This window comes from Gossypium hirsutum, chromosome A13, assembly GCF_007990345.1.
Source record: "Gossypium hirsutum isolate 1008001.06 chromosome A13, Gossypium_hirsutum_v2.1, whole genome shotgun sequence".
Lineage (NCBI taxonomy): Eukaryota > Viridiplantae > Streptophyta > Magnoliopsida > Malvales > Malvaceae > Gossypium > Gossypium hirsutum.
This window is the reverse complement of record NC_053436.1, coordinates 15,017,298-15,089,052: the sequence shown is the minus strand read 5'-3', so window position 1 is coordinate 15,089,052 and position 71,755 is coordinate 15,017,298. Positions and strand designations below refer to the sequence as shown.

At 32.1% G+C, this 71,755-nt stretch overlaps 6 protein-coding genes across 11 annotated transcripts; 4 read left to right on the top strand and 2 right to left on the bottom strand.

Moving 5' to 3' along the window:
• Window positions 1–3,761: 3,761 nt before the first annotated feature.
• LOC107893998 (uncharacterized) lies at window positions 3,762–7,975 on the top strand. Of its 2 annotated transcripts, none has more exons than XM_016819166.2 (2): window positions 3,762–4,001; window positions 5,307–7,975. In XM_016819166.2, exon 2 carries the CDS (start codon window positions 5,659–5,661, stop codon window positions 7,588–7,590), a length of 1,932 nt encoding a protein of 643 aa, XP_016674655.1. In that variant the 5' UTR covers window positions 3,762–4,001; window positions 5,307–5,658; the 3' UTR covers window positions 7,591–7,975. The 2 variants fall into 2 exon arrangements, with proteins under 2 accessions (XP_016674655.1, XP_016674654.1); XM_016819165.2 differs by having other exon boundaries at window positions 3,806–4,034.
• A 1,291-nt stretch (window positions 7,976–9,266) lies between these two features.
• On the top strand, window positions 9,267–13,731 carry LOC107894919 (mRNA decay activator protein ZFP36). Of its 2 annotated transcripts, none has more exons than XM_041084977.1 (4): window positions 9,267–9,472; window positions 10,174–10,608; window positions 13,020–13,079; window positions 13,189–13,731. In XM_041084977.1, the coding sequence occupies exons 2-4, from the start codon at window positions 10,216–10,218 to the stop codon at window positions 13,594–13,596; spliced, it is 861 nt and encodes a 286-aa protein (XP_040940911.1). In that variant the 5' UTR covers window positions 9,267–9,472; window positions 10,174–10,215; the 3' UTR covers window positions 13,597–13,731. The 2 variants fall into 2 exon arrangements, with proteins under 2 accessions (XP_040940911.1, XP_016675577.2); XM_016820088.2 differs by having other exon boundaries at window positions 9,268–9,472; window positions 10,203–10,608.
• A 31,923-nt stretch (window positions 13,732–45,654) lies between these two features.
• Window positions 45,655–47,358, top strand: LOC107894920 (NAC domain-containing protein 104). The gene is made up of 3 exons (XM_016820089.2): window positions 45,655–45,903; window positions 46,142–46,431; window positions 47,008–47,358. Exons 1-3 carry the CDS (start codon window positions 45,735–45,737, stop codon window positions 47,149–47,151), a joined length of 603 nt encoding a protein of 200 aa, XP_016675578.1. The 5' UTR covers window positions 45,655–45,734; the 3' UTR covers window positions 47,152–47,358.
• A 3,415-nt stretch (window positions 47,359–50,773) lies between these two features.
• Window positions 50,774–54,034, top strand: LOC107893999 (putative clathrin assembly protein At1g03050). Its single transcript, XM_041084975.1, has 2 exons — window positions 50,774–51,611; window positions 52,595–54,034. Exons 1-2 carry the CDS (start codon window positions 50,960–50,962, stop codon window positions 53,671–53,673), a joined length of 1,731 nt encoding a protein of 576 aa, XP_040940909.1. The 5' UTR covers window positions 50,774–50,959; the 3' UTR covers window positions 53,674–54,034.
• Window positions 54,035–54,995: 961 nt separating this feature from the next.
• Window positions 54,996–59,071, bottom strand: LOC107894630 (probable galacturonosyltransferase 3). 3 transcript variants are annotated; one of them, XM_041084972.1, is made up of 9 exons: window positions 58,823–59,071; window positions 58,114–58,166; window positions 57,972–58,014; window positions 57,750–57,797; window positions 57,535–57,672; window positions 57,127–57,270; window positions 56,713–57,050; window positions 55,688–56,630; window positions 54,996–55,366 (listed from the first exon to the last, which is right to left on the bottom strand). In XM_041084972.1, the coding sequence occupies exons 1-9, from the start codon at window positions 58,883–58,885 to the stop codon at window positions 55,091–55,093; spliced, it is 2,046 nt and encodes a 681-aa protein (XP_040940906.1). In that variant the 5' UTR covers window positions 58,886–59,071; the 3' UTR covers window positions 54,996–55,090. The 3 variants fall into 3 exon arrangements, with proteins under 3 accessions (XP_040940906.1, XP_040940908.1, XP_040940907.1); XM_041084974.1 differs by having other exon boundaries at window positions 57,535–57,646; window positions 58,823–58,877; XM_041084973.1 differs by lacking the exons at window positions 57,972–58,014; window positions 58,114–58,166.
• Window positions 59,072–62,004: 2,933 nt separating this feature from the next.
• On the bottom strand, window positions 62,005–65,822 carry LOC107894000 (probable serine/threonine-protein kinase PIX13). 2 transcript variants are annotated; one of them, XM_016819168.2, is made up of 7 exons: window positions 65,467–65,767; window positions 65,276–65,359; window positions 64,044–64,375; window positions 63,458–63,593; window positions 63,178–63,320; window positions 62,918–63,041; window positions 62,005–62,776 (listed from the first exon to the last, which is right to left on the bottom strand). In XM_016819168.2, the coding sequence occupies exons 2-7, from the start codon at window positions 65,343–65,345 to the stop codon at window positions 62,349–62,351; spliced, it is 1,233 nt and encodes a 410-aa protein (XP_016674657.2). In that variant the 5' UTR covers window positions 65,346–65,359; window positions 65,467–65,767; the 3' UTR covers window positions 62,005–62,348. The 2 variants fall into 2 exon arrangements, with proteins under 2 accessions (XP_016674657.2, XP_016674656.2); XM_016819167.2 differs by having other exon boundaries at window positions 65,276–65,822.
• Between the last annotated feature and the right edge of the window lie 5,933 nt (window positions 65,823–71,755).

The window sequence follows — 71,755 nt, the reverse complement described above, 5'->3', positions numbered from 1 at the left end:
AGTTACTCAACTAGATTCACTTATCATTTCTCATAAATTATGAGGATTAAATTTTAACAAATTAAAGTTGAGGATCTACACCCTAAATTTTCACCGGTGAAATTTATAATTAGACCATCCCAATCTCCACTTAATCACTTATTATAATCCCTACTTCCCCTCTGTCTTTTCTTAAACCTCTAAACTCCATCGAAAGGTCAATTACCGTAGTATAGAATAGTGGTATTGTTCTTTTCGTCGTTAGTTATAAATAAATGGTTTAATCTTGAATTTCGGCCATCCAGTTTATGGAAGTTGAAAAATTAATCCCTTTATTTTATTTTGACAAAATTTGCTAAGTATAGGAACACGATTGTTGATTTTTGCTAATTTATCTGGCAACCAAGATTACAATAAATTTATTTTTTTCGTTTAAAAGTACAACTATAAATACAACGACAATATATATATGTTCGATTAATTAAAATTAGAATAAATTAAATACAAAACATAATTGACTAAAAATTGGATCATATCCAAATCTATACCATAATTAATTTAGACATGGCTCACAAATTAAACCTATAATATTGTGGGAGAAAACCTACAGATGACATTTTTTCGCATGAGGAACTCGAATATAGACACTTAAAGTCTTAAAATCTCAACTTTTATCGAATTTGTGGAGACTTTATTGACAAATGTAACTTTGATTAATAAACTGATTGGATAAATGCCCTTGGATGTTGTTTAAACTGTACCAAACACGTTATGGTCATGCCCCATTAGTAGGTGATTAGACGCCACGCTTGATTCCTAGTTGATGAGGCGTTTCTATTTTGTGAAATTTCGTCTTCGACATTCAAACTCTTGACAAAATTAGGAAATAAAATCCAATTTGACCAAGAAACAATATCAACAGATTGAAGAATTCATCAATTTTAAATAAAATAGCACTTCGAATATTTATCTAGAAGGAATCTAATTTCCCTCAATTGTATGTATATAAGTGGAAAAAAAGACTTTGAGATCCATCTAATATTTTATTATTATTATTTCAATTATGAAATATTATATGAGTATCCAAATGTGCGTTCCAAAAGTTGATAATATTTAAACAAAATTATAAATTAAAAGATTCTTGTAGTTTTAAGAAAAAAGAAAAGGGGTTGGATGGTGGCCAACACATATGACATATCCAAAGTTGTCAACACGTGAGAGGGAAACGAAAGCACAAAATATCATACCTTAAAACTTTATAATAATTGTCAAGTGTTTGCTAATAATAAAATAACGTTTGTAGAATATTGTTAAGATTGAAACAAAAAGGATTCCAAATACTTATTTAGTTTTTTTTTTAAGAAAAAGGTAAACTATTTTTTTAATCGTGTTTATAAGTTATGTTAAGATCTAATTAGATTGATCGATCAAATAAAAATTAATTTTTGATTTAAAGTATTTTTATCTTTATTTTTAATTTTTTAATTCATTTGAAAATAATTTTTAGATAAATTCGGTTATAATTTATTGTTAAATTAAATAAATTAAAAACCAAATTTATTTATTTGATAAAAAACCTGCAAAATTATTTATGTGATGTTGAAAAAATCTGGAGCGTAAAGTGTACGCTCGCGCACTCGAGACGCGGCAAAGCTACGGATACGAAGTTGCCAATTTGTTACATAAAAATAATAATAAACAGCCGACAGACTGGTTTTGGATTCCAGGAATCCCCCAATAATTGTCGGCTGGGCCAATGGGAGGATGCCAAGTGTATAGTCTGTTATTATAGTTCAGTTGGATGCGGTGAATTGGCAGGCAGCGGAGGAATAAGCTAAATTAGCCAGCCGAGATCAGCCGGTTATTTGACTTGGCTTGAGTCTGAAATGTGGAGTTGGCAAGGACTGCAATTGCAAGTGTAGATTCAAATATTTACATATATTTAATTTAGATATTCTGGAATATTCAAATTTGGATATTTTAATTAAGTAAGAGTAAATGTGAATATTAATAATCAGATATTCATTATTTTAATTCATTTTATTTTTGTAGATAATTATTTAGATTTAAATTTAAATATTTGCATCCAATACTCATGATATGTTTGAAAATTTACTTATTAATTTAATTTTTAATGTAATTACTTATAATAATACATATTTGTCGTATTCAAATAATCGTTATAATTAGCAAGTTTCACCAAACACAACCTAATTCTTGCAACAATTTGATAATTTGAAGAATTACGTTGTCCATCAGCCATAATGGTATATTTTTTAAAACCATAATTACACATCGCGAGACAAATATGATGTATTTAAAAAGATGTCTAAATTAGATGTATTCATAAATTAGACCGACTCAATTTTAAAAAAGTCCAAGTCTAAACTTGACATTGACTTGCCAAAATAGAAAAATGAGCAAGATCATATAACATAAATTGAAAAATTTAAATCTAAACCTAACAAAAATTGAGTCAAACGGCATGAATACTTTTACTCCAAACCCACTTTAAAATTTAAAATATACACTTACTAAATATGGATTAGAATAATGGGCAAATAATTTAATTAATTTAAATTTAAATAATAAACTAATTGAAAATTTAAATCGAAATTTTTAAAAATCTCAAGTGGTATCCCTCCCATGTGGCAAGGGGTCCCATTCAAAATTGTCGTTTAATATGGAAAGTAAGCCGATATAACCGTCAGCTCAAGCGGGGCAGCTGCTCAACGAGAAGAAGAAACAGCGGAGCTGAAAACATTTTGGCGGCTGGCAAAAAGCTTCGAAAACGCCACACGCCACGATAATCTTTTCGCCTCGGCCACTCGTTTTTTCCAGCTTCGCCGTCAAGGCCGAGGAGGGAGACTATGGAATTTACATTTTTACCCTCCAAAATTCGACTTTCAAGACAACGTCGCTTTCAACGAAAAGTGGGCATTGTCCAAATCAGGAAGTGTTCGAGTCCTTCAAGGCTCTGCCAGTCGCTCCTTCACTAACCATCGAGGCTATTTTTGGGATTCCATTTTTTTCAACAAATTTTATTTATTTATTTATATTAATCTTATTCATAAAAGACAAAATATAATAATTAAAAATTAGGTCATCCTTTTTGGCAACGAGAAAAACTAGAGCCTGGCCCTGGCCCGAATCAATTAAAAAGTTGTCCCTTTAATTGCTTTTCAATCCCAAATTATGATTTGGACTTTAAATTGATTCTTAAATTTTAAAATATTTTAATTTAGTCTTCAATGTATTAATATTATCTAAATTGAGTTCTTCTGTGAACGTAACTGCTCAGATATGATGTTGAACATATTTAAAAAAACGTGAGTAAACTTTTAGACACATTTATGCCTCTTGCATAGATATTTTTAAATATGACGTGTTTAAAAAAATACAATTTTAATAAATTTTAAAAATTTATTTTTAATGCTGATATTAATAATTTTTAATAACTTAATTAGAATATTTTAAAATTTGAAAAGAATTTAAAATCTAAACCGAGAGATCAAATGCAATTAACCCATATATTTATATAATTGTATCATATTGTTTTTCTTTTAACTTTTATAAATTCTTCGTATTATTTTTAACAATTATTATTTAATACACTAACCTATACTAAAAACCTACCTTTTAAGTTGTTTTTTTAACTCCACTAACTGATTAAATAAATTTACTTATTTTTAATATTTTTGATAAAGCTTAATATTAATTACATTAATTTTATTTTTATTATATTATGCAAAATTACCAGATCCATGTTTCCTTCTCTCTCTCTCCCTCTCTTTATTTTTACAAAATTTTCAATTCATTTTATAATTTTCATTTTCTCCATTTCGTCCCTCTATTTTCTCATTATTCACGCTCTTGATAGACTTCTCTCCTTCCTTCCTACCAAACTTTTCGTTTTCTTTTTTTTTTTCTCTGTTTCGAAGATACTCTCCTGTTTTCTCAACATGTCTTCAGTAGCAGCTTCTCAGATCCTTCAGTTTGCTCCAAATTTTGATTCCTTCACGGTATATCTACAGATTCCTCTTCCTTTCCTTCAGGTTTAATCCTTTTGCTGCTATTTAATTCACTGTTTATTGTTTTATTCCATTGAATTTTTCTCTCAATTTTGATTGTCTAACTTGTTACCTCTTTTTACGCGGTAATTTTGCTTTCAGATTCCTTATTGTTTCAATTCTTTAAGGATATAATCATTCAAAGAAAGGAATATGGTTAATTTTCTTTGTTTTGGTCTTTATGCGTAGTTTTAATCTTGATAGGAAGTTAATTATGCAAGCTGAACTGAAAACTAATCTGGGTTTTCTTTTTTCTTGCAATTTATTCAGTTTACTTATCTATTTTTTAGTAGCTTGTTCTTTTGGCAGCTGCTGTTTTGTTCTTACTGCTTTTTTGCAGGATCCCGGAGTTTTTTTTCTTATTTTTTTCTTTGGTTTGAGTGATTCCATTTGTTTTTTGAAGTTCAGTTCTTATGTTATTTGTGTAGTTTCAGATCTACTGTTTAAGATGAAAGTTTGGCTGTTGTTCTTGTGATATAAATGGTTTTGAAAGACTTTTTCAATTAACTTTGTTCTTTGTCATCCTTGGTCTATATTTCTTGGTCTATGTCAGTGTCTTCTTTGTCCAGATACATCATACAAGTTCTTTGAAGGTATTATGGATATTAGATTAACTTTTATAGAGTATATGATGGTATTGTTTTCTAATTTCATGTAATATTGGGTTTTAATTGATAAAACATGTTGCTGGTCACCAAATTTTACCATCTAATGACGAAATCTATGATATTGATTCTCAATTCTCAACCATGGTGTTGATTTCTTATTTACCACTTAGGACACTTGTTAGTTGAGGTGATAGCCGCCTCGCTCCCATAAAGGTGAGGACACAAGTTTGGATCCCACTTGTTGAGAGGGTTTTACTTTAGACACTCCTGGCCTGGCAGGGATTAGTTTCAAGTCCAATGTAACTTGAGCATACCCAAAGTTCACACCAAAAAAAAGAGTTCCTATAATTTATAAGTCCTTACCTGTCCATGATTTCTGAGGGTCATTTTGACAGTATAGATAGGTACATAGATATTGAATTTGTTGTTAGTGCTGCTTAAAACAAACCGCTCGTTACTATGTTCTTTTTTGCTATGTACTAGACGTTGCGTTGTGTTGACATTGCCTTTTATAACTTACTCTGGTTTAAGCTTTGATGTTAAGACTGTCTAATTAACGCTATTGATTTGTTATTACTTGAGTGTGATATACTTAAATAGCTTTCAATTGGGACCTGATTGTGTTACTTCAATTGTTTTTGCTTGTCAGGGTTAATGAAGCTGATCTGTCTGTTGACCAGGAGCACAAGACGCTTCATATATCTGTTTTCATCCACTTTGAATGTTCTTATAAAAGGATTTTATCCTAGAAACGTTGTCAGATACATCAGCTGCTACTAAGCTTTTACATGATTGAAGTCTGAACGGTTACAGTAGATACTTGATAAAATGGACCGAGCAGATACATCGGGGTTTGTAAGCGGAGGAGGAATGCCTTTGGAATTTTTTCTGTTTCTTAATCTGTTTATGATATGTATACCAGTCAGTAGTATGTACTAAAGACTTGTTTTCTGTAAGTTGTGCCTACGTCCTTTACCTTAGTGTTATAGTTCACAGCCTCTATGGATTTGAATACAAATGTACGGTTCTCTCGTGTGTCTGAACTCTCGAAAAATGAAAATTTCGGGGATACCACTCTGCGCCTGAACTTTCTTGGTCATGGAGGAAGCAACAAGGCCGGATTCGGAAGTACTCAAAGCGATCTTCATATTGATCTTTCAAGTGCATCTGATGATGGCTGCAGGTTGGTTCTGGGGTTGGGTCCAACTCCTAGTGTATACTGCAATGATTATCACAATGTTGGCCTCAACAAGAACAAATCAACAGCAGCTTTATTCACACCGGGTTTATCACCTGAGGATAACTCTATCCTAAAACTTGGTCTCTCTGGGGGGACTAAGGGAAGTATGAATCTGTTGGAACGTTCTTTGTCAACCGACACTGATGTTAGTGTGCATTTTTCAAATCAGTTTTCTGCAGAAGGTAGTCAACTTTCAATACCTTTTGTTGATGAGGGTTCTACTTCGGCCAAGAAATCTGGTGGCTATATGCCATCACTCCTCTTGGCTCCAAGAATGGATAGTGGGAAAGCTTCGGTGCAGACACATGAACTTTTCCAATTTGGAGCTAAATCTCGTTCTCATCAATTTTATCAGAGTTGTGAGCCCTCTACTCAGACAGATTTCTCCGTAGACACAATCTCTGAGCAGACCACCACTATTACGTCTTCCGATAACCGAACTAGCAATTCGAAGAAATGCAAGTTTGCTGGTTGCTTTAAAGGAGCAAGAGGGGCAACTGGTCTTTGTATTGGACATGGAGGCGGACAACGATGCCAAAAAGCGGGGTGTAACAAAGGTGCTGAGAGCCGAACTGTCTTCTGTAAGGCTCATGGTGGAGGGAGGAGGTGCCAGCACTTGGGTTGCACTAAAAGTGCTGAGGGGAAGACGGATTTTTGCATCGCACATGGTGGAGGCAGACGATGTGGGTTTTCTGGAGGTTGCACAAAGGCTGCACGAGGTAAATCAGGGCTTTGCATTAGGCATGGCGGGGGAAAAAGGTGTAAGGTGGAAGGTTGCACACGCAGCGCCGAAGGACAGGCTGGTTTGTGCATATCTCATGGTGGTGGTCGTCGTTGCCAGTTCCCTGCATGTACTAAGGGTGCTCAGGGGAGTACCATGTTTTGCAAGGCTCATGGCGGTGGAAAACGATGTATATTTGCTGGGTGTACCAAAGGGGCTGAAGGGAGCACACCATTGTGCAAAGGACATGGTGGGGGAAAGCGTTGCCTCTACAACGGTGGTGGCATTTGTCCCAAGAGTGTGCATGGAGGCACCAACTTTTGTGTTGCTCATGGAGGTGGGAAAAGGTGTGTAGTGCCAGGATGCACAAAGAGTGCACGCGGTCGCACCGACTGCTGTGTCAGGCATGGTGGTGGAAAACGGTGCAAGTTCGAGAATTGTGGCAAGAGTGCCCAAGGAAGCACGGATTTATGCAAGGCCCATGGTGGGGGCAAAAGATGCTCCTGGGGAGAAGGCAAATGCGAGAAATTTGCAAGGGGCAGGAGTGGTCTATGTGCAGCTCACAGTAGCATGTTGCAAGAGAGGCAGGCAAGCAAGGGAGGGCTCATTGGAGTTTTCCATGGTCTTGTATCAGCAACATCAACCACGGGAAGCAGCTCCAACAACAATCACTCATCTTCTGGCAATAGTGTCATTTCTGATTGCATCGATTCACCAGACAAGCCAGTGAAAAGGCAACAACTCATACCTCCACAGGTATTGGTTCCACCATCTATGAAGTCATCAGCCTCATACTCAAGCTTCTTGAGTTCCGAGCAGCAAGATGAAGGAATAAACAGGCATGGCAATCACAATGCCGGGGGAGTTGGTAATACAAGCTTCGACTTCTTGATCCCAGAGGGGAGGGTCCACGGTGGAGCTCTCATGTCATTACTTGGTGGAAATCTGAAGAACCCCATTGATGGAATTTGAAGTCCAAATTTACTTTGGAATGAAGAAACCTATTGTGGAATTTAAGTTAATTATTCAACTGTGGAATTGTTTATAAGATCTGGTGGTTGTAGAGAGACTCGGTATATATAGTTGTGTGTTGATTAATAGTGGTATCATTGTCACAGTATTGGTTTACAGCATTGGCCAATGATGCATGGCTGCTGTAATCTTTTTTTTTTTAGTTTATAATTGTTGTAATTAGACCATGGTTATATTTTCTGTCATTCATCTATTGTTTGTGTTGTTGGTGGTGAGGTTATTCTCTTTGTCCCTGTAATTGTTTTTACTTGGCATGACGCCTATCCTATTGAAAGAAGATGAGTGCAATGAGGGTCTGCTAATAATACCATGTATTATTTGATAATCGAATAGGTTCTTTATTTTGGTTTAAATTCTGTGAAGATTCGTTGAATTGTTGGATTTATAATAAAAAAAATTTGTTATAATATGAATTTAAAATAAAGGTATCCAATTATAGTTTTTTTTTTCTTTTTTTTTGTCACTTAGTTATGAAAAGTTATAAAATGACCCTATTAACTATTTAATTTTGTCTTTTTTGATCACTAGTTGGCATAAAAAAGAAAACACCCATAAATTTAAGATACTTGACCAAAAATACAAGATTGAATAGTTAAATGATTATTTTGTAACTTTTCATAGTTGAGTGATTAAAAAAGAAAATTATTAATAGTTGGACGACTATTTAATAAATTTTTAGAATTAAATAAAAAAAAACCATAACTGGATCAATACTAAATAGTTTACCCTTAAAATAATTTGAAATGTTGTAATCTTAAATGAAATTTTCAAATGATTTTTAGTGAAGAGAAAATTATCTCATATAGACTAATCAAGTATTGGATTATGGGTATATATAATAAGAATTATCCTTTTATTGTGAGGACAATATTCACTCTCTAAGCGGAAAATATAGACCTAATGATTGAATTAAAATTTTAAATAAGAAAAAAATTAAGTTCCAACTTTTTTTAAGGGTTTAAATCTTAAATTTTAAAATAGATATAGCGTAATAATAAATTTAGCATAACATTTACTCATTTGATTATTTTGGCTTTAACATCTAAAATTTAGTTAAATTATTTTGTTTTAGAAGAAAAAGTTTATTGAATTGTTAAATTTTTAATAGTATCAATGTGGCAATCTACGTGCATTTTATTATTGAAATAGATAAATTTTTTAAAATTTGTTGAATTCTTTAATAATTTTTATTTTTTTTTTAATTTTTTAAAGTATACTTGCACAATTAGTAGGTATAAGAAGATTAATGTTAGATCCCCAAAGACAAATGATTTATTTACCCATTCAAAATAGTTTACGCGACTAATTGTTTTTAACAATATATATCATTTCTTCCAATGAAGCTCGAAAATGGATTGTGGATACTTCTGTACGAATATCAGATGTTGAATATCTTACGTGTAACCTTGTTGAAATAGTTCAACACATTGTCAATTGAATTATCATGTAAGTGGTATTAAAATTTTTACCGATCAATAAAAAGCAATTAGACTAAATTAAAATAAAAAATAAAAAAAAATTCAATCCAATATGGCAATATGAGATGTTTTGTACTTTTTGCTGAGTTGGAGAGTGGCACTTTTTTTCACTCTTTCCTTCTCCTAACACACAACAGTATGTAAAGGGAAAACATAGCATTCAATTCTCAGGTCACTCACTCTGCGAAACTCTCTTTGTTCTCTTAAATTTCCAAAAATGAATTTCAAAAAATGAGAGTAAAAAAAAAAAAAAACACTCCATATGATTAGCACTTTGCATTCAGCCATTCAAGTTTAATCCTATTTCACTCTTTGCCACGTTCTCTTGCAACATCTCCTTTTAGGTAATTTTCTTTTTACTTCGATTTTTCTTTCAATTTTCGTTTCTTATAATGCGGATTCTTTTGTTTGATATATACATTCTTCTGCTGATGTTTTAGTTTCGAAATCGAATCGGTCAGAGTTGCTTTCGGTTTTTTTTATTTTTGGAATATTTGACGTTTGATCATTAATTTCACTTTGATTTTCTGAATTATAGAATGTTCTTGATCGTTTGCTCATTTTCTTTTCTCTGTTTTGAGATCGTCGTCGAGTTTTTATCCTTTGCTGTTATTTTCCTTCATTTTTTACAATTTTTTGTGAAGAGTTTAGAATTTCAGCGAGGAGTATTATTCAATTCAACCGATGGATTCCACTTTGTAGCTTAAAAGAGAAAACAGATCATAAACTCTTTTGGCGGGAATTTGAAATTAAAAATCTGTTTCGAAAAAAAAAAGATAACCGAGAAATGAGCCTTAAGGCTTAAAATGTAGTATCTAACTATCGGTATCCGTGAGAAATGAAAATTAGAATGCAATTAGTTATTTATATAGGGATAATCTTTATCTCGGTCCGTTTAGTAGTACCAAGACCTTGGAATGTAAAATGTTTTTAAAAGGTTTTAAATTGAATAAACCAATTAGAAAATTAGTTAGGAGGATAGCAATTTCTGGTAACAGAGAATTCTAAATTTCCATAATAATCTACATTTTGTTTTTGCTGATAGTTGATGACGGATCAATACAAAAAACGCAGGGATTGAAACTCAATGGACTCATTCTACAAGGAAAGCAACAAACTCAACGTACTAAACAGCAATATTCCTAAGCTGATGCTTCCAGCAAGAAGCCGCACCAACTACTATTCGTCACCAGAGAACCTCATTAAGTACCTGCGTTCTAATTCTCTGTCCAGTAGCGGGAACAACAGCTCCTCGGGAAAAAGCAGCTTCAGATCATCGGTTTCGCCACAGTCGGAGAAGACACCGGTGAAGGTGGTGGAGGAGGATGTGCTCGTCATGGACGGAGTTCTCGTTGCTTCTGATACTAACATTGCAGGATCCGGCTCCTCTTCTTCTCCGGGAAGTGTTGGCTTCTACAAATCAGAGATTTGCAGGACTTGGGAGGAGTTTGGCCATTGCCGATATGGATCCAAGTGTCAGGTATATTTCTCTCTGCATTGTCTAATTTGCTTGGAATTTGGATTGATCAAATTGTGATTTTAGTCACTCTACTATGATCAAATTTGATATTTAGTCTTATTACACATTAGTAGCTTAAATGGTTAATACTTTTTTCAACTCAACCTGTTGATATAATTTTTTTTTTGTGTTGGAAGGGGTATTTTTTTAAAAAAAAAATCTCTTCATTTAACTAATGTAGGTTTTAGTGTTAACTACTTGGATTAAGTTATGTAAAAGTAAATTCATTTAAAAAATAGAGATTAAATTTTAAAATTGAATATATTATAGGGATAAAATTATAATTTTACGTGTTTGTAGCAAGGTATTTGTTTAATAGCCGAGTCTTCGTTTTGGAACATAAGGTTGTTAGCCTTGTGATGTTTATAGATTCTAAAAGTGTCTATTTTCTTTTAACTCGTTAATGTGGAACCTTTATGCAAATGAAGAGGTTAAATGTCCCAGACTTTCAGCATAATTTTTAGGATAGAAGGATAAGAATATGGATCATAAAACTTAAACCATTCAATGAATTTTGAATTAATTTATTTCGAAAGGATAATTATTTTATTTATAGTTAATAGAGTAAAAACACAGATAAATCTAGGTTGATGCTATTTATTTTTATAGTATAATAAAATAATAATAAAATAATTTAAAAAACATCTGGTATTATTTTAGATTTGCTTGTAGAGATTTTTTAACTCTAAGTAATGGATAATCCTATTTCGAATATGATAAATATTTGGTATACTCGCAGTATATTTTTTTTATTTCAGAAGTAACCTTAAAAATTGTTATGTGTTTTCTTTTTTAATATTTATTTTCTTAATATTTTACTATATCTCTATAAGACACGTATCAATCCTTTGGTCTTGCTTATGGAGTCTAAAAACTCCACTAAAAATGTACCAACTATTTTTCCTTTCAAATATAGTGATTTTTTTGACGAGTGAATTTTTTTTACTAGTTGATGTTAAGCGATTATGGTAATCGTTTGTCTTACCCTACCTTATTATATAATATTACTATTTTAACTTCATATATATATATATGCAACTATTAAAAGATAAAATTGTTATAAAATAATCTTATATTTATGTTTAAATATTTGTTTTCTTTTGTAAAAATATAAAAAATAATGAAGCAATATTAGGTGAGATCAAATTGAAGGGGATGAATGTACATTCATGAAAGAGAGTGATTTCACTATTAAACCTCTATAGTGGAACGGGAAAGAAGAACGTTGGATTTGGTCCATAGCTCTTAATATTCGTTGTCATTGTCTAAGTAAAAGTAATCGATAATTTAGTGTACTTGAAATGTAAGAATCTATCTGTGGCACTGCTTTCCGGGAGACTGAAGTTCTACAGTTTTTTGTTTCCATTTTTTGAATGGGGATAAATTTGGTCGATTTTCATTTGTTGACTTTGGTTACTGATCTCTGTCTGTAGTGTTCTTTTCGTGAAAAAATAGATTGAGAAAGCTATAAGTCAAAGTTAATGTGCATGTAGTTTGGAACTAGCACAGCTTTAAAGTCATTAGATGGCAACAGAATAAGAGGCGCCATCTTCTAGTACTAGCTGCAGCAAAGGAATCGACTTTAAAAACCTTCTATTTCAGTTACCATGTTCTTGCAGAGAAATTACAATCTAGTGAGCTGTACAATTCTCACTTATATTGTGAGTATTGACCTCTTCCAGTTGAAGATGTTATCAAAACTGACTTTTCATAAGCTGATCCAACGACCCCAAATTTCTGTAACAGATTTATCCCTTCTTAAAAAGTATTTCATTTTGGTCTAATTATGTTGTCTCTGTCCCTATACTTTTTGCACATTTTCTTTCTACTCTTTTGATTTTTTTTATTGAAGTCCGATGGATACCATTGTCAAAATATTTCAATTAAATTGGATAATGTGTGTGTGTTTCTTTAAAGTTATTCATGCAGCCAATTTAAAGGAAAAAAAAAATCAACTTCCTCTCTTTCATTTTGAATTAATGTTAAAAACCTTTACAGCCCAAAATTCAGACTTAAAAACTTTAGAATTTCATATTTAATATTATTTTTTATATGATGAAGGTCTCAGTAAATGTAATGTGTTTTTCTATTGCACTTAACAATGGTTGATTCTATATTCAACATTTTTATTTACTTATTTGATTTTCTACGAGCATAATATTTAGCCATGTGATATTTTTTAAAAAATGTCACATGATCCAATTTAATAGAAGTCTTTTGACAATATTATCAATGAACTTAACTAAATTCCTAGGATTAAAATAGAGGGACTGAAGTTTAAATATGGAAGATTAGAGGGATTGTGTGCATAGTTAAGCCTTAATTTTTCAATAATTTACGAAGGAAGCCTTCTATTTTATTTTATTTTGTAGTTTGCACATGGAAAAGAAGAGGTACGCCCCAGTTGTTTCTCATTCAGAAGCAAACCCGAGGTTAGCATCTATGAAATATCATCTTAAATATTCTTATACCAAATCATTGATAGTGCTCTAAACTAGTACGAGCTCATTGTGTACGTGTGTTTCTCACTGAGTTGTTCAGGCACAAATGTACAAGTCATATGCAAGCGCATACGGCTCGATATCCCGTCCTTTGAATCCGATCCGGGAAACTGCAGCAACTATAGCCCAAAACGAATCATCTACCAGGCCTGATTACACAAACCAGAGATCCAGCTCCACCATGAAACCAGGAAACACCCCCTTGACCACCAACATCGCAATGAAACCGAAAACCGAAAGGGACAACGCCTCCACAATCGGCCCTTATACAAGTGCCACTAATGGATCCTACTGGTCACCGCAAGATGATGGCATTAATGTTACCTTGCCATCATCCTCCCCTGGCAAAACCCTGTCCAGAGCGGACATCGATGCATACATTGACAGTGTTCTCTATGGTCCTACTACAAGGAGGAGATTGCCAGTGTTTTCTGCCTTTAGCCCATAGTAACGTTTCTGAACTTCGGATCAATAAGGTCGGCCAAACTCAAACATTTTCTTCTTGTTTGTACCAAGCATTAGAGCGATATACAAGTAAGACGCTTTTCATATATAATGGATACGGTAAAATTTACAAAACCAATTTAGTCCACATATAATTTCACATGACTTGAAAGGTTTATTTAGTTATTGGGTTAATTGTATTAAAAAACATTCAAATTGAATCCTTAAATTAAAGTATAATTCTAATCAGAATATCATTGAATCTTCAAATTAAAATAAAACTCTAATCAAAATATTCCATTATCAGTTTAGTTGTCAGCTTTAACGTTTAATATCAGTTTAAATCTAACGTGTTTAAAAGTATTTATTAATTTATATGTATTTATAAAAAGAATTACCTTAAATCTAAATTAACATTTAATATCAAAATTGATTGTTAAAATGATAGAAAAACTTGATTGAAATGATATGTTAATATGAGAACTTTAAGATGTTTTAAAGTTTTTGATTAATATAAAATAATGTGTTTAGAATTATTTACTAAAATAATATGAAATTAACTATATATTTCAATAAATTTAATACCAAGTTGTCAAGCAATTTGAGAATCTTAAACCCCAAATCGTCATTATGAGATGATATCATGTCTGTCACATTGGGATCTCAAATTGCTGCCATTTGAATATAAAAATATAAAAATTTAAATTACTATTAAAAATATAATTTTTTGGTAAAAAAATTTTAAATTCATATTATTTTGGTAAATAATAATCACTTACCTAATATTTTAATAAAAAAGTCTCTTTATTTATTTTAGTTGATAGTATATATTCAGTTCAGTGCTGGCTCGGAATTCAAAACTCATTAAATCTCTTAAAAAAATCCATGTTTGACTAATTATAATAGCAATGGTAAGCAATAATTTATCTATTCAAGCTCGAAGGTTTATTTGAAATATAAGAGGATTTGGATAAAAATCTGAAGATTGAAAATGGGATAGGAAAAAAAAATTGACCCGTTTAAAATTTAAATCAAGTTTCGACTAACATTTAAGGTCACTACCTGACCCTGTTTGTTTCATGCCTTTGTAGTATATTGTTTTATTTTATTTTTATATACCATGAAATTTATATAATATAAAATTAAATATATAATAATAGGTGGAAGTGCTTGACAAGCCCCTACCGAATTACATTAATCCATCTAGTATTAAGTGGATCAATTTAATCTTTGTACCATAAAAAAGAATCAAATAAGACCAAATTTTAATAGAGTTAAATATTGGATGTTTAATCGATTGAGTCTTAACTCGATTGACATGGACATTATTGCTAATATAGGAGGACGTGGGTTTGAGTGCGTTGAAATGCATTATCCACCACAGTTAATAGTTTAAAAGTTTTTATGATTTTGTGAATAAAATCTTTTGCTTGGAGTTGAACTATAAATGAAAAATATAATTTCCATATCATTTTTTAAACTGAAAATGTTAATTCTGTTACAATATGTTCTTATTAAATTCTTTTTAAGAGTTTAGAGATTAAATTGACCCATTTAATAGTAAAAAGATAAATTTGATCTGATCCTTATAATAGGACTTAGCAAATACTTTCACCTATAATAATATATAATAAATACGGGTTGACCAGAACAAAATTTTGAGCGGATAAAACAAATATAAAGTGTGCTAACATCATACATATGACCAATCTGAACCTATCCCGACTCATAAATACCTTTAATTCTAATTATCTTATAACTAACTTGATTTGGAGATTTCTTTTGAGTTATAAACAGGAGGTCTTACTCTTTGCAATTTAAATATTTAATATTAGAAAGGAATAAATTATATTAGAACTAATAAATTATATTAGAACCATCCTAAAAACAAATAAAATAAAGTCATGTAAAACCTTACACCCGACTCGATTGTCGGATTCGAATGTATGATATCATGTCACATTACCGAGACAACTCAGGCTATCTTATTACATAATCACAAAATTTAATTCATAATTATCATTCAATTTAATTAAATTACCAATCATATTCATACATATACATTCACAATGTTTAATTTTTAAATTCATCATTTATTTAGAATTAGGACTCGAATTCAAACTCAATTGTCAAATTTCAGTGTTATATCTCGAGGCAAACCTCTCCTGTATTCTTATTTTAGTTTTGATGTTTGAATGTCTTGAGATAAGGGGTTCAAGGCAAAAATAATTTAGCTTCAATGTGCCAATGTCTTGTGACAAATGCCACTCTATCTTGTGACATAAATCAAGTTGCCTCGAGACTTATAAGGTTGATCTCAAGACCACGACTAATGTAACATCTCTTATGATAAAATTTATTCTTAGAGGATTGAGACATGTTCTTTCTAAAATTAGCTGAGAATGAATGTTTCAAAGTGACTAAATCATAACCAAAACTTCTTCAAACATACCTAAACATTAAACAAACTCATTGACATATGCAAAATACAATTAAACGTCATCAAACCATAGCAATTCCAAGCATCAAAGCATAACCAATTAATTAGCATATTCAAGCCTACAAGAACAAGCATAATTAACTTTCAAAATTGAGAATGAAATTCAACTAAAAGACCTTATAAACCAAATTACCACATATATTGAAACATTAACTTAACACCAAGCCATAAACAACTTAGGTACATGTCATATAACTAAAATACATATGTACATACAAAAGAGGTAACAAGATGTTGCTCGAGTTGAGTTCTTGAGTTGGATGCTTGACCACTCCTAACCATATCAACTCTCGTATGAGACTTGTGCACGAAAATAAACATGAGTATTGAATACTCAATGGTACTAATATAATTCAAATACAATGTAATAAGGTTAAACTAAAGCAAATATATAGAACAATATCAAATACGTTATTGTATACTACTTTTAACTCATCAATTATTTTTCAACTTTCTTATTTATTTCTTATTTCAATATCAATTTCATTGCTTACTCATTTTAGCCCTATTAACTAATAATAGACATTAGGACAAATACTCGGATCTATGTAACGAGTCCATGTGTAACGCCCCAATTTTCGGGAATCTTGTGAATGTTGGCATAGGTTTAATTATGTTAGTGGGCCTCTAGAAGGCCCAAGCTTAAGATAGAACCCGACAATTTTAGTTAATTTTTTTGTTCCATAAGAAAAAGGGGGTGGAATAATGAAATAGAACCTATGTGAAAATGTTTGAAAATGCTATAGGCTAAATTGAAGTGGCCAAATAAATAGGAGTGCAAAATAGGAGGATTTGCATGACAAACCTCCCATTTTACATGAAGTGGCCAGCCATCATGTTGTTGTAGACAATATGAGTACTTGATATCCATAATTTATGGTACAAATTGATACAAATTGATAATAGGTTAGGTAAATGTTCCATGATAATGGATTAGGTAAATATTCCATGATAATGGGTTAGGTAAATGTTCCATGATAATGGTTTAGGTAAATGTTCCATGATGGGAATTTCGTGTCTTTTGTATTAAAGAATTAAATGGATGAAATATGAAATTTTATTAAAAGAAAAAGGGGTGAAAAGAACAAAGTTTTGTCCATCCTTGTTCATCATAGTCGAAAGTTAGAGAAGAGAAAGGAGAGGAGAAAGCTCTTGAATGTTCGGTCACTTGGGGAAGAAAATTGAAGGTAAGTTCATGGTAGTTTGCTTCTATCTTGATGTTCATGAGTTCGTCTTGATTCTACCTTAACTCTTGAAGCATATTTTGGTTTTTAGTTGTGTTGTGAGCATTTAGTCATGAATTAAAATGAAGGAAATGGTTGTTGTTTCATGTTCTTTTGATGAAAAATGGAAGATAGGTGAAGTTGAGCCAAACAAATGAGTATGTATCTGCCTTAGATGCTAAGGGGAAAAAAATCGGCTAACATGTTGTGCTTTAAAATGATGAAATGGAGATTATACTTAAGTAAAATCATAGATATGTGATGATTGATTGGTGATATACATGTTTAAATAACAAGCATGCAAGTTAGGTGTGAAAAAGTGATTTGGTAATAAATCTGCTTGGGACAGCAGCAGCAACGTGACTTTGGAAAATCACCATAAATTGTGGGAGATGAGTTAGAAGCTTCATAAATTATGTAATTAAATCTTAATGAGTCTAGTTTCAAATGGAATAAACGAGAACATATTTTGAATTCTGTACAATGAGAAATTTGATTCGTAATGAAGAGTGGTCAGATTAGTCAAACAGTGAAACATGGGAAACTTTAAGAAAAATCTGGTATTGATTGGCCATACCAAAAATTCTGAAAATTTTATGGATAGAAGATATATGAGTCTATTTTCAGGAAAAATTAACGGCACTTGATTTGGAGTTTCGTAGCTCCAGTTATAAATAATTTAGTGACTGTTGCTCAGGAAGATAGTTTGCAATGAAATTATGATTATGTGGTAAACATTGACAAAAATTTGTTAATGAGTTGCTTATTGTTTTCTTATAAGCTTACTATGATCTGTAGGTGTGGTTGGTCGAATATTGTAAGGGGTTAATACGTAGTTCGTATTTGAATAGTTAGATTAATGTGTTAGTAATCCAATTGTAGGCAGTTTGTGTGTGGATCTCGTCAGCATATCGTCGCAAACAGGTGTGTAACTAACACCCTCTTTCTTAGTCTGGATCGGCAAAAGTCGAAAAGTCGAAATGCCGAAAACCGGTATTTTGTAGATTTGCGAGTGTGCGAATGCTCGTGAGGTAAATCGATTAATGTTTTTGGTAAGCTGTAAAATTTGGACTGCAAAGTGGATGATTTCTGTGCCCTTGATATTTTTGGGCTTAATGGGCCAAAATTGGAATGATGGGCCAACAGGCCCAATTCGGTAAGAACCCTCAGTACGTGATTCTGTTAGTACGTGAAAAGTAGGAATATGCATGAAAAACCCTAAAATAGATAAATTATTGAAATACCTTTAAAAGTGGAAAATTTACAGTTTTACCCCTAGTAGATAAATTACCGAAATACCCCTAGGGTTAAATTGACCTAAATGCATGTTTGACTGTTGTTATTTACTGCATGTCATGTTGTTATTATCTAATGCATGGGATTGGGATATTGACGGAGGAAGTACTGAAAGTGGCTTGTCCACGTACTGGAGGCTTTGCCTCAATTTACTGTTAACTGAGCAGCAAGGCTGCAACTGTGGAGTGTTGGGCTGGGTGGGTTGAGCTATTCCCCATATGGAGTGTAGGGCTGGTACGGGTGGAGTGTAGTGGTTGGTGGTTGAGTAGTCTCCCCAAATGGGCTTGCATATGTTATTGATGTTGCATGTATTTTGAAATAGGCCTATGGGCCATACTGTTATCTGAATAAGGGGCTAAGGCCCAGTTTATTGTAATCTGAAAAGGGCTCTGGTCCAGTACCACTGTTACCTGAATGGGCTTAGGCCCAATAGGCTTGAGCTGACTTGGGCTTTGAATGGGTTTTCCTTACATACTGAGTTTCCCCAAACTCACCCTTTTTATTTTCATCCACGCAGGTAATCCCCAACCATAGTGGGCTTGGAGCTGTGAGGGAATTCGGAGTGGCCACCCATTCTGAAAGTTTGATTTTCTTCTGGTGAACTGGACATCCTTTTATTTACGTTTGAAGTTTTGGGTTTTTAAATGTAATAAGGCCGCTTAATTATTTTTTATGGTTTTAATATGTATTACTAAGATAGGTATTACTTATTTTAACTGTTGAAATTGGATAGCCTTAGAGCACGTTTTCAAAAAAAAAAAACAACAATTGATTTCAAAATAACACGACAACAAGCAAAGCTTCCGCAATGAAAGTATTTTCCAAAATTAATCACTTTTCCTAAAAATGACTTAATCAAATCGGTTTGCTAGAAATATCCATGACGTTAAGGTGTGGTAATAGCGGTATGCATGTCTAGGATTGGATCCGAAGGGAGCTTGGTACTTAAGCAGTCCGATGGACTCACCACCTCTTTTCCGGTTTCCTACCTGGTGCACAGCTTCCATTCACTTTAACCTATAATGAAATTATCTTTTAAAACACTAAGTAGGTTTTTCTGGATCAACAATATAAAATATTTTGAACGCTTCGATGTGGCATGTCGGATCCAGCCATAACGTCTGGGCCGGGTTTGAGGTGCTACATTTAGTGGTATCAGAGCCTAGGTTGTAATAACTCGACTGTGAAATGGGTTTACAAAAATAAAGATTTTCGAAAGCGAAAATTTTATAAAGTGCGAAAAACTCGATTTTCAAAATTTAGATCTTTAGAAGGTGGCATTCCGAATCTCCGGCTCAAGTCTGTAAGTATTCTAAATTTTTCTGAATATTTTCCTAAATTATTTGTCTATACTGAAACCCTATTAGGATACTCTAGATAGGATGATACTGAAACCATAGGAAAATCTGATAAGAGACTGAAACTGTAGCCAGACTTCGATTCTACGAAAACAAACTCTGAACTACTGTCTGATTCATAAAACATCTGTAATAAACACTGGAATATTAATTGATGCATAAAAATTCGTAATCAAGATAATACGATATGAGTACAAGAGGCCGTAGACGAAGCCGAGGAAGTGCTCGAGCGAGATCTTCATCTTCGAGACATATGCCGGCGATGGATGCACCGGTACCACCGACAACAGAGGTAGAGTCTCATGACTGCGGTGCCGGGGATGATGCCCTGTCACAGGCAATGCTTCGTTGGAAAGGGTTGCCGGGGCAAATGCGGGCAATGGAGTTCGGAGATCTATTTCTGAACGACTTCGGACTAACGGAGCGGAGATCTTTAGGGGCGTGTCTGGTCTAGCCCCGAATGTGGCGAAATATTGGTTGGAGGCCACAGAATGGATTATGGACAACTTAGACTGCTCTGAGGAGATTGTGAGTGAGGTATTTGTACTAAGTCCTTTGGGTCACTCGGTTAGGGTAGACAAACTGTATAGGGATGTACCCTTAGAAACTCAAGGTAGGATTTTCCCTGGAGATTTGATGGAGTTATCGTTCGGAGAGTTTGATCTCATTTTGGGAATGGACTGGCTTGTTAAGCATAAGGCGACCCTGGATTGTGCTGCTAAACGAATGGTGTTAAGGACCACAAAGGATGAGGAGGTTATGGTGATAGGTGAGCGAAGGGATTATTTGTCCAATGTGGTGTCGGCTTTAAGAGCCGAAAAGTGGATTCGAAAAGGTTGTAAGGCCTATTTAGCATTTGTAAGTCAGTCAGAAGAGGAGGGATTGACAGTGGATAAGGTTAGGACTATAAAGGAGTTTCAAGATATTTTTTCGGAGGAGCTTCTAGGATTGCCTCCGAACTGAGAAGTGGAGTTTGAAATCGACTTATTGCCTGGAACGGCACCAGTGTCTATCGCACAGTATAGAATGGCACCGAAGGAGTTTGTGGAGCTAAAGGCATAAATTCAAGAGTTGTTGGATAAGGGCTTCATTAGGCCAAGCGTGTTTCCATAGGGAGCACCAGTGCTATTCGTGAAGAAGAAGGATGGTACAATGCGGATGTGCATTGATTATCGCCAGTTGAACAAACTGACAATTAGGAATAAGTATCCACTGCCAAGGATTGACGATCTGTTTGACCAGCTTAGAGGGGTTTCTGTATTTTCTAAGATCGACCTCCGATCTGGATATCATCAGTTAAGGGTCAAGGAGGCGGATATCCATAAGTCGGCATTCAGGACTCGGTATGGTCATTACAAGTTTTTGGTTATGCCATTTGGACTGACGAACGCTCCTGCAGCATTTATGGATCTGATGAATCGGGTGTTCCAACCATTCTTGGATCGATTCGTAGTCGTCTTCATTGATGATATCCTAGTATATTCTGAAACTGAAGCGAAACATGATGAGCATCTCCGTATAGTGCTGCGAGTGTTAAGGGAGAAGGAACTCTTTGCGAAGATTCAGCAAGTGTGAATTTTGATTGAGGGAGGTAACCTTCTTAGGACTTGTGGTTTCTGCCGAAGGGATTAAGGTGGACCCTCGAAAGATTGAAACAATTTTGGAGTGGAAGCCACCTAGGACGGTGTCGAAAATTTGAAGTTTCCTAGGGTTGGCAGGATACTACAGAAGGTTTGTAAAAGGTTTTTCTGTGATGGCAGCACCTCTGACAAAACTCATAAGGAAAGGAGTACCGTTTGTATGGACTAAAAAGCAGCAAGAAGCTTTTGAGAAGTTGAAGAAAGTTCTGACTGAAGCACCTGTGTTGATTCAGTCGGAGTCTGGGAAGGATTTTACTGTGTACAATAACGCATCACACGTGGGTTTGGGCTGCGTGTTAATGCAGGAGGGTAAGGTGGTTGCATATGCATCACGACAACTTAAACCTTACGAAGGGAACTATCTTACTCATGATTTGGAGTTGGCGGCAGTGATATTTGCATTTAAGATTTGGAGACATTACTTGTACGGGGAGAGATGTATTATATACACAGACCACAAGGGTCTTAAATATTTGTTGACTCAGAAGGAGCTGAACCTTAGGCAAAGGAGATGGATTGAGTTGTTTAAGGATTATGACTATTCGATCGAGTATCACCAGGCAAGGCTAATGTGGTAGCCGATGCTCTAAGTCGTAAAACTGTATCTGATCTGAGAGCAATATTTACTCGTCTGAGTCTGTATGATAATAGAAGTTTGTTGGTTAAGTTGCAAGTGAGGCCAACCTGGGTGGATCAGATTAAGGAAAAGCAGTTGAACGATGAGTCTTAGGTCGCTCGTTTCCAACAAGTTAAGGAAGGGGAAACTTCTGAGTTTGGGTTAAATGGCGAAGGAGTTCTGTGTTTCCGAGGAAGAATTTATGTTCCGAAGGGCTCTGATTTAAGGCAGACAATATTGAAGGAAGCTCATGGAGGACTTTGTGCCATGCATCTTGGAGGGAACAAGTTGTATCACGACTTGCGAGAATTGTACTGGTGGCCTGGACTTAAACGAGAAGAAACGGAGTTTGTAGGGAAATGTCTGACATGCCAGCAAGTGAAAGCTGAGCATCAATTACCTTCTGGACTGTTACAGCCAGTAAAGATACCACTTTGGAAGTAGGAGAGGCTAACTATGGACTTTGTGAGTGGGCTGCCCTTGACACCATCGAAGAAAGACTCGGTGTAGGTGATTGTGGATATGTTGACCAAATCGGCCCATTTCATACCTGTTCGTACTGACTTTTCACTTCAAAAGTTAGCCAAGTTGTATGTGGCGGAGATTGTGCGACTTCATGGAGTCCCAGTTTCAATTATTTCTGATCGGGATCCTAGATTTACATCTCGGTATTGGCAAAAGTTGCATGAGGCGTTGGGGACGCGATTGAATTTTAGTACGGCTTTCTATCCCAGACTGATGGTCAATCGGAAAGGGTTATTCAGATTTTGGAGGACATGTTGAGGGGATGCGTGATTGATTTTCGAGGTAGTTGGGAGGATTACTTGCCGTTGGCAGAATTTGCGTACAATAACAGTTACCAGGCGAGTATTCGAATGGCACCGTATGAAGCACTGTATGAACGAAGGTGTCGTACACCTAGTTGTTGGACTGAACTAGGAGAGCGACAAGTTCTTGGACCAGAGTTGGTAGCTGATACTGAGGATAAGGTCAGAATAATTAGGGACTGGTTAAGAGAAGCATCTGATAGGCAAAAGTCGTATGCAGATTTGAAGCGTAAGGAGATTGAATACTCAGTAGGTGATATGGTTTTCTTAAAGGTTTCTCCTTGGAAGAAAATATTAAGGTTTGGTAAGAAGGGCAAGTTGAGTCCGCGGTTCATTGGGCCTTATCGGGTTTTGAAGCGAGTAGGCCCAGTGGCTTATCAGTTGGAATTGCCTCCAGAGTTAGACAGGATTCACGATGTTTTTCACGTCTCCATGTTAAGGCGTTATCGTTCTGGCCCTGCTCATGTCCTGCCAATTGCAGAAATTGAAGTTCAGACTGATTTGACCTTTGAGGAGGAGCCTGTGCAAATATTGGCTCGAGATGTTAAGGTTCTCAGAAGGAAATCTGTCCCGTTAGTGAAAGTGCTTTAGCATAATCATGGAAGGGAAGAAGCTACTTGGGAATCAGAAGAGACTATGCGTCAACAATACCCTAAACTAGTTGGATCAGGTAAATTTCGAGGACGAAATTTCTTTAAGGAAGGTAGAGTTTTAACGCCCCAATTTTCGGGAATTCTGTGAATGTTTGCATAGGTTTAATTATGTTAGTGGGCCTCCAGAAGGCCCAAGCTTAAGATAGAACCCGGCAATTTTAGTTAATTTTTTTGTTCCATAAGAAAAAGGGGGTGAAATTATGAAATAGAACCTATGTGAAAATGTTTGAAAATGCTATAGGCTAAATTGAAGTGGCCAAATAAATAGGAGTGCAAAATAAGATGATTTGCATGACAAACCTCCCATTTTACATGAAGTGGCCAGCCATCATGTTGTTGTAGACAATATGAGCACTTGATATCCATAATTTATGGTACAAATTGATACAAATTGATAATGGGTTAGGTAAATGTTCCATGATAATGGATTAGGTAAATATTCCATGATAATGGGTTAGGTAAATGTTCCATGATAATGGTTTAGGTAAATGTTCCATGATGGGAATTTCATGTCTTTTGTATTAAAGAATTAAATGGATGAAATATGAAATTTTATTAAAAGAAAAAGGGGTGAAAAGAACAAAGTTTTGTCCATCCTTGTTCATCATAGCCGAAAGTTAAAGAAGAGAAAGGAGAGGAGAAAGCTCTTGAATGTTCGGTCACTTGGGGAAGAAAATTGAAGGTAAGTTCATGGTAGTTTGCTTCTATCTTGATGTTCATGAGTTCTTCTTGATTCTACCTTAACTCTTGAAGCATATTTTGGTTTTTAGTTGTGTTGTGAGCATTTAGTCATGAATTAAAATGAAGGAAATGGTTGTTGTTTCATGTTCTTTTGATGAAAAATGGAAGATAGGTGAAGTTGAGCCAAACAAATGAGCATGCATGTGCCTTAGATGCTAAGGGGAAAAAAATCGGCTAACATGTTGTGCTTTAAAATGATGAAATGGAGATTATACTTAAGTAAAATCATAGATATGTGATGATTGATTGGTGATATACATGTTTAAATAACAAGCATGCAAGTTAGGTGTGAAAAAGTGATTTGGTAATAAATCTGCTTGGGACAGCAGCAGTAACGTGACTTTGGAAAATCACCATAAATTGTAGGAGATGAGTTAGAAGCTTCATAAATTATGTAATTAAATCTTAATGAGTCTAGTTTCAAATGGAATAAATGAGAACATATTTTGAATTCTTTACAATGAGAAATTTGATTCGTAATGAAGAGTGGTCAGATTAGTCAAACAGTGAAACATGGGAAACTTTAAGAAAAATCTGGTATTGATTGGCCATACCAAAAATTCTGAAAGTTTTATGGATAGAAGATATATGAGTCTATTTTCAGGAAAAATTAACGGCACTTGATTTGGAGTTTCGTAGCTCCAGTTATAAATAATTTAGTGACTGTTGCTCAGGAAGACAGTTTGCAGTGAAATTATGATTATGTGGTAAACATTGACAAAAATTTGTTAATGAGTTGCTTATTGTTTTCTTATAAGCTTACTATGATCTGTAGGTGTGGTTGGTCGAATATTGTAAGGGGTTAATACGTAGTTCGTATTTGAATAGTTAGATTAATGTGTTAGTAATCCAATTGTAGGCAGTTCGTGTGTGGATCTCGTCAGCATATCGTTGCAAACAGGTGTGTAACTAACACCCTCTTTCTTAGTCTGGATCGGCAAAAGTCGAAAAGCCGAAATGCCGAAAACCGATATTTTGTAGATTTGCGAGTGTGTGAATGCTCGTAAGGTAAATCGATTAATGTTTTTGGTAAGCTGCAAAATTTGGACTGCAAAGTGCATGATTTCTGTGCCCTCGATATTTTTGGGCTTAATGGGCCAAAATTGGAATGATGGACCAATGGGCCCAATTCGGTAAGAACCCTCGGTACGTGATTCTGTTAGTACGTGAAAAGTAGGAATATGCATGAAAACCCCTAAAATAGATAAATTACTGAAATACCTTTAAAAGTGGAAAATTTACAGTTTTACCTCTAGTAGATAAATTACCGAAATACCCCTAGGGTTAAATTGACCTAAATGCATGTTTGACTGTTGTTATTTACTGCATGCCATGTTATTATTTGATGCATGGGATTGGGATATTGACAGAGGAAGTACTGAAAGTGGCTTGTCCACGTACTGGAGGCTTTGCCTCAATTTACTGTTAACTGAGCAGCAAGGCTGCAACTGTGGAGTGTTGGGCTGGGTGGGTTGAGCTATTCCCCACATGGAGTGTAGGGCTGGTACGGGTGGAGTGTAGTGGTTGGTGGGTTGAGTAGTCTCCCCAAATGGGCTTGCATATGTTATTGATGTTGCATGTATTTTGAAATAGGCCTATGGGCCATACTGTTATCTGAATAAAGGGCTAAGGCCCAGTTTATTGTAATCTGAAAAGGCTCTGGTCTAGTACCACTGTTACCTGAATGGGCTTAGGCCCAATAGGCTTGAGCTGACTTGGGCTTTGAATGGGTTTTCCTTACACACTGAGTTTCCCCAAACTCACCCTTTTTATTTTCATCAACGCAGGTAATCCCCAACCATAGTGGGCTTGGAGCTGTGAGGGAATTCGGAGTGGCCACCCGTTCTGAAAGTTTGATTTTCTTCTGGTGAACTGGATATCCTTTTATTTACGTTTGAAGTTTTGGGTTTTTAAATGTAATAAGGCCGCTTAATTATTTTTTATGGTTTTAATATGTATTACTAAGATAGGTATTACTTATTTTAACTGTTGAAATTGGATAGCCTTAGGGCACGTTTTCAAAAAAAAAACAACAATTGATTTCAAAATAACACGACAACAAGCAAAGCTTCCGCAATGAAAGTATTTTCCAAAATTAATCACTTTTCATATAAATGACTTAATCAAATCGGTTTCCTAGAAATATCCATGACGTTAAGGTGTGGCAATGGCGGTATGCATGTCTAGGATTGGATCCGAAGGGAGCTTGGTACTTAAGCAGTCCGTTGGACTCACCACCTCTTTTCCGGTTTCCTACCTGGTGCACAGCTTCCATTCACTTTAACCTATAATGAAATTATCTTTTAAAACACTAAGTAGGTTTTTCTGGATCAACAATATAAAATGTTTTGAACGCTTCGATGTGGCATGTCGGATCCGGCCATAACGTCTGGGCCGGGTTTGGGGTGTTACACCATGACCCTATGAGAATTAGGACTATTTTATTCTGTCATCCCGAGTTGCCTGACAACAATAACTTTTAGTATTTATCCCATGACCCTCTAAGAGTTGGGACTGCTTATGACCCTTTGAGAATTGGAGCTAGTAAACCACTGTATTGGTAACCCTATAGCATGCCAACTACACCTAAACTATGTCTAACATCATTTAACGGAACAAAAACATCATAATCACCATAGTAATACATGTCATCATAATATCAATGTCTTACCATTGTAAACTTAAAACGTCCATGAATTAAATCATCTTGGTATCTAAGTTTTTTCTAGGTTTCCAACAATGAAACTCAATTAAAATTTCATCAATTTCAAAATCTAAAATATGGTTTACTAATACCTAACATCCTTTATCAAGAATCTACTAAAATTTCGAAGGAAAGCTTACCCAATTTCTGTATATAGCTCACGGCAAGGTTGAAAACTTCAACAATTTTTTTTTTGTAGCCGTGTGAAGAAGATGAAAATGGTTTTATCCTTCATCTCTTCTTTTCTAATTATAAAATATTTAGTTCAATAATATTACATCTAATAGCTATAATTTGTTTTGGTAATAATTAGTGTTGATCAATGGTGGAGATCATGTCTATCTACTAACTCCATTTAATTATGGGTTAATTATATTCAAGGACTTGAATAATTTCCTAATTCAATTCTCATTCAATTTGACCACTATGCAATGTAGTCCCTGTACTTTTATAAACAACTTAATTTATTTAGTTACTATTTGGTTCTATTTGTTATATAGCTAAATCCATTAAATTTTTAACTAATTTCATTTCTTAATCCCGTATTCGACTCGTAACTTTCTAAATTCAGCCCAATTTTTTTTCTACACTAACGGAAATCAGGCCGATACAAATCATGTCATTAAATTTTAAACACATAAAAGTTTTATTATACACACATCCATATACAATCTCCTCTTTAATTAAATTATTTATAAAATAAATGATTAAAAGGAACTTTCTCTTAATATGAAATTTGAAAGAATTATCCATATATTTGGATTAGAATATCTATTATCCGAATCTACTTTGATTTTACAAGTAATAAATTCGAATTCAAGTATAGAAATATATTGTGAAATTAAATTAAATATTTAACGAATTTTACGGATATTCAATCTACTACCCTACTTTAATCACTTAAGGTAAGCTTTGAAACTTTAGAGCTTTGATTTTCTTTCTTTTTAAAAAATTAAACCAATGTGTAATCGAATTGGATTCAATTTCAGCTCAAAGGTTTCTTCTTTTAGCTCTACGCTTCAACATCACTTCTTTTTAAATGGCTTAAAGAGAAATTGATTAGTAGCTTAACAACGCATGCTATTCAATTTAATCATGCATTCACGTTCACTATATATATAGGGATGATGATTTTAACTCTATTTTTTTTTCATTCAGTTTTAATTCTATTAGGATGAATATTGTTGTAAAATATAAGAGGATGTTGGAAACCTATTATCCTCCTATTTATGGATTAGGGAGGAGTTATGGGTAGTTTTAAGTATTATATCAAAAAGAGCAGATATAACCAAAACCTATAATGAAATTGTTAAAAAAAAAATTATAACATTATTTGCTGTTTTATGGAATTGCATATTTAACAAATAATTGTGACAATATTATTACCCTCACTTTAAAAAAGTGGAACAATATTACTTTGTTTGTGAAGCCATGAAACAAACGTAGTCGTCTAATTTGAACATCTTTTTCAATCTTTTAAACTCATTATGGCTGCATTAATCTGATGTTTACCTCTATTATACAACAATTAATTTAATTATTAAATATGATAAAATTTCGAATAATATATCATCCTAATTTGAGTGAAAAAAACAAAAAATTCAAAACTGATATTCGACTTAATTTTATTAAATTCGTTATGATTATTACTTAAATATATTCTCTAGCACAATTATCGAATTTTTATTTAATTTATAAATTTTATAATATAAAAATAAAATTTGACATTTATATTGGTAAATAAATTTCAAAATGCTATATAAAAATATTTTCAAAAGAATTTAAAACCAATAAATCAACAATGTTTTTATAACTAGACCAATGTTAAGACTCAGGTCATCGGTTCTCAATTTGGTCGGATTAATTAATCAACTGATTTGATTAAATAAATTATTAAAAGTTCATTAAAAATAAAATTATTAAAAAATTTAATTTAATTAATCTTTTTAGTTTAATTCAATCCATTCATATCGATTCACAATTTAATCCTATTTTTTAAATTAATATATTTACCGATTTTTTATTTGATCTACCAATCTGATCCTAACAAGCTTGTAAATCCAACGGATTTAAACCAATAAAATTCAGTTAGATTATTTTTGATTTTTTATTTCATTTAAAAAAGAAGTCAAAATAAACCATAAATTTAGCTCGAAATCAATTCAAATCACATCGACCAGTGAAAGCAGGAAAAAGTGGCATCTCCACAATCCACAGCCCACAATTAATTTCTTGTGAGTGAGTGAAAGAGAGATGATGCATGGCATCAGATATGCAGTCATCAATAAATACTTTTTAATATTATTTGAAAAAATTTAAAATTTATTTTTATAAGTAGTTTTAAAAAGTAATAATATTTTAAGAATTTTTAAATTATTTTCACTGATTTAAAAATAAAATATTTATTTTTATCATAAAAATTAAAATTATTTATATATTAAATAAAAAATAGAATTTTGTTTAGTTTCAGTTAATCGTAATTTTTAAACTTGTATTTCATAAACTGTTTAACCACCTTGGTTTTGGTCAAACTTTATTTTTTCGATTTTTCTTGCTCAATCCAAAGCTACATCCTTGTATTCAAGATAAGATATTATGGTTTAAATTGTGCTATTGGTACTTGTACCATACATAAGTTCTGGACTTAATCTTTATACTTTAATTTAGTCATTTTTAGTTCTAACTTTTAGAATTTTAAAAATTTTTGTCTTGAAAACATGGTAGCAATTAAATTTAAGTTATGCTATTTATAAAAATTGATGCAACAAACATATTATTGTATTTGTAATGTCATGTCGGTTTATTATTTTCACATGTTACTTATAAGAACACTAGTTAATAGATTTAAGGATTATCTTTCGCATTAAGACTGAAATTTTAAAATTTAAAAAATATAGTGACTAGAATTATCCAATTGGAGAACATAGACTAAATATACAAGTTTTATCCTTTAATCCTAAATCTTAAACCCTGTTAAGAGACACTAAAACTCTAAACCTTGATATTAAATTCGATTATGAAAAATACCAAATAAACTATTAATATTAATTAAAAGATAAATTTATCCTTTAATCTTAAATCTTAAACCCTAACTTCTAATTAAACACTATCTGCTACAACCCTAAACCTTAAATCTAAAATACAAACCCATAATATATGATTCAAAACTGCCCCTATATTCAAAAAGTAATGAAAGATTCAGTGGTGAAGTCAAAAAAAAAATTTGGATCGAAATTAAATTGTATATTTTTACGATTGTAAAAATACAATTTCACTATTTTAATAGCCTATATCTTTATAATTTTTAAAAGATTAAATCAAAATTTTATCATTTTAGTAGGGGCAAAATACAATTTTATCATTAATAATTTAGAATTTTATAAATTATAAAAAGACCTAAATAAAAAAATTTTCATTTTAAAAGAGTGGAGGTACCTGCTAACGTCTTGAATTCCCAACTATACGATTATTATATTATTGTATATATATGCTTAAAAAGTAAAAAGATGACTCACTAACCAATTAGGGTTTACAAATAATAATTGCATTTTCTCCAACACTTGAGGCCAAGGAACGTAGTCTATGCTTCTTTATCAAAAATCATTACTTTCACTAAACATGAAGCACTAATTCTTTTACTATGGGTTTGGATTTTCTTTTAGTTACTATTATTTATAATTCTCTTGGTGGGTAAAAGAGCAAGCTTGAGGACCTAGTAGTGGTATGTAAATGATGTAATGAAAAGAATAATTTATGGATGTAATTTAATTAAGGCTATTCAATCTAGTCAAGATGTGGAAAGCTCATCAAGTAATGGAAGTGGTTTGATATGCATCTAATGGAACAGTGGCTGACTTTAAGGCTCATCGTACAATTTCATGCTATATGTATTGATGTTATCTTTGAAATTAATATAGATTTTGTTATACCCCTAATCCAATTGTAACACATTGTAATATGAGAATTAATCAGAGAGACACTCGTAAGTAATTTTATGTTTTACACTGTTCGAATAGTCACTTAATAATCGACTATCATTGTGCCTTATACACCTTACGAGAAGGAGCATCCATCCTTATCTACCTAAGAGGATCCTCTGCTAAGCCATCCTCTATTAATGGATACACTTTCCTTAAAGAGGAAACCACCCAGAAATTATTGTACTCTCCATCGAATCCCTACCTTAACTTGGACTCTATTGAACCCTCCAAAGCCTGTTAAGTCGCATAATTAGATAAAAACCTTCACCTTCTCCTATAAATACTCCAAGATACTACACAATTGAAAGATTTCTCTTCACTTAAAACCCTAATACATTAAACCTTGGACCATCTCTACACAAATCTTGTATTAGATCAATCATGAATCACATGTAGGGTTGATTTTATAAATTTTGGACGATGGATTGACTCCTAATCTTTTAATACCGACTTTAAGTATAAATATACTGTCCCATGCAATCTAACACCAACAATGTATAGTTAGAAAGCACAGTTTGTCCTTTTCTAGTCTAACTACAAAAAAGAAGCTTGCTAGACAACTACTTAATTAAATATAAATATAAAACTTAGTCTTCGATTTTAAAATGGCCCTCCAAATTACGTGTGTGGAGATCTATCACTCATTAGGGCTATTCAAGTTCCTATATGATTTTGTCTTCTTTTGAGTCTAGACTCTACACCCACCATTTTGATATAAATATATAAACTTTACATGTTCTTTTATATCATGAAAATTTAATTATATACCATCATCATCATCATCATCCTCGTCAGCTAATCATTAAAAGCAGCTTCTCTCTCCATTACGGTAAATGGGAAACCATAAAACATTTGATTTTCCTTCATTATCAAGTTAACCAGCTACATTTATAGATTGAGCTAGGCTTAACTTCAATAATTTTTTCCCCCGAAGCCCGAGTTGACTCAACTAGAGTCTTAAAACCGAAAATCTATCGTATGAAAAAGTGAATACATATATCATTGCCTAAAGAATCAATTTTACATTGTAGATCCCAAATCTGCTTAAATATTATTTATGGTCGAATCTGAAATATTATATTAATAAATTAAAATTTTTTATAATATTTATTTTTTAAAAAATGGATCTAGTTTCGAAATCGAAAAAACCAAAGACTTAATAAAAACTTGTCTCCACTTTTTAGTTGGAGAAATTTGACATACAAGAATGTTTACGTGAAATCTTAAAATTGTTTGCTTATGAAACTTGATTTTTACAAAGCCATCTCGAAATTGACTTTAGTTACTTGCTTTGCAAAACGAATAATCTTATTTAAAACCTTGCAACGGATAACTTATAGATTTGTTTAATTTTGCATCTTGCTCGTTTAATTCAAATTATCAGAAAATCATACCAACTTTAAATAACTAATTAAAAATATTTAGCAAAGCCCAAATACCAAAGTTAAAGTACGAAAATAGTCCAATAGTCTATAAAATCCAGAATAAAAGTTTTTATAAATTTTAATTCTATAAACCGAACCAAGCTCCTGAGTATCACTAAATCTTAAGTCTAAAGATCATCTGACAAATGTTAAACAAACAAAGTGAGCTAAAAAGCCTATTATGTGACTTGGCCCACAAACAGAAATCACATCAGAACATGCTTTAATGAATATATCAGAATAGACTTATCAAAAATTTCACATGAGTAAATGCATATATCAGAACAGAGCATATCCTACCCTCATCTGCTACACACCACTCCGACCAACCAATTACACCAATTAGGGCTACAAGAACCCATCCATCCATTACACCGCAATGTGGTCATATGCCACTCAGAAAGTTTACAACTGTGCCGCCAGGATATGTATTGCGGGTATACCGCAATGTGGCTTTCCCCTCTTAATCTTCTCGGGAATTTTCGGTTGCTGTAAATGGAGATTTTGATTACCATAGGTTTCATGGTTCTACTAATAGGGTTTCTTCTCACTGTAATGGGTTTCAATCTAGCCCGGTACCAACTTCAGGCCTAGTGGCCAATCAGGTCACCTATTTGCCTCATTCAAATGTCTTTGGTTTTAGGTCGTCTCAATCTGCGCATGATGGGTTGTCTAGTCTTCAGTCTGCTGGGTTTTCACTTAGGCATGCCCCATTTAGTGTTTCGGTTTGGCCATTGTGTAACACCCCCTACCCGTATCCATTGCCAGAATAGGGTACGAGGCATTACCGGAGTTTGCTGAACATTTTCAGATAATTCTGAGTCATTTATTATTCAGATTTTGAAAATAATCATACCATCTCTCTATTGGGCCCTCGAAGCCCCAAACATACACTAGAAACCAAATGGAATTAAATCGAGATTATAAAAAAATTCACAAAATCTTAAATTTTATTTTCATCTAAGTACTTACCATTTCAATGCTTCTTGTAATTAAACATATTACCATTCAATCAATAGCTTGTCCTTTGTCTAAGTGTCAAGCCACATCATTGTTAGTATACTTGCATATATTTCATATAAATTCAACATTGATATACTTATTTTCTCGACATGTCACATTTGAGTTTAATAATTGTCTTTACTTACATAATTTCCTTGTATCAACGTATCAAATAATCATATATGTACATGTCATGAAACATATTAATCCTATTACCGTTTCTTTATAAGTATATATCAATCGTTTCATTATATCAATATTTCATGTTTCATCATTTCCATATATTTTAAGTATATTTATTCTGGTAAAGTTTATATCAAACTTAACATAAATTATATTCCATGTACTTATTCTTATTTTGTTTATCTATCTTCATAATTATTTCATACAGCTATTTTGTACATTTATTTCCATATGACCAGTTCTTGTAAACATTTCACACAACCATTTCATGTAACCATTCGTCATCTAATACGTATTACCTGAATATCAATTGTTCAATAGATATCATAGCGTCTCCCATCCACGGTCTTATTTATCTTTGACATGATGTCATAGTGTCTTTCAACTATGGTCTTACTCATTTTCTGTCATGTTGCCATGGTATCTTTCAACCATGGTCTTATTCTTTTCATGTCACGTTGCCATGGTATCTTTCAACCATGGTCTTATTCATTTCCCGTCATGTTGCCATGGTATCTTTCAACCATGGTCTTATTCGTTTCATATCACGTTGCCATGGTATCTTTCAACCATGGTCTTACACATTTCATATCAGATAGCACACTCCTGCGAACCTCATCCTTACAGTGGGATTACCAGTCCAGGCTAAATCCCCTGTAATATAAACTCATAGAGTATTGTCAGGATTACCAGTCCAGGCTAAATCCCCTGCAACGACAATTACTCCAATGAGCTTGGATCTGAATTACCAGTCCAGGCTAAATTCAGACCCAAATTCGGATTACCCGTCCGGGCTAAATCCATTTTACACATATTCTTCGGGAGGGCTATATCAGGATAGGATCACCCGTCCGGGCTAGATCTTTTTTACTGTCAATTCCTTTTCAGAGATCCATCGAATTTTCCTTTCATTCAATCGGGATTTCTTCCCATTTTATCAAATATATCAATGTTTCATTAATTTTTATATAATGAACATTCAAATCATATTCATATCAAAAACATGCATTTCAAGCATTTAAGAATATAATTCAAGTTACACGAACTTACCTCATTGCTTGTTTGTGTTTATAATTTCATTAATCCGATATATTTTCTTTTCCACAATCAAGTCTCATATTTGAGTCGTCTGGATCTTTATAAATAAATTTGATCATCATTTTCATTCATTTCATATTCTAATGCATTTAATTAATGCTCTAGGAAAAGTTACCATTTTGCCCCTAAACTTTTAATTAATGACGATTTCATCCTTAGGGGCAAGAAAATAAAATTCTTGCAATTTAATCCTTATTTCCAGCTATTATTCTCATACATATTGATAACAATCCATGAATTCTATAAAATATCAGAATTTTTCCATAATTTCAACACTTTTCAATTTAATCCCTAAAACATATTTCCCCCTATCTTGAACTAAATTAATAATTTCATTCAATTTTGTAATTTAAATAATAAAATTAATCCATTTCATGCAACTTGGTCATTTTTGACATTTTTATAAAATTACCCATAAAGTTTTACTTTTATTCAATTTAGTCCTTAAGCCTAAAACATGCAAATTAGTCATGCTTGCTGAATATTCATATATATTTTCCTCCTCCTCCTCTCCATTCCACATCCTTAAATTTATATAATATGCTTATAAGTAACATTATCAATAATTTCACTATTTACTTATATGTATATTCAAAGCTATCCATTTGAGTCATAGTCACTAAATTATTTATTTCTTGAGTTAAAGAAGTCCAAATTAAGATATGTAAATTTTATCTGAAACTATACTCACATATATTCTTACCATAAAATTTTCAGAATTTTTGGTTTATCCAATTAGTAAAGTTTATTCATTAAAGTCACCCCTATTCTGCTGTCTGACAGTTCTGACCCTTCTTCACTAAAAATTAATTATCTCCTTGTACAGAATTCAAATGATGTTATAGTTTGTTTCTAATAAAACTAGACTCATTCAGGATTCTATACATATAAATTTAAGCCCATAATTATTTTTATTCATTTTTTTATGATTTTTCAAAGTCTGAATAGGGGAACCCAAATTTATTCTGACCTTGTCTCACAAAATTCATTATATCTCAAAATTTTCAAATCCATTTCTTACATTGTTTCTTCTATGAGAACCTAGACTCAATAAGATTTAATTCCATACTTTTTTAATCTTCTAATTCAATTTTTACAATTTATGGTGATTTTTCAAAGTTAGAATACTGCTGCTGTCTAGAACTGTTTTAGTGCAAGATATTAATTACCATGTTAATAACACCCTTATTTTCTTTCTCTACACTATTTCTTTTCACTTTCTCTTATTTTCTCTTCATTAACATATCAAGAACATAGGACCATATGTAAGGAAACTCTACATTAACATCAATCCCAAGCTTTTTCAATAATATCAAACTTAAAAATATATTGAAATCATGATGTTCTTACCTTGTTCTATTGATTCCAACCTTCATCTTGATTTTCTCTCTCCATCAGCCTCCATTTCTTGAATCCAACTTGATATTTTAACTTCCCATAGCCTCCTTAACATTTTTCTCCCTTGGTAGCTAAGGAAATTCTTTTGATTTTTAGGTGAAAATCGTGAATTTTTTATAGAAGGACCAAATTGTAAAGAAAAGAAAGTTTCTTTCTTCCTTTTCTCTTCATACGTTGGGTGCATGGGAAAAAGATGATGATTCTTCATCTTTCTTTCCTTATATATACTAAATAAAATAATAATAAAATAATAAAATATCATTTAAAAATTAAATTAAAATATTAATAAACTATTATTTATTTATTTAATCTAAATAATCTCCAACATCATCATTGCTTTCTAGATTTCTCTCTCTTCCAATTGACCATTTTGCCCTTTATTATCTTTTAAAATTCCATCCTTGAGTCATCATTTAATTTGGTAAAATTGCAATTTAGTCCCTCATAGTTCTTCACCTATTCAATTTAGTCCTAATTCATCCATTTTCCTTAGTTTCTAGATCATTCCACTCTTAAAATATTTACACTATTGGTCCTTAAACTTTTTCATATTTACACTTTAACCCCTCAAATTTTGAGTATTTACTCTTGTGCAACAAAATTTTTCTCACTTTTACAATTTAGTTCTTTCTTGAATTAATATATCATAATATACTTCTCAATTTTTACATAACTCAAAATTTCCCTTTTTGTCACTTTATTTCCTTATTTTACTATATCAAGGATAATATCTTATTGTAAAAGTTTTCGGGGTATTACACATTGCGTGGGAGTGCTCCGTGTAATAATCTTGCGGTGTTGTTTCAGGCTGGGTATGCGCCGCATCAAATTGATACTTTATCCGTGTTTCAGTCTGCTGGGCCACCGAGTACTTTCGAGCTTGGGACTGCTTTTGGGCCACTAAATGGGAACTCCACTAGGCATGGTTTTCCTGTTGCATTTTCTGTTGGGCCAAATGCTTTATTGCCCCATACATCTGCTGAGTCATCTACTTGGTACCCTGACTCGGGTGCGACCAATGACGTGTATCAAGAGGCCTCGGTATTAAAATTTTTAAATGAATATTCAGGTAATATTCCTTTGCTTATGGGTGATGGTACGAGTTCCAATATTGAGCGTTTGAGTCATAGGACAATTTATGTTTCCCATAAATTGTTGTATTTAATAATTGTGTTACATATACCTAAGATTCGAAAAAATTTGCTTTTGATTTCTCAATTTTCTCAGGATAATAATGTCTTTTTCGAGTTTTACCCATTTACTTGTCTTGTAAAGGATATACAAACTTAGGAAATTTTGCTCCGAGGCCATACACATAAGGAGTTGTATTGGTTCTCTCCGACGATGCCTTTTGTCAACATGGGGTATGTTTGAGGTGCTGATCTCTCTTTAAAATACAAAGTTGGGCACCAAGCAAAAAGTGTTTGAGTTGTGGCATCGTCAACTTGGACATCTGTCGTCGAATATTACAAGTTCGATTCTAAAGAATTGTAATGTTATTGTTGATGCTAATAAATTGCAGTATGTTTGTTCTGCTTGTCAATAAGGGAAGTCACATAAGTTACCATTTTTGGATTCCACTACGATGTACCATCATTCGTTTGATTTGGTTGTTTTGGATTTATGGGGACCCGCTTCTATTAATTGTAGGCCTAGTTGGTGTTATATTTCTTTTGTTGATGTTTTTAGCAGGTTTACTTGGCTGTTTCTTATTCAAAAGAAGTATCAAGCTATTAACTATTTTGTTTAATTTTAGAAAATAGTTCAAGTTCAGTTTGATAAAGGTATCAAGCAATTTCAGAGTGACTGAGGTAGTGAATTTTGCGTGTTCTCATCTTTGTTGGCTTAGCATGAAATCCTTCATCGTGTTACATGCCCACACACATCTAAAAAAAATAAGATTGTCGAAAGGAAACATCGTCATATATCGAAAATTGGGTTCACATTACTTGCTTAAACCCATTTGCTGATGAAATATTAGGGTTATACTTTTTCATGTGTTATTCATTTAATAAACCGGCTGCCCACTCCTGTTCTTCAACATTAGTCTTCGTACTTGGTTCTTTAGGGTACTCATCTGATATATGACCATCTTCGTGTTTTGGGTGTTGTTGCTACTTACATCTCAGGTCGTTTAATCAACACAAATTGGAGTTCTGATCTCAACCATATATTTTATTTGGTTATAGTTCCCAAAACAAATGTTACCGATGTCTTACTCCGGATGGCCGAGTGTTTGTTTTTCAATATGTAGTATTTGACGAGGATTGATTTTTGTTCTCTTTTAGTGCCCCGTCTGTCTATTCGGCATCCGTGAGTTACCACCTCTCTTCTTCTCGTATACTCCACTCTGTCACACACGATGCCCTCGAATGATGCTCTTTTGGATCGTTTGCTCACTTTTTCTACTAAGTCTGCTCTGGATTCCACTTGTTCGAGTGAAAATGATGCTAGCCTAGGTTATGACTATGACGCTTCCTCTCCCACACTAGTACTTCCTATTGTTCCAGTTGATCCTCCACCATAACTTGGTAATACTTATTCTATGGTCACTTGGTCGAAGGCTTGAATTTTTAAACCACGGGTGCAAACGGTTAAGCTCGCTAAAAATAAGCCATGTACTATTGAAGAAGCTTTTGCTAGTAAAGAATTGACAATAGCTCTCAGGAGGAATATGATGCCCTGATTTGCAATCACACATGGAGTATTAATTGGGTGTTATAATATGTGGTTTTCACTCGACCCAACATCGAGTATGTTGTTAACATATTTGTTAGTTTATGCACACCCCAACCGATATCTATTTCATGAAAATCAAGCGAATCTTGTGCTGCCTCGATGCCACCATTGACTATGAGTTGTATATTCAGCTTTTCGAAAGGTTATCTCTAGTCGGATATGCTGATGCAAATTGGGGATTAGACGTTGATGATCGTCGATCCACCACCAGACATTATGTGTATTTTGGTGGGAATCTCGTCTCGTGGTGCTCCAAAAAAACAACAGGCTTTTCTTGGTCAATAGCTAAGGCATAGTATCAGGGTTTAGCTGCCGCAACTGCTAGCATCATGATACGTGATATTCGCGATAGGTTTTAAAAATTTATAATTGACCGTTCTTGAAACTAACTATTATCACAATGAAGGCAAGTATACCTATCGAATAGTAGTATAGCTTTAGCAAGACCGGATTGTCGAACCCAAAAGAACCAAGAGTACTAGTAATTATTTTCTTTTTATTATCTAGCCTAAAAATTAAGGGATTTGTTTATCTAAACTGGTTAACTAAACTAAGGGTGTACATAGAGAAAATTGGGGAAAAGCTTTTGGGAAAACTCGATTGATTAAAACAATACACAAGGAAAAATCCACCTAGACTTCACTTGTTATTTGACTCTAAATCAGACGATTTATTCATTTGACTTGATCCGTAGAAATTCCTAAGTTATATTATTATCTCTCTCGAGACAAATAACGTCTAACCATAGGTTGATTAATTGAAATCTCTTTCTAATTAACACCCTAGTGTTGCATGAACTCGATCTATGGACTCCGTTATTAGGTTTCACCCTAATCCGGCAATATCTTGTCACCCTATCTCTAGGCGTGCAATCAACTCCGCTTAATTACATAAATTTACTCTTAGACAGTGACTTTTGCTCCTCTGAATAAGCACATTAACTTGAATCAATATCCTGGAATATTAAAACAAGAATTAAGAACACATAATTAAGAACAAGTCAAATATTTATCATACAATTCAGATAATAATAACAAGATCCGTCTTAGGTTTCATTCCCTTTAGGTATTTAGGGGGTTTAGTTCATAATCATGAAAGAAAATATCTCAAAATAATAAAGATAACAAAACATAAAGAAAACCCAAAACTCCTGAAGGAAATTGAAGGGAGATCTTCAGTCTTGACGATGAATCCGGCTACTGATATGGATCAATCGGCTTTCCTTGAGTAATTCTTTGCCTCCTACTCTGTGTGTCCTTTTTTGGTACCTCCTGGGGTGTTTATATAGGCTTTAGAATGCTTCTAAACCCTCAAGAGTGGCCTTTTCTGAATAGGACTAGACTTGGGCTAGACAGGGACACGCCCGTGTGCGATTGCTTCAAATCGTGTTCGAGCCTGTTAAATAGACACATGCGTGTGGTCTACCCGTGTAAGTCGTGCTTGATTTTACTAAAAGGACACGGGCGTGTGGTATGCCCGTATACGAAAGTCCAGGCCGTGTTGATTTCACATGTTGGTCCATTTTATCCGTTTTCGGCCCGTTTCTCGCTCTTTTTACTCTCCTATGCTCACCTAAGTATAAAACATGAAATTAAAGGATTATGAGCATCGAATTCACCAAATCTAAGGATAATTCATCCAAAAAATATGCTAAGCATGAGGTAAAAATATGTATAAATTACGGTTTATCACATCACATGGTTAGAGTCATTATTACGGGAATTTCGATTTTCCTCTAACGGTACCTCGACCATTCGGTGCGATAACTCTAGTGCCATGGCGGTTGCAACCAATCCCGTCATTCATTCAAAATTTAAGCATGTTGAGCTTGACTTATTTTTTGTTCGAGAGAAAGTTGCTGATGGGTCTTTCGTTGTTGGTGAGGTACCTGCTTGTGATCAGGTTGCCGATATCCTCAACAAATTGTTGTCTTCTTCTTATTTTTGTCTTTTTCAAGAGCAACTTTGGGTTTCAATAGTTGGGTGAATATTAGATAGTTAGCTTGTTCAACTGAATTTGTTAGTTGTTAGAAGCAGTTTCTTCCTCTTGTATATGTATATATTCTCCTATTATCTACTCTATAAAATCAAGCAACAATTCACAAATTCTTTCACTAAGATAGTATAGTTGAGTTTTTCTATTCTTTACTGTTCTTGTATATAATTTTTCCATATACCATTATGGAAGCCACAAACATTTAGCTTTTATCCTATAACCTTGTCATATGTGCTACCCTCATAGGATATCTTTAATCTTATTGGGTTAAATTTTTTTTACCTAATTTAGTCCATTTTATCTCTTGGTTACCATTGTAACTTTTGTGATGAAAATGATCATTACTTACAAAGAGTAATGAGACGAATGACTTGTGGTCACGTTTTATTTCCATAATCCATACAATGTCAGTGAGAGGATACCATTTACTCTTTATTCGACCTATGAATTCTAATATTATAGGTGATTTCATGCCATACATAAGTCATGTACCTAATATAATCACCTTACGACCCACTACCATGATAACTCAATTTTTCAGTACATCAAAGTACATGAGTTATACATGCATGGTCATGCACTTACTAGAGACTTAAATAAGTCACAGCAAGAACATCACAAGTGAATAAATTCATAAATGGATCTATGATAAATTCAACTTAAGTCCTATATGATGCAATGTTAGTCTAGACAATCATATCCATGTCTTTATTTCTAGGTTTCATTCACTTGATAGCCAAGACAAGCTATTTCTCCATTTAGACTTATAGACAACATGATAGTCCCCTATTTATTTGAATTATTTGCTTAATCTAATTTTGCGGAATATGAACAATTTATATTATCTACTAATAAAAGTTGTCTATTACGTTATAATTCGTTCTTATAATTAAATTTATTATTTAAACTTTAAGTTATCAAGGAGCATATATTTGCTTATTCATTTCGCTTGTCATGCAAAAACCGTTGAGGACAAACATATAACGATTTATCAATGAAGCATGGAGTAATTTTATTTATTCAATCAATCAAAAAATTACTAGTATGATAAAATCATTGCTTTAAAAGTAAAAATATTAACAGTTGTTACCCAAATCAACAACAATTTCCACCTCCACTTGGAGTCATCTTTATCCTACTCTTAAGCAAAAATCCAAAATCCTAACTAATATTCCTTGAAATATAATGAATTGTAAGAATGAGTAAAAACATTACAAGACTAACTTTCATAACAACAACGACTATACCAATAGCAGCAGAAGATTTAATAGAATACCCAAATTATTTCGGAATTATGGGCAAATCAAAATCCCCCCCCAAAAGAACCCAATAATCACCATAACAAGACAAGGCAGACTCTTCACATCAAGATCAAAAATGACATCCTGATAGACATGATGAGTCCAACGCTTAGGTAGTATTGCTATAATAACAAAATACACCTCTAGAAGACTATATGCGAGCCTTAAGGAGAGAGAGGCAATATTTGTGCAAACTTAGGTTTAATGATGTGGAGTGAACTTCTTTCTCCAATAATTCTCTAGCTCTACACATAGTTGTAGAATACATGCCACCAAAGTTTAAACCACTGAAAGAGAAAATTAAACTAGAGATCCTACAATCATATTTTATAGTATAAGAATTATGTAGAGACTCAATGCCACTTATGCACTCAAATGAAGAGTTTCTCCATTATGTTGTGAAAATATACAAGAACGTGGTATTTATCTTTACCAGAAGGTTCCATTTAGAGTTTTGATAAACTAGCACACCAATCTATAGCCCATTCCTAGTCAATAAAGCAACATATAAAAACCCTACCGACACACTAGGTTCACTAACTCTCAAGAAAGTTACATTCTATCCACTCTCAAACTTATCAACCCTTAAGAAGGTCCTAGCTTTGCCTACACCCTAAACCGGGACTAAAGTTAGACTCTACAAAAAAATCATCATGAGATGAAGGCCCACTCCAAGCCCTTCATTGCCTAAATAAGGACCCCCTCTTCTAGAAATAAGAACAAAAGAAAAAAAAAAGAGATCGAAACTCTACTCCTTTGCTACCTTGACTTTCTCTATCCATTTAATCTAGTGGCTTTTTGCACCACTCCATAGTGTGAACCTCCAAATTCCAATGACTTTCGGCACTCTATACAATGTGAATTGCCCTTGTTGTGGCTTCAATCCTTTTTTTATTCCTTTAACAAAATAACAGAAAATAAATGTTAACTTTTACTGTTAGTACTTATACTTACAAAAGTTGTGGATCTAGTCTCTATATTTTAATTTGATCATTTTTAGTCCATTTACTTTTCAATTTTAAAATTTCAATCCTTACCATATGATAATTGTTAAATTCGTTAAGTTCTATTATTTCCAAAATCCAATAAAGCAAACATATTATCATATGCCTAATGCAATGTTAGCTTCTTATTTTCAAATTTTATACACTAAAAATCCAATAAATGGAAGAATCACCATCATCCGTGTCAAGATTGAAATTTTGAATTTTGAAAAGTATAGGGACTTAAAATGATTCAATTGGAGAATAATGACTAAATATACAACTGTACACATAGTATACTACTAGTAATTGAATTTAACCGACAAATTTAACTGTTATTATTTGGGTGTAGATTGAAACTTCAAAATTTAAAAAGTGTAAAGACAAAAACTGACCAATTCAAAAAGTCTAGGATTAAAATTGATTAAATTAAAATATAAGACCTAAATTCATAACTTTTACAAAGTAGACGAACTAATAGTGAATTTAACCAGAAATAAACTTCATGCGACCCACGTATATGACAGCAAATGCATGATATAAGCATGAGTTTGATGATGACACACATGAGCATATTTTTTAAACATACACATAATCAATTAACAACAATTTTAATTTATGAAACTAATTATAATGTTTGTTTTTTTACAAGGAAAAAGCCTGAATGTGCCACCTATCACACAATCTCACTTTTCTTTTTTCCTTTCTGTTTTTTTCAGTTTATCTTATAATAATTAATTCACTTCAATTACTTTCCTTCTTATTATAATAATGTAAGTAAAGTAATGTTTAGCTTATTATTGCTTTTTAAAAGTGGTTCTCAACAAAAATTATATTTTTTTCTTCTGCTTTTAATTAAAAAATATTTTTTTAAATCATTTTGTACTTTTAAAAAATTTAAAAATATCTTGTTTAGCAACACTTGTATCTAAAAAGTATTTTTTAGAAGTCATGTTAAACCAGCGCTAAGTCATATTTAAGTGCATAATATCTTTTAATTTAATACTTAGAAAATTTAAAAATAATTTAAAATTTTTATATAAAAGAAAAAAAAATGTTAGCTAAAATAAGTATATATAAAAGAAAAAAATTATTTGTTCAAAAAAAAAGTATATGTATAAATTATATATATAATATTATTTAATTCTCTTATTAAATTAGTGTTGAATTGATTTGTGCCACCAATTCAATTAAAAAATAAGTAAAAATCATTTCTCATACAAAATAACTAATATTATTATAAAATTATTTTTATATTTTTATATAAAATCTATCAAACTAAAATAAATTTTAAAAAATTACCCTCCTATAGCAGGATTTAACATTGGGAGCTACCATACCATAATTTTTAAAACTTCAACTTTACATATTTTTCAATCAAAATTTTATTTGATGTTTATATAACTTTTTTTTTATAAATACGTATTTTATATAATTTTTTCTACTCACATATAGAGAGCAAGTCACAGTTTTATATATATAAGGAAAAGTAAATGTTTGTATAAAAACAAAGAAAAAGTACATGTTATAATAATAGCTAAAAGACATAATGATTTTCTTTACATTCCAACTTAAAAAAAATAATCATTTTAATTATATATTTAATTTTTCGTCTCTTTTAATTTTTAAATTTATATTTTTTCAAAAGACTTTAAAATAGAGGGAAAAAACGTTACATACTCGTGGATGACACATCAACATTTAATTAATTTTTATAAATATTAACAAAAATATTTTTTTTAAAATTTTTATAGTTTTTAAATAATTTTAATGATTTCTAATTTTTTATTTTTAAAAAAAATAATTAAATGTTGACATCTCATTCACCGATAATCTACATATATGCGACATCATCAAAGTTAAAATAACGTTAATATGTATTTTGAAATAATTTGACTAAGAAAACAAATTTAATGACTAAAAAAATTAAATAAATAACTGAAATAAATGAGTATGCCTAGCTAAAATAAGATACCTTACTTGGGAAGTATGCAATGCAAAAGCATTCCATAATCCGTTACGTGCCATCGTGGGGAAGTTTCGGTGAGCACCCAATACCGTCAACTAATTGATTTTTCTTTATAAATATTATATTTATGTGCGAAGTTGAGTTAATGTAATAAGTTAATTTAATATTAATTTAATTATAAAATAGTTAAAATTTTTATCTTTTTATACTTATAATATATTTGATTGGGTTAATGGTATGAGTTAATTAAATTAACTATAATCTTAAATTTATGGAGTAAATTAAACTCTTATTTATTTTATTATAAAATTTTTATAAATATATTTATTGTAAATCAAGGATGCACTATGATCCACTATACAATAAAATTGTTTTAATTCCTCTCCCACACTATAAATATCACCCACTACACAAATCCTTCTCCTTCACTATCCTTCTTCTCCTCCTTATTTTGTTGCATTGCTATTGCTATATCTATTGAGAGAGAGAGAGAGAGAGAGAGAGAGAGAGAGATGGGAGATAATAATAGCATTAATAAAGTGCCTCCAGGATTCAGATTCCATCCCACAGATGAAGAGCTAGTGGTTCATTTCCTTCAACGTAAGGCCGCCCTCTTGCCTTGCCACCCTGACGTTATCCCTGATCTTCACCTCTATCCCTATGATCCCTGGGAACTTGATGGTATTTATATAATAATATATATTCTTATTTTTATTCAAACTTATCATGCTAGTTGGACACTATTAATTAAAGTTTAAAGTCTCAAAGTCTTGTGTATAGAAAAAATAGTGTTATAATAGTTTTACTTTTCATTTAACTCGATTTTGAATTTAGTTGAGATTTGATGTAAATATTATACAGATATGGTAGAAAGTTGAATAATAATAATATTATAATGTGTGTTTATTTTGGTAAATAGGTAAAGCATTGGGGGAGGGGAAGCAGTGGTACTATTACAGCAGGAGGAGTGAAAATAGGAATACAAGGAATGGGTATTGGAAGGCAATGGGAATGGAAGAAAGTGTAGTGAATAGCAGTAGTAGCAGGAGAGTTGGCATTAAAAAATACTTGGTTTTCTTCATTGGTGAAGCTGAAGGAGGAGGAGGTGTCAAGACAGATTGGGTAATGCATGAATATCGTCTCTCGGATTCGGATTCCAGCAGCAGTACATCTAGATCATCCAAACGTAGAGGACATAATTCCAAAATAGTTAGTATCCTTCTATATACAATTCTTCATTTGTAACTCATTCTAAATAAATGTCAATTTTAACCTAAATTTGATTTATTCATCACGAAATTTAAATCCGATCTAATTTGATTGATTTGTAGCAGATCAAATAATCAAATAAGGCGAAACTTTAAAGCGAATCCAAAAGGGGAAGGCAACAACTTTGTGCCCTTTGTTAGAATGAGAAAATTATATTTTGATCCCTCTAAAAAAATTAATAATTTAATTTAGATTTTTTTAGAACAAAATTGAAAATTTTAGCTAGACCTTTAAAAATTTTCTAATTTAACACAAAACTCTTGACTTCACCTCTTTCATAAAACTTGAACCTTCAAATCAGAATGACTCGAACATGAAATTATCAAAATAAATAATTATAAATAACATTAATTGAAATGAGCCGATCAAAAAAAACTCAACTACCAATTTGAAATGATCGAGATCCAAAATGATCAAACTTAAAATCATCATAACTCTAAATGACTGAATTTTCAAAACCTGAATCAAAATCAATCCAACCTGTCTATTTATTATCCTGTTTTGGTTATTTTTCAGGACTATAGCAAATGGGTTATCTGTCGAGTTCATGAAAGAAGTTGTAGTACAAGTGATGAGGAGGATGGTGGAATGGAACTATCGTGCTTGGACGAAGTGTTTTTATCCTTGGATGATGATGATGAAATCAGCAATTGCCATTAATGCTAGATGCATGCATTACCAGCAAACTTTTTTGAATGTACTTTCAAAGAGAAATTAAATTTAAATCGTTAGATTATTAATAGTTTTATCCAGGTTAAAGATAGGATATTGCATAGGGAAATGGAATTGTTATTGTAGCAAATATAGTATTATTTTTATTCTAGTAAATGAAAATAGAAACATGGAAAAATCCATGCTTATTACTCACTCTGTGTGTGTAGTGATGTGTGGGAAAGTGGACCAAAGATTCCTCAACCACACGGCCACCATTTGTGTTGGAAAAGATTAGATAAATCCAAATGCAATGTGCTCATAGTATACATTGTTGAAACGTGAGTATATGAGAGAATCGGAGGGAATTAGAGGAGAGTAAGTGTTTGATTTTCTATTTTAAAGCTAGTCCCATGTCGTTTATATATTGATTGTAAATTTCTTAAAATTTAGTTAATAAATTGATATCTTATCATTATAGATATAAGTTATTATATTAATAAAACAGATATACACGATGTGTAAATATCGAATACTCTATCAAAGTTAAATGTGTGATCCCAGCAATTCTAAACCTATAAGATCTTAGGGCTTACAATGTTTAAGTATGGCATTGGGTGAGAATCTCACGTACAAAGGACAATAAGGATAGGGGGACAGGTGAAGCCCTAGGAACACTGTCCGTAAGGCTTTGCTTGAAATATATATAGTTTGCAACTTTGAGGGCATTTTAATTTTGGATGTAATTTTTTATTTATTCGATTAAATTTATATAAAAAAATTATTTACAAGAGAGATCTATGTTTTTACCCTTCTAAACTCCAACTTCGATGGTATTTGGAGACAAAGGTATGGTATGGGTTGGTGGTTGCTTAGAGAAGCATCGTGTCAGTTATGATGTAAGGCATCGCACGCTTTTTTCCATTCTCGCACGTGTTAATACATTACATAATCAACCACCAAAATCACAAATTAATCATTAGTCTTAACCTTTCTATAAAACACAATTTCGTAATTTTGATTAGGGATTACGACCGCTCATATGTTTGTAACTTTTGTTAAATATGATTTCTGTAAGGGCAAAATATCAAAATAGTCAATTTTTTTTTGTCTCAAGTTATATTTTAGTCACTTATATTTGAAATATTACATTTTAATCACTTATATTATCGTGTTGTAACATTTTAGTCACTGAGTCATTAATTGCCTTTAATGGTGTAAGGGTAAACTGACATAGGAAGTTAAATTTTTTTTTTACCTTCTTTTAACTTTCTTTTTTTTTCTTCTTATTTTCTATTCTCTTGTGAGGAAGTCTAAATGGAAAGATTAACTTGTCACTAAGAAGAGAATTATTGAGTTAAATACGAGGGTGAATAGTTTTTTTTCTTAAAAAAGAAAGAAAGAAAGGAAAGATGATGACAGATTTCCTTCAAATCTTTGATTGCCACCAACTTCTTTGTGGCAAATGCCTTTACTCCCCTAAGCACCTCCCTCCCGTGGAAACGTCAGTTGGTTTTTATTTTTTGATCTTCGTCTTTTTTTTTTTTACGTTGGTTTGTATTGTTTTATTGATATTTTTTAAAAAAAATTTGTTTCAGGCGAGTGAAAAGAAAATGAAGCAAGTGAAGACCGTTGAGACACCAACAATATCGAGAGAATTAAAGAAGTAGCCACAAAGCCAAGCAGTAGCGTCACTAGACTATTCGAAACAATCTCCAGTTACATTGGAGCTCTAGTCTCCGACATCGGAACTTTCCACACCTACTAATAATCAGAGCAAGTCACCTCTCCTGCTTCTCGTTTTTTAGTACAAAGAAGGTAGCTCGAGGTCACCATGGAAATTCTTCAAGGAAGCTCCGAGACTCTTTCTGGATAATAGAGTCGTCATTGATACCAACGGAAGCCTTAAGCCCCGGAGATTCATACGAATGCCTCCATATTATCTACGAACCAATGCAAAGATGAGGTGGATGATAACGATAAACAACGATGGCCACCAAGCATAATTGCAAGGCTCATGGGACTGGAACCGTTACTGGTTTCGAATCTTGAACCAAACGGAAAAGCTCAAAACAAAAAAATATAGGGAGCAATTGTATAATTTAACCTAAAATTTTTATTTAAAATGATGATTTAATGTGCTACGTCAACTTATTGTTACACCGTTAACGACAATTAACGACTTAGTGACTAAAATGTTACAACACGATAACATAAATGATTAAAACATAATATTTCAAACATAAGTGACTAAAATGTAACCTGAAACAAAAAAAAAAGCAACTATTTTAGTAGTTTACCCTTTCAGTAAATTAGCTTTGAAAGTTTAATTTTTTATAATTAATTCATATTAAATTCAAATATTATTTTCTGAATTTAAGTTCAAATTAATTAAATTATTTATCAATTATATAAATGCTTTGAAATACACATTTAATAAGTCCAAAAATATAAAAATTTTGAAAAGCAAAGTAAATAATATATTTAGATACTTGGATGTGTTATCTGTAAAATTAAAATCGATTCGAATATTAAATATGAGAGAATTAATATTTGCATCCATCCCGAAGCATATGATAAGTAGAAGGGTGAACTACATAGATAGTCACCCAACGACAAAAATTTTTTATTTTAAACACTCGAAAGAAAAAGTTTGCAATTTAAGCATTCACATTACATAGTCACTCCCATCAAAACCACAAATGGCAAACAAACCGGTATAATAACCCTCACGTTTACGTATTATATCGATTTAGCTATAATTTTAAAAAATTAACCCTCAAAATTTACAAATGACCTTAATTTGATCCTAATTCTAAAAAATCAAAGAAATATATAAATATTTTCAAAAATATTTTACAATATTTTTTTTATAATTAAATGATTATTTACAATATTCAATTAAAATATTTGAATCCTAATACTATTTAAATTCATACTATTTATTTTCATCCATAATTTGATGGAAAAGAAAATCCAACTAAGAAATCAATTTTAAGAATTTTAAAATCAATTGTAGCTATCATATACTAGTCCCAATATCATCGTATCGTTTTTATTTTAGTATTGGTATGTTTTTGTGTAACATCTTAAATTTATTTATATATATTTTAAATACTTTTCATATATATAAAAATAAATTTTAAAATAATTAATCAAATTAATAATATTAATTTAATGATTATTTTTAATTTTAATACATTTATAAAAAATAAAAATGTTTAAGATAAAAAAAATTTAAAATTTCAAAATCTTGTACTAATTCGGAAAGAGTTTAGGAGCTTTAATCCTACAAAAGATTTCATGAGCTTGAGTAATAAAAGAGCCCAAAAGACATTGGGCTTTAAGAACTCTTTTATGAAGCATTAACTTTACATTGACCCGCCAATGCAAATATGAAAAAGTCAAAGGTGCAACTGCTAAAGCTAAATTTATTGCCAAAAAAAAAAAGAGAAAAAAAAGTATTAAAAGCTAAATTTGCTGTCTACAAAATTACCGATTCTTTAAGAAAAAAAACCAATTAGATTTTGACACATGTCTAAATATATCCCTTTGAAACTTCTCTCCTCTTCTTCATGCTAAAAATAATGGCATAAAAAATAATGGAGACCAACCCATAGTTTGACTCAAAGCACAAATTTACATTATAAACAAAAGGTGATATGTGAGAAGGAAACCATAAAAGAAATTCTTTTCTTTTCTTTTCTTTTCCTTCCCTTTCTTTTTCTTTCCCATCAACAATCTTCTCCAGAGATTGTTGTTTGGGATATTTCTGTTCTTCCTTGAGTAAATTTTATAATTGGGGTTCTTAAAATCTATGGCTCCAAGCAGGCTAAAAAAAGCCATTGGGCGTGTCAAAGATCAAACCAGGATAGGCCTAGCCAAAGTTGGTGGCACCACCTCATTGTCGGACCTTGATGTCGCCATCGTTAAGGCGACGAGGCATGAAGAACAGCCTGCCGACGAGCGATACATTCGAGAAATCATATGCATAACGTCGTATTCGCGCGCCTACATCATTGCATGCGTCAACACGATGTCTAGGCGGCTCAACAAGACCAAGAGTTGGACGGTTGCGTTGAAGACTCTATTGTTGATCCATCGGCTACTGAATGAAGGCGATCCAGCGTATCAACAAGAGATTTTCTTTTCGACAAGGCGTGGGACTCGGATCCTTAACTTGTCAGATTTCCGCGACACTTCGCGGTACCGTTCGTGGGACTTCTCAGCGTTTGTGCGTACTTATGCACTTTACCTTGACGAAAAATTGGAGTACAATATTCAAGATAGGCGCGGGGAAAAGACTAAGACAGCGACCATAGCGAATGAAAATAAAGAGGAAGAGAACAACGAGAAGGAAAGTGGAGCTAAATCATCGCACTTTCGAGATATGAAGACGGAGCAAATATTTACAACGTTGCAACAGTTGCAACAGTTGCTTGAACGATTCTTAGCCTGCCGACCAATAGGTTAATTTCTCTCTATACATCAACTCATTCCGCTTAGAGGCAAATCAACTTTGATTTCAACATAAAAAATAAACCATTCAAAATTTCTCCACTTGAACACCTGAGTAAGAAATAACTTAAATCCGAACTGATTCAAACTCGAGTGTTAAACTCGAATAAATAAATCTCAAATGACCCAAATCTAAAATAAATAGATCCTAAAACTCAACCAACAAACCTGAATAATCTAACAGTGGGTTTGGATGGGCGATTGGGTGCGGTGCGGTGCGTTTAGTTTACTTTTTGTCTCACGCTACAGTATCGCTACAGTGTCTAATCTCACCGCCACCGCTATTTTTACACTAACCGCAAGTAAACGCACCGCCCATCCAAACTCACCCTAAAACTAAATCTTAAAATTACATAAACTAAAATGATTTCATCTAAGATTCTAGACCAGCCCAAGTTCAATTCAGCCAGAGTAGTAGAGATCAAATTTTATCTAAATCATTCTAAATATATAAATGATTAGCTTAAAACTATGCAAAATTATTCGTACATTTTTAATATATATAATGTTAATTTTGATCTAATATTTAATATATACATATATTTATTAAATAAATAAACAATGTTTCTTATGACATAAATTACATCATGTAAATAAAAAAAAACTCATATTATTATTTAAAATTAATATTTTATATTTTTAATAATTAAATTTAACTAAAAATATTTAAATTTTATTTAATTTAAGTTGGTCAACCTAATCCATTGACCTGAAGATAAAAATCTTTGCTCAAACCTGAATTATGGCAGGTCAAGTCATCCAACCAATGGATAAGTCTAAACTAAACCAATCCAGATTCAAATTTTAAATATTAAATTCCAATCTCCACTCAAATATTTTGTTCTAACCTTCGAGCTTGTAAGAACAAGCGGAGCATCATTTTGCGAAGATTTCTTGTGATTAGTGGGTTTTTTTTTCCTCTGATGTGAAACAGGAGCGGCAAAGTGCAACAGGGTGGTGACTGTGGCGCTTTACCAAATAGTGAAAGAAAGTTTCCAGTTATATTACGACAAAACTGAAATACTGTCTATTTTTATCGACCGCTTAATGGAGCTAGATCTTGCTGAATCCCTTCAAGTTTATGATATATTTTGCCGTCAAGGCAAGCAATTCGATGAGCTCGATAACTTCTATTCCTGGTGTAAAAGTGTCGGCATTGGACGCTCTTCTGATTATCCTGATATTGAGAAAATCACGCAAAAGAAACTCGATCTCGTCGATGAATTAATGCGTGATAAGAAATTGGAAGCAAAAAAAGTCGAGGATGATTTACCTAAGGATGACCTGGAGCCGGAAGTTAAAGAATCAGAAGTGGTTGAAGAAGAAGATATGAATGCCATTAAGGAGTTGCCGGCGCTGGAAGAGGAAGTCGAGGAAGCACCTGTTGCGAAAGGATTAGAGAAAGAAGAGAAAGATGAATCCCAAGCCATAGTTTTGCAACAAGTGGTTGATTTGTTGAATCTAGGAGATGATGTGGTGTCGAGCAAGGATCAAGCAGAGAAATTCGCATTGGCTTTATTCGATGGCGGTGTGTCAGTCGGGCCTCCAGCGGGACTTGGCTGGGATGCTTTCAAGGACGAAGCTGATTGGGAATCGGCCTTGATTCAATCAACAAGCAATCTCAATCATCAGAAAGCAAGTCTCGGAGGTGGATTCGATATGTTGATGCTCGATGGAATGTATCAACATGGCCGAATGGCTTCGCAAGGTATGGCAGCAACCGGAAGCGCGAGCAGCGTCGCATTTGGATCAGCCGGGAGACCGGCTGCATTGGCATTGCCAGCTCCACCTTCGTCCAATGGGAAGAACACAAGCGACAGTGATCCGTTCATGGCATCACTCACCGTGGCACCGCCGCCGTACGTACAAATGTCAGACACGGGGAAGAAGCAAAAGCTTTTGGCAGAGGAACAAGCAATGTGGGAGCAATACAAAAGGAACGGAATGCAAGGACATGTTGGAATGGAGAAATTACAAGCATCTCCTTACAGTCAAGGAGGGCATGGCTATTGAAACTTCATCGTGCCTCAACCCCATAAGAAAGATAATATAAATTCGAATCTCGGAAAAAAGCACTTGAGGGCTTTTTCTTAAACGCTCCCGATTCAACAAATATTAGTCTCAAGTCCAGTATGACTTGAAATACCCTAGGTTTACACACACAAATTTGAACAGGCGTTAATTGTTTAGTCTTTTAAGCCTCTCTTCTCCTTTTTTTTCATCATTGTTTCAATCAACTTGAGGCACCAAATTATTAAACTTGGTGTTTCAAAAACTTTTCTTAGGACTAAATTGTATAATTAATGCGGAAATATTACCCAAAATTAAATGTAATCAAACCTTTTTGCTTAATTTTACGGCCCATTTCCTTTTATAGATTTCACAAATTAAATTAAAATTTGAATTATGTGTACGTAGATAAGATTAAGTGAATCTTTTAAAACATTTCTTAAAAATAAATAAGCTTGATTTAATTTTTTTTAAGACACTTTAAAACATTATAATGGGTTGGTTAGAGTCCGACCAAAATATGATATTCATATCATATATAAATTGCACATAGGTTGATTCGAATCAGACCCATATAAAATATTGATATTGTATATAATTGCGGAACCTCAGCTTATCATAAAGTATTAAGTCTTAATTTTACCATAACTTAATGACTATTCAACCTGTTTAACATGCCAATTTTTTTAAATTTTTTTTTTAATATTTAGTAATTCTACGTATATTACTACCATAATATATATTTTTTATTAAATCTCTGAATATGAACTTAATTTTTTTCTGAATAACATAACATTAAAAATAAGGTTTTTTTTTTTGAAGGAAATCGACTGGACATTTATTGAAAATTGAAAATAACGTTTCCATTATGAGATAGTATATTAAATTTTCAATATGATATAACCTAAGAATGAAAAGATTAAGACTCTTTGTTGGGCACCCTAAGGACCAAAGTTAAAACCTTGCTCTTGTCATCCCTCTCCCAATTTGTAAATTTCAATATGTACACAAAAAACATTTATAAACTTGAAAATCAAACTAGGCTCAAGCTTTCGATATTAAAAACTAAACCCAACCTATATTTAAATGAGCTTATTTATTAGCCAAAACTCTTTTTTCGAGCTATAATATTTTTGTTTAAGCTCTCCCAAAACCCAACCCCCGGAACATGTCTAAAAGGAACTAAATTGCTATGTTTATTTTGAGAGAGACTAAATAACTTCTAACCCAAGGACCTCCCAAGTGTTTATACCTAAATCAGTGCTACATGTCTAAGCTAAAGTAATATAAAAAAGTGATAATCCAATGAAAGCAACAAAGAAGCATAAAAGAATTTCTCTCTTTTCTCTTTTCTTTACCTCAATAAAAGAATTACACGAGTGAATGCAAAAAAAAAAGAACAGTAACATAGGTCAAATAGCTATTCGCTTAAGTTGCAGAGTTTAAGGTAATAGTTATCGAACCTTACATATTTGGACCAGTATGACTTGTACTTGGCTACAGCCAGATCCAACCATGGCTTATAGTTTCCATTGTAATGGACGACAGCTGCATTTTCTATCTCAGTTTGGTTCAGGGCTGGGTCATACCCGAGTCCTAATACGTGCCATTTTCGATCCAATGGATAGGTTAAGTTATAGAAAGTGATCAGTCCTGGTGGCAACGTGCCGAGCTTCCAAAGAGTTCGATCCTCGTTCTGCAAAATTAGTTTCTTCATCAGTGACAAAATGATGTTTAGAAACAAATGATAATCCAAATGGATTTTAGATAATATGCTAATACTATGCTGCTTGGACCCTTCATTCCTTTTAAAGTACCCGTGCCCGCCCGACACATAGATATGTGGATACAACCTTCACGGATCCTCCAAATATAAAGAGGAAACATAGGAAAATCTAACCAAACCCGTGTTGGATACTCACACCCGACTCCAATGGTGCTAATACGAGAGCCATTGGAGAATCAAAATTTACTATAAGAGGACTGAAACATGTGAAAAGCACAAGTGAAGCATTACCCTATCTTGCCAATAATGATATATTTGTGTAATGTTCCGGTTTCTCCACTCCTTCAAATCGAAAATATTCATCCCAAATGCCCAACCACATGCATTGGAGTCAAAGTTCTCTGAGATTTTCGGATTGCTGAAATTGAGATACTTGTCGAATCTATGAAAGCTCCCTTTACAGGTCTCCACTGCACCATTCACCATTCCATTCAGATCAACATCCCAAAGAGGTGTCAAATCCTTCTGGACTACAATATCATCATCCAAAAATAGGATCTTGTGGAGTTTTGGGTACACCTCAGGAAGATAGAATCGAAGGTGATTCAGCATCGACAAGTATTTTGGATTCCTGTACTTGAGATTGTCGGACCCAACAGAGAGAGAGGATGGATGATTCTTGAAATAATATTCTTTAACTCTGGCAGATTCGAGCTGACGTAGAACAGAACAGTAAGAGGAATTCAACCACTTAAAATCATCAATGTTCTCAACCTGAACTGTAGCCTTTTCAGGAGCATTCAAGATAAACCACATTCTCATTGCAGCAAAATTCAGTTTATCTGTCACTATATGGAAAATGTGTTTCTCAGGCTCATTTGCATGAAGCACTGTAGAATTGACGACCACGGATGTTGCCAGTATGTTATCGGAAAAGATGGCATAATGATACAAAGAAGGATCTTCAAGCTTTTCTATATTAAGATCCTTTTTTCTCTGATATCCATGGAAGTAATAGTCTGCTGCTAGCTGCAGAGGTAGGCAATGCAATGGTTTTGGGACAGTTTTTGCAGCTAGCTGAATCAAGAAGGCACTCCTTTTCTTCAGAGAATTTACATTATCTTCTGCTGACTGAAGCATGGCTCGAAGCTTCCTTGCAACTATATGGCAATCATAGAGCCGATCCTTCGCAAAAGATAGAGCATGGCCCATTGCTTTTGCCTGATCAAGTGAACTGGAAAAAGAACATACCTTTGCATGAAAACCAAGAATATGTGTATCTGATAACTGAAATGGTGAACATAAATTTTTTATACCTAGGATGAAGCTCAGAATCAGAATTAGCATCTCCAATAACACGTAGACTGTCACCAACATGTCTCAAAAGAGAACTGTAAAGATCAATTTGGTTCCTAGACTTGGCAATATTTGCATAGGCTTTTGCCATAATAATCTGGTCACGCATAAGCTTCAAGGTAGAATCAGAGTTAGGATTTTCAAAATCTCTTCTCCATATGCTATACTTTCCATTGACAACAGGGTCCATATTTTTCAAGTCCTCAATAGCAGATGTTGCTTCCATCTGCTTGTCACCCTCTTTGTTTTGGAGGATAACGTCCGCGGTACGAAGATCCCACCTTTTTTGCCGCAACATCTGAAAATGATAATATCACAAATTTCAACCATATAAGATGCAGAAAGTAAATACACAGCAGTGTCAGAAAATTTACCTGGCGCTTGAACTTCACAGGGCTCCATGATGCCTTGCGACGATTTTGAATTTCATCTTCTTGCCAATGATGATCATCAATAAAATGTTCGACGTTTTCTTCAGATCTTCTGCTAGCTTGGTAGGAATCTTTTAGTTTAAATACCTAGCAAATTATCATTCAAATGGTGATGTCAAGAACTTAAACAAGGAAAAAGGATATAAGTGTTGATAATAAAATTTTCTTTTTCCTTGCCATATAGATTGCATAAGTGCTGAAAAATATACAAGTTGATGATACTAAAGTGCTTAGTTCATACCCTTAATTTCACTACACTTGCTGTTATGAATTTGACAATATAGGTATTGGAGTCTGAAGTATAGAACCATGAATTAATAAAACCAGATTTACAAAATCAAATTGAAGTACCTGTGAGCCCTTTTGTTTGCCAGGATCTCCACTGATGGGGTTTTCCAGAACCCAAGAAGCAGAAAGATCCTTCATTTTCACCCTACTTGTTCTAATAGTCCCAGAAGCATCACTGTAAGTTGCAATTATGTCAATATCCTGAATTAAACAAGTTTACATGAGAATCGGTGATATTAGCAGTTAAGAATTAATAAATAAATAACTCTGTTCATTACCTTCTCATTGTCATCGAAAAATAGAGCAGAAGAGGGCGTTGCCAGTTCCTGCTCAGTCAACATTCACACCAACGGTTAGTTTTGTGCAACATATTTAAGAAAACAATGGGTCATGCAACATAAGAAACTCTGAATCCAGGCAAAGACATCATAATTAGTAAACTACCTAATTTTGATAGATCAAACTACAAAAAGATTCAAATCTATAAAATATGAAGTAACCTTTCTGTCAGGCAGTTGCCCATATGCTTTGAGTCCTCTTCCACTGAAAGAGGTAGCACAAAACAAATTATCAAGATCAATCAAATTAGGAAAAAAAGAAAAATCTCCAGAAAAGAAAAGCCAAAACTAGAAATAATCTCACATCGTTTTGCTATTTGATATTTCTGCATCAACAATGGTAAAACTGAAAATAACCTGAAAGAATAATAGATTTAAACACTTTAAAAAATATTAATCATCTAATAAATTGAATAGAAAAAGATCAGATTAATCAAATAATTATCTAATTAATGTAATCACTTTTATTTTTTTTTAAGTTCCACGGATAAATTTGATTACCATAAATCAAATCATAACATAAAGATCTAAAACATCTATAGTGGATCCACTAAAACCCTTGAGAGAACAAAAAAAAACGAATAATAAGCTAATTCAAATCTGAACATAAGCAGATTGCAAAAGAAAACAAAAAGGAAAAGGACAAAAAGGAAAAGGAGATTTGAGAAAGAGGGAGAGATATCAGAGTGCAAACGAGCATGAAACATGTAAGTAGCATGCAAATGAAGCTCAAGAACAATCAACTTACATAAAAAATAATAATCATTAACTAATAAATAGCACAGAAAAAGATCAGATTAAACAAAGTAATTATCTAATAAATGCAGCCATTTTTATTTTATATCTTACTGTTATTTCTGATTAACTTAAATCAAATCATTACATAAAGATCCAAAACATCGATAATCGACCCATTAAAACCCTAGAGAGAACAAAAACCGAATAATAAGCTAATTTAAGCATATTTTTTAAAAAATAAATCGAGAAAGAAGGAGAGATATCAGAGTGCTTACGAGTATGAAACATGTGGGTAGCATGGAAATGAAGCTCAATAAATTCCTCGAAGCAGCTTCCATGGAGGAAGAGAGATTTTTGGATTTTGGATTTTGCTAAAAGTCCAGCGGGACTGTGATTGTTATATGAATTGCGATCGGTTTTTTTTTTTTGTGGGGGTTTTTTTGGCGTCGAGCCGTCGGTTCTTTTCCCCGAGTACGCGTTGCGTTTGTTTAAAACCGGGAACCTTTGACAGAGCGTGAAACTGGGAGTTAGTGAGAGGAAGATCATAATACCGCGGTGCTAAAAAGTAAAAAGGTCAAATTCTATATAAAGTCCTTATATTATGCATTTTTCATAGATTTAACCTGTTACTATAATTCAATTTTTTTTCCTTTTTTAGATTAAACATAGTGTTCGTTAATAGAATGAAAACAAGTATAGTCAGGCAACCTTTTTGCATTAATTACTACAAATAATTTTACATATTAATGTGATGACATCACATATATATTTTAACATCTTTTTTATAATTGGAATTTTTTTTTTTGCTTATTATAAAAAAGAAAAAAAAAATCGATACTATTTGTCAAACAATACAAAATTATTAAGGTGTATAAATCACATCATTAATGAAAAAAGTTACCTTTAGAGTCCGGATCAATGCTAGAAAATCTTTTGGGTGAATTTTAGTTATTTATTTTTACGAGAGTTAAAATATAATTTTATTATTTTAATAATTTATATTTTTATAATTTTTTAAATGATTAAATTAAAATTTTATCATTTTAAAGGTAAAATATAATTTTACTATGTACTAATTTAAATTTTTATAAATTTTAAAAGGACAAAACTAAAATTCTTTATTTTAAGGGTTAGCCCTTATCAGAATTAAGAATATATATTGTGAAATATAAAGGGACTAGAAATTATCAAATTAGAATAAAGGATTAAATTTAGGATGAAATCAATTTGGTTCGGTCAATTTTTTGAATTTTGTTAACCGTCCATCATAATTGAGTTTGGTTTTCTGTTTTTTCACATTAATTTTATTTTGAATATTTGTATTTATTTTGAGAAAATAATTTTTGTTTTATATTTTTATATTATTTAATAAAATTTTAAATATTTTTATAAATATTTCTAATTTTTTTCAAGTAGATAGAAATAACCAATTAACTTCCATATGTTATGTTTAAATATTTATATATATATATATATAAATTTTAAGTTATTTTTACTAAATTAAATATAAAATATTTATCGTTATCTCATAAAAACCAAATTAATTATAAATTAAATAAAAAAATTGAATTCTATAAATTATCGGGTATTTACGATTTTTAACTTATATTTTATATATCTTCCAAACACCTCGGTTTGGGTTACTTTTCAATTTCTCGATTTTTCTTATCCAACCCTAATTAAAATATACTAAAAATATACAGTATGGAGACCCTCTATGCAATTTGAGCTTGAAAAATTATCGGTGAAAAAGGACGTTTTCTTTTCATTTATAGGGAATGGGCTAATTTTGGTTTCAGTCCATCTATTTCACTAAAATTTTAAATTTTAATTTCTACTTTGGTTTGGCATAATACGGTCCTCTACTTTTATAATGTTATAGGTGCCCCAAATTGATAACACCGTTAGTTACTTTCGTCGAAGTGATGACTTGTTTTTCTTTAAAAACAACCTTAAGCAGACAATTGACATGTAAATTTAATATTGGTTAAACATGGTTAACTAGATTTTCACATGATATTGTGCAATTGAGTATCTAAAAAAAAACATGTCGTCACTCTAACAACAAATAGCAAATAGTGCTATCAATTTGGACCTAATAATAACATTATAAAAGTAGAGAGAGCAAGGTATGCCAAATTAGAGTAAATGGATTAAATCTAAAATTTTAATAATAGTAGATGGAGTAAAGCTAGAATTAGACCAAATGAAATTAATATGATTTCATAGTATATACCAGTATTAGTCAAAAAATTGAAGTGGTGTGGGTTTGAAAATTGACATTTGGTGTCTCTATCGGAAAAGAACAAATGACTAAGCTGTTGGATTGTACAAAAATTAAAAGAATATGGTATAAGTACAAATTATATAAAGCATTGTTCAAGGATAGGACACTAGTAAAAGTTAGAATTTTTTTTATGTGAAATTATGTTATTAGTCCTTGTACTATGTATAAGTTGCGCTTTGTACTTTAATTTGATCAGTTTTAATCCTTGTACCTTTGGAATATTAAAATTTTAGTTCTTACCCATACTCTAGCCATTAAGCTTGTTAAGTTAAATATGCTATTCCCAAAGTCTTATTCGATAAATATATTATCACATGTGTGACACCATGTTAGCGTATTTTTTCACATAATACTCCCAACAAAGAGTAATGTCATTTTAGGTAATCTATTGGACTAGAATTTCAAAATACGAAAAGTATAAGAATTAGAAATGATCAAATTGGAGAACAAAAATTAAATTCAGAACTTACACATGGTACAAGACTGATAGTAGATTTTGACCTAACAGATTTAATTACTATTATTTCAATCATGATTGGATTGTAAAATTTAAAAATTAAAGAGACTATAACTGACCAGATTAGAATATAAAAACCAAATACACAACATACACATAATACACAAACCAATAATAAAATTTACCCTTTTATCGTTTAGGAATTTGGTCACATAGTAGAGCAAATGTTTGGTTGGGGGGAATGGTCCTTCCCACTTTATTACTCTTAATTGGACAGGTTAAGCTGGTTTGCATTGGATTATCTGAATCTATGTTAATTCATATTTTAAAATTTTTAAATCATTTCAGTTTAAGTAAATTTGAGCTTAGATCATTTCAGGTTTAGGTTAATTTTAGGTTCGGTATTTTAAGTTTGGGGGTCGATTTTTCGAGTCAAATCGTTTTGGTTCATTTCAAGCTTGAATCATTTCAAGTTTGGATAATTTCGGGTTAGAGTCAATTTTGGGTTCAAAACCATTTGAGTTTGAGTTATTCTGAATTTAAGTTAGACATATCCGGGTCAATTTCGAGATTGTTTGAGTGTATGGTGATTTGAATCTCTAAATAAGTGATCAAGGATGGAACTCTCAATAACAGCAAGAACTGTTGAAACAAAGCCTACAACCTTTCTTCATCACTAAAAATACATGCAAAGTAACAAGTAGTGGCCGAAAAACACGAAAATATAGGCAGGTTTCCATTGCTAGGATCCGATTACAACGATCGGTTTTTATCTCAACTGTTTGAGATCGATAAACAAAGGGATTTCGGGTATAAGAAACAGCATAACTGAATTAATAAGAACAATTCTAACAAGATATCAAGCACGAAAAGCTGTACTTACTGAAATAAAACATGAGTCACAACGAAAAAATGGAACTCGTAGATTCTAAAATAAATACAAGAATAAAAAAAAAAAAAGGAAGGGAAATGTTTTGTGAAACAATTAGCATGTTAATATTGTGACCTGCAACAAATTGGGCAGATATTCCACAACTTAACTCAGCTGTGGAGGATTCTAGTTGGCTCGACCTGTTTCATTCTTTGGAGCTAGTGGAGATCGATGATGCAATGGCTGCTGGCGATGCCTACGAGTTGTTTGACGAGCAGTACGGTTTCGAGGCTCTTTTGGATTATGATTTATTGATTCAATCTGTTCTAAAGTTTCTACAACTTCTTTCATTGATGGACGGTACTTAGGTTCAGGTTCAAGACATTTTAAAGCGAGCTGGGCTATTCGAACTGCAGCTTTGGATGGATATTTGCCCTCCAACCGATTATCCATTATGCTTTTTAGTTTTCTTCTGTCGGATAAATACGGTTTTATCCATTCTGACAGATTATGTCGCCCACTGGGTCGATTTGGATCAAGTGCTCGCAACCCTGTTAAAATTTCGACTAAAACAACACCAAAACCGTACACATCGCTCTTTACGTATAAATGTCCTGTTAAATCAAAAAGTATTCGAGTCATGAGAAGTGCAAAGTTGGTTTTGCTCAATTGTCTCGAAAATGCAATAATATTTAGCAATACAAGGACATCACTTATGCAAACATCCAAAGTTCAGAAATATTTCAGAGGATTACCTGTAGCAACATATTCTGGAGCTGCATAACCATATGTGCCCATAACCCTCGTTGTTACATGCGATTGGCTAGCCGAAGGACCCAATTTGGCCAACCCAAAATCCGATAACTTGGCGGTATATGACTGCAATGTAACCAATAGCTGAACTACATTAAATTTATGTCTCTTTTGTATGCATTCAAGGAGAATGTCGTATAATTCATCAATTGTTTAGGCCTTTAACCCTTAAACGAATTTAACGAGTTGTTCGGAAAGTTACCCCATCAAGTAGGATATTTGAGGCTTTAAAATCTCTGTAAATTACTTTCTTGTCCGACGAGTGCAAGAACGATAGGCCCTTTGCTGCTCCTATCGCAATTTTAATCCGTATGTTCCATTCAAGTGATTGAACACTAGAACCCCCTGGTTAACAAAGACCATGAAGAGTACGATGAACAAAATTAACTTGCCAGAAATACGAGATTGAAAGTGTGCATACATAGAATATATGCTCGCATGAGAAAATCAGAGATATAAACAACTAATTTCCAAACTCTTACTTCCAAATAGATGGTTTTCCAAGCTACCCTTCTGCATAAACTCGTAAACAAGAAGAAGCTCTTTATCCTCCCAACAGTACCCGAGTAGCCTTACAAGGTGAGGATGAGACAACCTTCCTAAGAAATTTACCTCCGACTGCACCAACAAAAGATGAAACAAAAGCTTTAACAACCATGAATGTCTATACCTTTTTAAAATATTTTTTTTAAAAAATCAGTAAAACAAGCAGTAAACAATTCCCAAAATGCACATTTCGATATGTGAGCTATTAATTTATATCGTAATTTTGAAGTTCTATAACAAGGCAAAAGCACCAATTCAAAATGACAAGAAACAATCTTATGATGTTATACGAGATATGGCATTTGTAAAACTCTAGTTACAAATTTTGCAGGGCATGAAACTGGTTGTCCCGAGACGCAGATTGTAAGAAATACTTCCAGAATTAGCAATGTAAAGCATAATAATACGGTTTAGCGTTGAAGAATTATTCACTTTTAATGAGCTTTGAACTCTAAAACTTCATTTTAACAGCAATAGTTAAAGAAGAAAAAGCAACAACTTCTCGAGAATTAAAGAAATTACCTGCCATTCCTCAAATCCTTGCAAGCTCTCAGAGTTGAGTTTCTTAACAGCAACGAGGGTTGCACTTCCACTCTTCCCTAGTGCCTTCTCATCGATCCAGCCTTTGAAGACTTTACCGAAACCTCCCTCACCGAGCACCATGTCAGGCCTAAAATTCTTAGTTGCAGTCTTCAGTTCTGCAAAACTGAAGATCCTTAGGTTCGGAGCGGGCAATATCTGCCCATTGGGAAAAGCCTCGCCCCCACTCGAAGCCGAGAACCCGCTGCCCTGGGAGATGTTACTGCCCCTAGAAGTTGAATAAGATGCTGTGTTGCTGGTTGTCTGAGATATTACTATTGAAATCCACACAATGGAGAATATGTACAAATGTTTAGATAGTGAATTTAGCCAACAAATTGAGTAGTAATACTAAAAATACAGGAACAATATACAAGTCAATGATCAAAATACAACACAAAACACATCAACTGGATTTTTTTGGGTTGACTGAACCACTGGTGTAGTGGCAAAGGATTTGTGTTCAAGTCCTCAGCTGACACCAATTCAGGGTTCAATTCTTGGACAACCCTACCCCTATCCCTAATAAAAAAAAGTACGGAAAAACTGGGTTTTTGGAGCTGAATACAGAAAGAGTATGGATATTGTATCAATGAATTTCAACACAGGGATATAGTGATCAAAACACAAAATCTACCATATTCCAGAAATACAAAAGTCAATGATCCAAACACAACAACAAAACAGCGTCAAGAACTGGGTTTTGGGTGTTGAGTACAAAAACAAAAAGGATCAAATCAATGAATTTCAACTAAATGAAGAAAAAAAATTGAACCCATTTAAGAAAATGAGGCAAACTAATTGCAAAAGTGAGCAAAACTAAGAAACAATCTATGTATTGCAATCCACACAATGGAAATGTAAATGTTTAGATTGTGAAATTTGTCAAACATATGGAGTTCTAATACTGATAATACAGCAAATGAAAAATACTATAACAGTATATAATGATCAAAACACAAAGTCTACCATATTCAATAAATACACAAGTCAATGATCCAAATACAACAACAAAACAGCATCAAGAATTGGGTTTATGGTGCTGAATACAAGAAAAATATGGATTTTATCAATAAATTTCAGCTAAATAAAAAAAATAACCTGAGCCCACTTAAGAAAATAAGGCAATCTAATTGCAAAAGTGAGCAAAACCAAGAAACAAAAGAAAAAGGTACCAGAACTAAGACGACCAGTGGTGCTTGGTGTTGTTGGATTATCAGCTGAAGAACCCCAGCAATTTCCCATCTTCAAATATCTCTCTTTACCAAACAAAAGGGGAATATAAATATATTTCAACAAGGTGATGATAAAAGGGACCGAAAAAAAAATCAAAATTCTTGTTTTGAACAACAAATCCTTTCTTTACCTCTCAATCCAACCACACAAAAAAAGGGTTACTATTTTCCTTTTCTTTCCCTTCAGTTGACTTCAAATCTTGGTTTTGTTTCCACAAATTGGATTTTTGTTATTCAATAAAATTCAGCAACTAAACTTTGACAATGAAAATAACTAAATAATGATAATAAAAAATATTATTGCCCAAAAGAAAATTTAAAGTGCATGTACTATGATAAATTACTAAATAAAAAAATTTAAAATGAAAAGACTGAGTCTTTGGTTGTATTGTTAACTGAGCTTCTTCAAGGTAACGTTATCTTCGGTCAACTGCCGTGCTCTAGAAGATCAGTCAATAGGGAAAAAAATCTAAGGCTTAGTCCCTGTACTATTCTGAAATTAGATATTAATTCCTTTAATTTGACTTAATTTAGTCACTATATTTTTATGGTGATATTTTGCTAGTAATCCCTATACTATGCATAAGTTACAATTTTAATCTTTATACTTTAATTTAGACAATTTTAGTTCCTATACTTTTTTGGCATAATAACTTATGTGGCCCTTCAACTTTACAAAAAAAGTCATTTTAGCTCTCATTTAATTTTTCACCTTTTCTAACCCTTAAATTTGAATTTTTTTTATCAAATCACCTCAAAATGAATAGAAAAATTTATGTTTTTAAACTTTTCTAACTATGTATACACGTGAATTTAGTTTTTTTTTCTCTCCAATTTAATCATTTTTAGCTCACATACTTTTCTAATATTGAAATTCTAGTTCAGTAAAATCAATTAACTAAAATATCGTGTGTGTATGTGTTTTGAGCATTATGTGAAAATAGCAAGTCAATATTGTATTGTATGCGTGATAACATGTTTGTCGTATAAGATTTTTGAAATAACATAGTCTAACTTAATGGATTTAGCAACTATTGTTTGAGGCATGAATAAAATTTCAAAATACGAAAATTATAAAGATTAAAAATAACCAAATTAAAATACAAATATTAAAATCCTCAATTTACGTATAATAAGGGGTCAATAACAAAATTTGACCTACTTTTATAATATTATTAACAAGTCCAAATTAATAATACAATTAGATGTTGTCATTTAAATAATGACATAAAATCCTTTTATTGTTATTTGATCACACAGTTGGGACCGTACAAAGTCTCATAAACCATGTTCAACGTATTATAAATTTACAATATCATCCAAATGTGTAAGGTTATTCAAAAAGAAAAAAATAAATTGTTACTTTAGCGATAACTATTAACAGTGATATCAATTTGAATACATTAATAATATTTTATAATAGTAGGAGGACTAAATTATGTTAAATTAAAGTAGATTGGTGAAATCCTAAGTTTTAGTAAAGTAGATGGACTAAAACCATAATGAAAAAATAGTTAAATTTATTAATACTAATCGATTTTCAAGAACTTCCATGGACTTCACGTTTATTTATTCTATTGGCTGCTGTTTCAATCTGCTTTGAAAAACACATCAACTGCAAAAATTATTTATTTATTTATACTAAAGAATTATGAAGAGGCATAATCACTTATTTGGCCCTTCAATTTTATAAAAAAATTGTTTTAGTTTTTTTTTTTACCTCTTATAGTTCTTAAAGTTGTGATGTTTGTCAGATTAACCAAAATGGACGAAAAATTAAATTTTAGAAAATTCAAAAAAATATTAAAATTATAAAAAATTATTTTGTTAATTTAAAAAAATTAATTAACTATTAACAACACATAAACTTCCACATGAATGTCACATCAATAAAGTTAATAAACATTAAACTTTCCATCCATTTTGAAGTGATTTGACAAATATTTTAAGTTTAAAGACTAATAAAGATAAAAAATTAAATATAGAACTAAAATGATTTTTTTATAGAGTTGAAAGGCCAAATAAATCATTATACCTTAACAATATCGCACAATAACTATTAAATTATGTTATTTCTAAAATATTATGTAATAAATATGTTATTGCCTATGTAATGTCATGTTAGCAAAAGCAACCTGATTTGGCTCATGGATTTAACAATTTAGGGTTTAAATTAAAACTAAATTTGAAAAGTGTAAGAGCTAGAAATTAAAGTGTAAGAGCTAGAAATTATCAAATTGGTGAACAAGGATTAAATCTACAAATTATGCATGATACAAGGCTAATAAAATTTGATCTAGCGTATTTAAACACTACAAAATTTAGAAAATACAATGAATAAAATTGATTAATTCTAAAAAAATTGAAAAAAATTAAAATACAGGGATTAGTAGCAAAATTTGACCAAACTTCTTCATTAGGCAAAGCAATGTAACTTGAATACAATTTTCAAGTTTAATTGCACCGGGAACCCCTAAAAGGTGGGTTAAATTCTGAAAGATCCTAAACTTCAAAACCTTTTAATTTAATCTTCAAACTAAAGTATCATTTTAATTAAGTCATTCTGTCATTATAACCATCAGCTTTGGAAGTTCTTTTTAACATGCATTAATTATTAATTATTTTAAGTACATCTAGGAAGGTTTGTAGAATTAGATTCATGATTTAGTGGGTCAAATTATCAATTCCGATTTCATCAGTTAATTCGATTTCATTAAATAAATTATTTAAAATTTATAAAAATTTATTAAAAATAGAAAAAATGAAGTCAAATGCTAATCAATCAATTTTTTAGCCCAATTTATTCGGCTATAAGTGGTTTGTGGATCAATCAATCTAATCTCTCTCTCTCTTCAAATTCATACCCCTATTAGTTTTTGGTCCAATCAACCGGTTCAGTTTAAACAACATTAATATCTAGTTCAAGTTGACATTTAACGTCAAAGTTGACATCTAGATTCATGAAATCACTTTGATAAAATGATGATTTAGTTTGAAAAAAATTAATGAAAATGTTTTGAAATTTAAAAATGTTACAACACAAAAGTTGGGGTTGTTTGTTACTTTAAATCACATTATTGGAGTGCGAAAAGCTATTAAAATGAAGGTAATTTTCACCGTAAATGAATAAAGAGCTATTGAGAATGGTGGTTTCAAAGGGTTTCATAAGCTTAAAGAGCTTACCGATAGAGATTTAGTATGCCTTTTGAAGCTTCTCTCTTACTGTGACGAATTGACGTGGGTCCTAATAGAATGATGCCCTATTATATATAGAACGACTATAAAGGTAGGACTCTTTCGCTAATATATAATTGTAGCGTATGAGAACGAGTATAACAAAGAATAATTTAAATATGAATTATACTTCAATGATATCTAATGCAATGAATCTCAAAATTTTACACGACTAAATTATAGATCACAAGATACATTTCTTTTAAATTATCTATATTAATACAAAGCTTTTAACTTAGTTCGAGTTAACTTGACACAAATTCAATTAGAAAAAAATTTAAAAATTATTTTTAATTAAAAATGTAATATTATTATAAAAATATTTATATTTTTTTAAATAATTTATATAAAATCATTAAAAGAAACTACTTAAAAACAAAACATGAAGATATGAACATTAGTTCTTTAAAGTATCAACAAAAAAGCTTCAATCAATTCTTTATATTTTTTTCATAATTTTTTTCTTTCGCTGATATTATGGATATATAAAAATAATAATTTTATAGGATTTTTTAAATTTATAAGTAATTTGATAAATTAATGTTGAAAAAATTGAATCAAATATTAAAATGATTACATATTAGTGAGGTTATAAGGATAATTACAATTGTAATAAGTACAATTGAATAATTATAAATAGAATGATTTATTATAATACACAAATTGATTGATAATCAATATATATATATAAATAGAAGTGTCCATGAATTAGGTCGGGCCCTAATAAAATTTTAGATCTGAATGATAGGCTTGAACTTGATCTAAAAAATGGACCTAAATTTTTGCCCAAATTCAACTCAGATAAAAATGTTAAAATTCAGACCTAGCATGACTCGACCATGTTAATTTAATTTATTTTATTTTTATATAATTTTTTAAAAAATATAATAGATATATTAAAAAATTAAAATAAATGTTTTCAACAAATTGAAAATAAATTCTTTTAAAAAAAGTCTATATATCTACACTAAAATGTATGCAATTTAACAAGCAAATATATCTAAAAAGTAGTAAAATGAAATGGCAGTAAGACAGTGGGAAAATAGTAGCAAAACAATAGTAAAACAACATGATTTTTTTTTCATATTTAGGCTAAGCCCAAACAAAAAAAATTATTATTTAAGTCTATTTTTCGAACATATATTTTTACTTAATCTCTCTTACTTTTTAAGTGAGTCTTTGGACTGAGCCGAATGACTCCACTCATAATCACCACTATATCTAAATCCGAAAAGGATATCCTAAATTTAATATATGTAGAGAAAATTCATTGGAATTTGAGATAATTATAATTATAATTTAAATTAATTATTAAAATATACAAATGTTAATTTTCAACGTAGAGAAAAAAAATCCCAAAGCTAGGTGGCATTAGTCACTTTCATTTTGACTTTTTGTATGGTTCAATTGAAATTGCTGACAAATGTGGCCCCTAAGGAAAAATACTGAAGTTTCATTTTATTAATTTATTAATTTTTTCATTGCTTATCCAATGGTCAACACAATACTTCACCTCTCTCGTCCTCGTATAAAGTCGTAGCTGTAAAGAAGTCAACATTCTATCAAATCTTTTGTTTTCTAATTACTAGGTCAATCAATCACCCTTTTTTTTTTCTTTTCTTTTTATAAGATAAAAGTATAAAAAGAAATCCCTAAATCCTAACTTTTGATTTATACTATTATTATCACCGTTACCGGTATAATAGTAAACTGACGTGATACGTTAAATTATTATTTCAAATAAAAAATATACAATTGATATTATATTTTTTCGTTTAGAGTAATTTTTTCTTTTATATTCTTTTAAATTTTTTTATATTTTCTATTCTCTTTTTGCTTCTCCATTTCTCTATTCTACATCTCTTTTAACATAATAAAAAAATTATGAAATATAGTTATCAAATTATTTATTTTTCATTAAATTGTCACTAAAAATATCTTATTTTGTACAGCATTTAAAAAAAATCTAACTCAACTCATGATTTGTCCTTTTTAATAAAAAATCAACCAAGTAATGAATTTGTTAACATTTATAGTGATTTGGACTAAGGCAAAATACCAACAGCATGCTAAATTAAAGTACAAAAAAACCAAATCCCTACCAAATGCATGTTCAAGTTTTATCGAGTGATAACAAATTTAATGCTTGTTAAGTAAAGTTAAGTAAACTAGATAATAAAAAAGTGTGGGAAAAGTTTTTCTCCTCATTTAAGTGTCCTATCTAGTTTGACTCTAAATTTAATCAAAATTCAACGTAACTACTACACATGAGAGGATCTAAGAAAGAAAAAAAACTAAATCCCTAAATCGAATATACAATAGGAAAGAAAATTAACCATAGTTTGACCAAAACGGGAAGCATCATTCAACTTCTTAAGCAATTCCTCGTGTCATGCAAACTAATATTATTGTTGAGGGGAGATCAAACTTAGTTAGGGAGAAATAAGCGAAGTATCATTCGTTGAGAGCGGACTAACCCTATCAACAGATTTGGTATTGAGCTTAAGGTGCCTATACTACCGCTTGATCTAGCTAGAACAAGTGATACCCTCTTTATCCACAAATGTTATATAAGGACATGAGTTCGAATTACACCAAGAACAAATGTTAATATTTCCTTGGTGGATAAGGGGCTCCCCTCTATGAACCCTTTACAACTCTTGGGGGAAGTAGGAAACAAAACCTAGGGATACAACCAAATATGGACATATCTTAGGCTCAACATCAAACCTGTTGAGGGGCTTCATCCTCTTTCTATGGACGACACTTGTAATAGCCCTAATTTGACCCTAGTTGGGAAGTGATTTCGGGACCACAAAATCGAGTCGTAAAAATAATTAAATGTTAAATTTCATGTCTATTATATGAGATAATGCATGTGTAAAAGTTTCATGCTTTGATTTGATCATTTGTATGTGAATTTATTAAATAGGACTTATGTGAGACACTTTTGAAATGTGATAGGTTAATTTTATAATGGTCTATTAATGCATGTATTGAAAAGAATGGTGTTGCATGTCAAATTACTCATTTTAGATAGTGGCCGGCCATGTTACTAGTTAATATATAATATATGAATTTTCTATTAGCATTATTCTAATTAAATGGCTTTATATTATAGAATAATAATAATTAAAAAAGGGGGAAAATGGGTGAAGAAAACAAAGTGTTCATCTTTGTTTCTTC

What these genes read in the sequence shown, in the direction of transcription:
- LOC107894630 (XM_041084972.1), bottom strand. Translation starts at nt 58,885, where the DNA reads ATGGAAGCTGCTTCGAGGAATTTATTGAGCTTCATTTCCATGCTACCC. An exon ending in GCAAACAAAAGGGCTCACAG is followed by an intron (nt 57,271 to 57,534) that starts GTACTTCAATTT and finishes ATAATTTGCTAG; the next exon opens with GTATTTAAACTAAAAGATTC. An exon ending in GATTCTGAGCTTCATCCTAG is followed by an intron (nt 56,631 to 56,712) that starts GTATAAAAAATT and finishes TTCTTTTTCCAG; the next exon opens with TTCACTTGATCAGGCAAAAG.
- LOC107894919 (XM_041084977.1), top strand. Translation starts at nt 10,216, where the DNA reads ATGGACTCATTCTACAAGGAAAGCAACAAACTCAACGTACTAAACAGC. An exon ending in GATATGGATCCAAGTGTCAG is followed by an intron (nt 10,609 to 13,019) that starts GTATATTTCTCT and finishes TTTATTTTGTAG; the next exon opens with TTTGCACATGGAAAAGAAGA. An exon ending in CATTCAGAAGCAAACCCGAG is followed by an intron (nt 13,080 to 13,188) that starts GTTAGCATCTAT and finishes TGAGTTGTTCAG; the next exon opens with GCACAAATGTACAAGTCATA.
- LOC107893999 (XM_041084975.1), top strand. Translation starts at nt 50,960, where the DNA reads ATGGCTCCAAGCAGGCTAAAAAAAGCCATTGGGCGTGTCAAAGATCAA. An exon ending in CTTAGCCTGCCGACCAATAG is followed by an intron (nt 51,612 to 52,594) that starts GTTAATTTCTCT and finishes GATGTGAAACAG; the next exon opens with GAGCGGCAAAGTGCAACAGG.
- LOC107894000 (XM_016819167.2), bottom strand. Translation starts at nt 65,345, where the DNA reads ATGGGAAATTGCTGGGGTTCTTCAGCTGATAATCCAACAACACCAAGC. An exon ending in GGAAAACCATCTATTTGGAA is followed by an intron (nt 63,321 to 63,457) that starts GTAAGAGTTTGG and finishes TTTGTTAACCAG; the next exon opens with GGGGTTCTAGTGTTCAATCA. An exon ending in TCCAGAATATGTTGCTACAG is followed by an intron (nt 62,777 to 62,917) that starts GTAATCCTCTGA and finishes TTGATTTAACAG; the next exon opens with GACATTTATACGTAAAGAGC.
- LOC107893998 (XM_016819166.2), top strand. Translation starts at nt 5,659, where the DNA reads ATGGATTTGAATACAAATGTACGGTTCTCTCGTGTGTCTGAACTCTCG.
- LOC107894920 (XM_016820089.2), top strand. Translation starts at nt 45,735, where the DNA reads ATGGGAGATAATAATAGCATTAATAAAGTGCCTCCAGGATTCAGATTC. An exon ending in TGATCCCTGGGAACTTGATG is followed by an intron (nt 45,904 to 46,141) that starts GTATTTATATAA and finishes TTTGGTAAATAG; the next exon opens with GTAAAGCATTGGGGGAGGGG. An exon ending in GAGGACATAATTCCAAAATA is followed by an intron (nt 46,432 to 47,007) that starts GTTAGTATCCTT and finishes GTTATTTTTCAG; the next exon opens with GACTATAGCAAATGGGTTAT.